Below are 60,948 nucleotides of genomic sequence, written 5' to 3'. Positions count from 1 at the left end.
TCCCAGAGTTAGGAGTCTTCCATGTTCTGTCTCCCTTTCTGATATTTCCCACTTATTTTTCCTCCTTTCCCCTTTATTACCTTTCACTATTATTTATATTTCCCAAATGAATGAGACCATATAATGTTTGTCCTTCTCCGATTGACTTATTTCACAAAAGAGAGGTTATTTGCCCCTTAATCCTCTACTTGCTTCCTACAATTGAATCTGTCCATGCCCAAACAGTTGGGTTCCATGAGCTCCCCTCAGGAATGAACCAGGCCTTACTTTATAGGCTGGAGTGAAAAGCTCCACAGAGACCCAGGGCTAACAATTCAATTACCAAAGGCAGTCTCTTGAAATCAAGGAAGATGGCTACGGTGTAAAAGTGACTTACTGCATGAGCGTAAGAGCCCCAGGAGTGTCCTCAACTTGCAAAGGAGGTCTATGACATACCCAGTGTCAGAGTTGTCTGCCTGGTGGGAAAGGACACCAGATGCCATTTTAAATTTGTGTTCATCCACATTTCCTTCATCTATGTAGTAAAAATTATCCAGCTACTCACTGTAGTCAATGGAGGTCCAAAGAAAGGGGGAATTATTATTATGTAGTGTGGTGCCCACTTCAAGTGGCAAGTGTGCCACTTCAGTCTGTTGTGGCAAGCGTGATTGTCTGACAGCCCCACTTGCTACCCTTCTGCGTTCATGGCTGTTTGTGCCAAGGTCATGTTTCCTATAGACCACCTCTAGCCAATAATTGAGCACAGTGGCGGGGGACAAATGTGGATTCATTCTCATGAGGAGAAGAATCCCTGTAACAGGTGACTTTGGCTCAAGAAACTCCATCAGCCTGGTAGAAACTTGCTTGGAACCTTGTTATACTCTAAGATCCTTCCTACTCAATCTTCCTCCTTCCTTTTCCCTCTTAAATGTCAGATCTGCATCATGGTCTGAAAGTCTCTCTTGACTTCCTCTGCCATGTGGCAAGGTGGTCCATCAGAGCCTTAAATCTCTATGGGCTATCTGATTGGAGGAGGGGACAGCAACCCTACACCCAGAGAGCATGTTCAAATGGCATGAGGGCAGGGGGCCTGTGAAGTCTGTCTGTCAGCATGAGCCAGCCAGTCTGGTCTTCTGTAGTGTGACCAAGTTCACCCTGAATTACAGGATTAGGAAGCTGTCAGTGAGTGCAGGCTCTGGTGGGGGTGGGGGTGGGGGTGGCATTGGTAGCTTCTTTGTATGTCAAATGACAGCCCTTCGTGGTGGTTTTGTTACTGTTGTGGGTCTGTACATAGATCTAGTAGGTCATCATGGATATGGGTATGACTGATGTCTCGCGGCCTCAATTGACTTACTTCTTGCAGATGCCTTGCTTTTCTCAGGATGTGGCCCTTTCTAGGAGACAAACACCTATGTGACTTATTGAGCCTGTGGGTGAGTTGTATTTGTTTTCATAGGGTATGATTTTACTGGTCTCATCCTGGGTCGCTCAATGGCCTGACTGGAGTGAGGCCGTTAGCAGCAGCCCATGAGTCTATGAAAAGGTGTATTTCATTCGTTGAGGAGCGGAATGCTTTATTGCTGAACACAGCACTTTGCAGTTCCACCCATTGTGCAGAGCAACTAATGCCACGGGTTGTCAGCACTAACCATCATCATAACAGATGGCTTAGTATTCTACTGAACTTATTCACCCATCAGTGAGACATGTTTCCTTGTATGGTACCAAGTCTCAAAATTGAGGCCCCTATTAAGCCAGTAACTCAAGCAAAGCAGCCAATGGGGGCATCTCAGTTCCTATTGAGAGGGTAGCCAACCTATTTTTGCAAGTGGCCTAACCCCCAATTGGCTGTGCTTCCATTTAACATTTTTTCAGCTTGTTGCACTTTGTCAATGATTAAGCTATTGTCTCTCAGTCCCAAACCATCTTTCCATCCTCTGCTCTGCTCTCTGAGGCTGGGGCTAGAACTCCGCACACCATATTTCTCCGTTGCCAGTGCTGTCTATTAGGTTCTGCCGATAAGAGGCTCTAGAGGGAGGCTGGAAGACTGTGGCAGGAACGGTTTGCTCCAGTAACAGCAGCTGAATTCAATTTCCATATCCCCCCCTGCACCCCCCCATCAGAACCAGCATCAGCACATCTCCTCAGGGACACCAGCATCAACCAGTTGGCTGCCACTCCCTCCTCAATGGTCTAAGTCCCAGCTCCATGGAGGCCTTCCCGTGAGTTACCAAGGTACCAGTATCAACCAACAGCATCCCTTTCCTAGAGCTCAGGGGTTTAAATCTGTGGGTCTTTCCTTTGAGCCTCATCCCTTCATTCCCCCAGGCCTCAAGATGGCAGATGCTTCCTGCAGACTCCACCTCTGCTGTTACCTTAATGTTCCTGTTTTGAATTTTCAATCCTCTAATGTCTGTCTAACCAATCTCTATATTAAATTTCCCATTAAAAATACTGGTGTGATTTCTGGTTTCCTGATTGGACCGTGATCAATATTGGTTTAGTGACCACACCCCATGGCAAGATGGGAATGTTGGAACTGAGAATCACACTTTCTTCTGTAGTGAGACAATTTGTCCCCATCAGAACCAGTAATTGTCCCAAAAGGCATGTACCATTCCATGGCAAAGATATGACCCATCCATATACTGGCAGAGTCTTACTGCCAGAGGCATCAGATGTGAGACAGGTTCCCGGTACTTAAAACTCCATGGGATCAGAAGGAGTTCTGGGGGTGGAGCAGGTATTATTTTACTGCTACCTGTGTTCCTTCCATGGCTTTACTGCAGAGGCCTCCAATCACATTTGTCTACCTGTCCGATGACTTTAGTGGGTTCTTAAGTAACATTCTTGGGTGCAGGATGTGCTGCCTCTAATACCCAGAGGCCAAACAGGTGAGAAGGGCTGTTTTGTGTAGCTAGTGTTTGCAAGGGCAACAATTTTTCTTATTAGGTTGTGGAATAGCTCTTTGGACAGCTGCTCATGTAGCCCCCAAGCTGGGCACTCAAGTGGCCTGGTCCTGGTCTCCATCCTAATTCAAGGTGTAGCCACCTGTGCACAGCTGTGCTTAGAGAGCTGTGAGGGCCACCAGAAAAATAGGGGTGTCTGGGTGGCTCAGTCGGGTAAGGGTCCAACTCGATTTCCGCTCAGGTCTTGATCTCAGGATCTTGAGTTTAAGCCTGTGTTGGGCACCAGGCTTGGCATGGAGCCTATATAAAAAGATGATATTGGGGTACATGGGTGGCTCAGCTGGTGAAGTGTCTGCCTTCAGCTCAAGTCATGATCTCAGTGGGATGGAGCTCCACATCCCTGCTCAGCGGGGAGTCTGCTTCTCCTGCTCCCTCTGCCCCTCCACCTCATGATTTCTCTCTCTCTTTCTCTCAAATAAATAAAATCTTTTTTAAAAACCCTTAAATAGGGACGCCTGGGTGGCTCAGCAGTTGAGCGCCTGCCTTTGGCTCAGGCCATGATCCTGAAGTCCTAGGATTGAGTCCCACATGGGGCTCCCTGCATGGAGCCTGCTTCTCCCTCTGCCTGTGTCTCTGCCTCTCTCTCTCTCTCTCTCTCTCATGAATAAATAAATAAAATATTAAAAAAATAAAAATAATAAAAACAATAAAACCCCTAAAATATCATCAACATAATGTAATGAATTACCCTACTCATTACTGATATATTCCAGTTATTAATTATTGCTGGGGAAGTTCAAAATGCCCGAGGCATGAGGATAAAGGTAAAATTAACATTTTGCCAGATGAAAACAAAGTACTTTTTTTCTTCCTAGAGAAATCTGGAGAAGACGACATTAGCAAAATGTAGGGCAATTCTGTCCAAGAATAATATAATGTGAGGCACACATGGAATTTAAAATTTTCTAGTAGACCTATTTTAAAGAAAAACAGGAAGAGACAGGTAGGTATAACTAATTGACTGAACAGGTCCAAAATATTAACAATTCAGTATTTATTCTTTTTAAGATTTTATTTATTCCTGAGAGAATATACGATGGATTTTGAAGACTTCCTAATTATTCTTTATATTCAAGTACTGAATTGTTGGGGCACCTGGGTGGCTCAGTGGTTGAGAGTCGGCCTTCGGCTCAGGGCGGGATATCTCAGTTCACACCAGCCACGTTAGAAGCTCTGAGCAGCCTCCACATGTGTCTAGTGGCTGAAGAACTGGACAGTGCAACTCTACGGCCACGTACCAAGCGCCAGTAAGGCCTGTTGGTGAATCAGATGCTTTGGGTGTCCTGGTGGCCACTACTAAAAACACGATGATCTGCAATCAGGGGCCACAGATGCTGGACTTACTCACTGGCTGAAGAGGGCTGGGAACTGGAGGGTACTGGGGGGGCTACCACTGCCTCCTGGCAACGGAATAGGCCTCAAATGTGTCCTTTCTCACCTACTGCATGATCCCGGCAGGCTTCGGAAATACAAGAGGCTCTGCATTCACAGGGAAAGATGGCAATACCCGCACCCACTCCGCGGGTCAGTGCGCTGCGCTGGGTCCAGGGAGCCCGGCATGTCCACACCTGTCATGCAGTCCGACAGGGGGACCAACAGCATATGCAGTAACTGTGCCGAGTCTCTTGGCTGTAATAAAACCAACCCCAAAGCCGCCCAGGGAAATTCATTGACCATGCACTTACTGGTCCCAGAACAACGGTTCCTCGGGCGCTAGTGTCTGGTAGGTCCAGGTCTGCTGGATCCTCCCCACACATGCTCTAGGCGACATGGACCAGGACAGAAAGTCAGCAACCCCCTGAAGAGGGCAGAGGATTGGGCCCTGGGCCAAGTTTGCTTGGGAATGAACTCAAATCTGAATTGGAAGGCCCTCCAGCAGTTGGATTAGAAAATCAGTCTCCTGAGTGGCACGGAGGTCTGTTGGAGATGGGGTCTTTGAGTTTCTTTCAGCAGCATTACGATGTGGCTAACCACTGAACTTCCTCTTCTGGAGCCTTCTCCAAGGACGTGAGAAGCTGAATTGCTGATTTGCTGGCCAGGCAGTAGGGAAAACAACTGGCCTCCATCTCCAAGGGGAATCCCCCCACCCAGGACCTCCTTGCATTAGCTCTCTATAGGGGTGTCCTTGGTGTAAAATCAGTTATGAATGGGGTGCTTGGGTGGCGCAGTCGGTTGCGTGTCTGACCTGATTTTGGCTCAGGTCATAATCTCAGGGTGGTGGGATGGAGCCCTGAGTCGGGCTCCAGTTGTGCTCGATGAGGAGTCTCCTTGGGATTCTCTCTTCCTTCCCCCACTGCCCTCGCTCCCTCCCCGCTGACTCACTTTCTCTCTAAAATAATGAATTTTAAAAGAGTAAGTTATTGTCCTGCATACCTCCCTGTGTTCTCTCTGCAACCTCACAGTGATTCAGGTTACTTACCCCACTTGCCTCTCTACCTTCCCCATTTATCTCCTGACTTAGGAACCCCTTCATTCAAGACCCAGAGCCAGAACATGCTGCCTGAGAGAGCCTCAGAAGAGGCCTGGAGTGGTGCTCTTCCGCCTTTCCACTTTTGTCGAGACCTGGTGCACTTACAGGGCCCTTATCTCATCTTCTGGCTTTGGATGGGGCTTAAGTCAGCCCTCAGACTATCCCACCCCTCACTCCCCGGCGGGGGTAAAATTAGGGATCTTTTCCTCATGTAAGATGCCATCAGCTTTGCCAGCACTCTCTGAATTAAAGTCACTTGGTCACAAGTTATCCTCAATGCCCAGTTTTCCTACAACCATGTAAATAGTGCCTGGGTGCCCCAAAGCTGCTGTGGCCTCAGCAGGCATGTCTCACTTTGCATTCAGTGCCTCAGGAAGGTCTCCTCCTTGCAGCTGTGTGAATCTGATTTCCATGAGCATCCAGTTCAAGCACAGGGCAGGCACATTTGCTCCCTCCTCATTGGTTCTACTAGCGAATTCATTCCGCAAAAGGGAATCCCGTGGTAAACCCCAAATGCTGGCCACTCTGTCATTTACCTCGTGGATGCAGATTCTTCATCCCGCAAGCACTTCAAACCTCAATGGATCCCTGTGACTGTTAATGCACCTCCATCCCACCCCTGACAACCCCTGGGTGCTACATGGCACGATGATAGATTTCAGATCCAAAAGGTTAGACTCAATCGACTCTTCTAATGGCACTTGGGGCCAAAGGTTCTTTTCCCCCCATTTCTTCCTTCTTAGGGCTCACAGGGATGGCTGACTTGAGAGTGCTGAGGGATCAAACTGTTTCAATCTGCCATACACAGAGAGCTTTCCATGGCCTTTGTGGCACGTGGAATGGCCACTGGAAAAACATGTTCACCTGTGATTTCAGCTCAGCCAGCTTTCCCACTACCCTTGGATTCCCACTAGCTCTTGGAGGGCCGCTGTCCATCCTGGAATGGCTTAGTTGATCCCTTTTGCAGTTTCCAAGAGGTCGGAGCTGGAGTAAGTGGCATTTGCCTCACGCTGGGCACCATCTGTGAAACAGTGGGTGAAGGCAAACAGCACTCCACCAGACAAAAGCAAGAGGTTTTCATAAGGCAAAATTACCAGCAAGGAGAGGTACGTGGATGCCCATGTTCTCTCGCAGAGATGCGAAGGTCACAGCATTGCTGGCTGCACCTTGGGGTTTGTACTCTGGGAGGCGGCTATTTCCTCTCTGGGCGCCTATCCTTCCACACGGTAAGCCTGGGAGCAGCCTTGTACTCGGAGGATCAAGTCAGGACTTAAAACTGCCGGCTGTCAGGGGAGCTATCTGGAAACACAGACCGCTGGCACCTGTGACCTTGTGGGAAGCTGGATTTGGACTGTGGGGCAGAGGAGCGTCCTGGAAGTTGGATTTGGGCCCAGTCCCTCCTGCTAGCCGGTTACAAGGTAACTTGACAGGGGCTCCCAAAGCCATGGGGAAATCCTGCCCATCCCACCACACCCCAAGTGGAAATCTGATCATTTAAGACCCTTCCAAGGCTCTCTGAAGTCCAACCTGTAACGTGGCACCGTAGGCCTCTGACAGCACATCTCCTCTCTCTTTCTTCCTCAAATTCTGTGCTTTAGCCGTGAGGAACTCTTGGAAACTTCCCAAATAGTTTCTCATGCCTAGATTAATGCCCACAGTACCCTTATACCTGGCTAACACCTCCAATCTGTTTTAAGTAAGATTCACTTCACCTGAGAAGCCCTTTACTGGCTCTACACCACCCTGATTTGGGCAGGTCCCTCTACATGCTCCCACCTCACCCTGTGCATTTTATTATCTTCCGTACCAGATGCTGCAGCTGCCCATTGATTCTAGCTCTCCCACTTGACAGTGAACTTCTGGAACGTCTCAGATACTGCCCATTTTCCCAAGAAGCTTGTGAAGTGCCTATTTAGTAAATATTCAGGGACTATTCACAGAGAGCCAGATGAAACCAGGGGTGAGGTTCATGGCCACTGACTCTGTAGCTTTCTCCATATAAAACACAAATACTTATTAGCAACCATTTCTTTAACCCATGGAAAAGCCTACACATGGAAATGAAATGACTTACTCAGTTACCACAGAGCTAGTCTGTGCCCTGGTCAAGGGTGGAATCTACTCCACAATTCCCTTTTCCACAGCATAACTCCCGATGTCCCTTTTTGTCATGTAGTAGCTACACTGCATTTGCAACTTTTAATGATATATATTCCTTGAGCACTAGCACTCTGTTCTTTGATGCAGTATTTTATAGGTTTTGATTTCCAGGGAAATCTGACAAAGATGCCTTAGTATTTACCAAAGAAACTGGATACCCGAAGAAATAACATTGGATTTTTTTTTCCTCCCCACATGAGCCATCGAAGTTTTGAATGATGCTGAATCATCATCATATACCCCAATTTCCAGGATTCTGTGTAACCATCTCTTATTGACAATCTTCCTTCCAATTTTCAACCTACCCCTGTAATCAAGTCTATGGTATACACAAATTGGTGGGAAAGCCTTCAAGCACTCCATTTTGAAGCTTAGTCTTTAATCATTTAGCAAGTGCAGCTTGCAGAGTTTTAAGGCCTCTCCCACTAACATAAAACTCAACATTAAAAAAAAAAAAGGATTTCCCTGTTTCTTTCTGGCAAGTACTCAGAAATGGAAAGAAAAAAATTTTAAATAGAAATATTTATTGAGAGAATGAGCGGGAGGTGCAGAGGGAGAGGAAAACAGAATCTCAAGCAGACTCCCTGCTGCTGAGTGCTGAGCCTGATGTGTGGCTCGATCTCACAACCCAAGCTGAAACCAAGAGTCAGTCGCTTAACCCACTGTACCACCCAGGAGCGCTGTAAAGACGACTTCTAAATAGCCCCCAAATAAAATTTTTAAACAGCCTTAAACAAACATACAGTGGAAAAGATGCTGAAGATTTAAATATTAGTACCTGTTAAGCCTTCTGAGCAATCAAGATTCGCATCTGCTAATGGCTATTTCAGAATAACTGGTTACAGAGGCATCAGAAGGTCATGAGGGAAAGATGCTATTTTTGGCCACGAGACAAATGGACTCAACAGGGATCAAATCAGTATATTGATTCTAAAAGGCAGGAGCTCTAAGATCGCGATCAGATGGGAGAAATGCCTGAGTAAGCCAAGTGGAGTCTCAAGGCTGATGTCAACAGGCTATTCACATGCAGCATTGGAGCCCACTGTGAAACCAGGAAAACACAATCAAATTACTCATAGATTGGTTTTACCTACCATATTTAATGGACTGTGCTCAGTTCTTTTGGCCCTGGAAGAGCCCAGAACCAGGCAGAAGAGATAGCAGAGAACCAGCAGGAGAATGAAAAACCAGAAAGGTAGAAAATGAAGATGGATTTTTCCAAGGGAGGCGTCGGGGGAAGGGAGAGGCAGTCCATCAATGTAGAAGAGACTGTCCTGCATCAGGAAGTTATTTTGGATTCTAACACGGAGGAGAACTTTGTCTTGATCACATCTCCATTTCTACCCTTTCTTCTAGGGTATGCCCAAGTTTCTTGAAGTGACCACAACAGCCATTTCAGGCACCTTCTACCTACAAACCCATCATTTATTTTATTATGGAGAAACCGACATCAAAAGTTTTGTTTTCTTTTTTAAACTACATAGACACATTTAGTGTTTTCCAAATGGCAGGGTATATTTATGTGTACACAGACAGGAGTATGTGTTTAATACGGATGGTGGCACCCTATGTAATTAGTGTGTTGAAATCTTATAACTGGGAATATGGAGAATCACTTTCCAATAGTTATGTTTTTGCCCTTTAAGGGCACATAAAACATTATTTGCAAGGCATATATGCTTTGCATGATACATAATTCCCCCTCCCCCCAGATACTGCTAATATTTGCTATATTTAGAAATTTAAGACCAGGAGCAAACATCTTTCAGACTAATTTTTTGCTTTTTCATAAGTGCAACTTTTTAATAAAAATTTACATCTAGATAAACAATCTTCAGATTTTTGAAACTTTAATAAGATTTTAAAAACATCATGACTTAGAACTGAAAAACATACACGTTTAGCACACAAATATTGTAATACGAATCAACTCCAACTCCATTTGAAAACATGTGAATCAAATTACAGTTTTAGAAGTTAGTAATTCACATTTAAGCAAGTTAGCGCCTTGCTGAATTCAGCCTTTGTAAAAAAAAGAGACTTAGTGCATATTGTAATGGCACAATGTGCTTTTGTACCATTTTGTTGATTTTTTTCCACCTTATTAAACAAGATCAAGTTCTTGAAAGTTGGTAGATAACAGCTAACTTCCTATGACATGTGAAACTTCCAGTGGTAACAGTTACATTTTGTAACAGAACACTTCCTATAGATTTCTTTTCCTATCTTAAAATTTTAAAAGCAATCATTTGTAAGGATTGCATCAACATCAATTTAGCAGAGGAAGATCAAACTTTATTGAAACTGCTTGCATACAAAATATATTGCACTATAACCAAACAAATGTCAACATAAAATCCAATCTGTTGTCGCTAATATGTACAGAGAATATTGCCCAAGAGCAGTTACATTACAAGGTCATTCTACCTTGGTTAATTATCTACAGTATTTTAAACCAAACAGCTTACAGATGATGTGTGCAAGGTACCAATTTCTGTTTTCAAATACTATACATTCCCAGAATAAATAACTAAAAATCAACATTAATGTTTGGCAATACTTTTAAAAGACTTTTTAATATTCTTGAAATCATGTGCAGTTTGTTGCCATTTTTATATGCTTATTTGTATGCAAGGAAAAGTAACTGTAAAATGAAAATTCAAAGAAACAAACTCACAAAATACATCAGAGGCAGAACTTCGGTTTGCACGGCTCTGTACAGATTCAGTGGTACCCCTACTTGGAGTTATTTTTTAAGAAAAATATAACATCTTAAGAGTGAAGGTCCTTCACATATTTTTCCTCAGTAAATTTCATTCATAAAAAAGACTCAAAAACAGAACCAAAACCCAACACATCAAAAAACAAAAGAAAAAAAAAACTAAAGGAAAGAAGTATTTGTTAACCAATTCTAGTCTGCTTTCCAATCCCACTTATACATTAGACCTAACATTTCAAAGCTTACAAAACATTTAACCTGCTTCCAATGTTTCTTAGACAAAGTACCTGTACTTCACAGGATTATTATGCACACATGAAAATGACCTTCCTATCTCCCCCAAATAACCTTGAAATTAAAATATGAAAAACTTCACAAAACTTGGGGAGGACAAAATAAAAAAGGCTCTAAGTTAAAATTGGTCATCAGGCCAAAGAGCAGGCATATCCTACTAACTTTCGACCAGGAAGATTTGTTCCTAGCTGAAAACATTTTAGCCTCTCTCAAATGAAAAGATAGTTATTTCTTCTCCTGTCTATACAGAAAAATTACACATCCCTCTCAATAACACTATTTGTCAAACTTCAGTGCAACAAAACGAAAACAAAAACAAGTTCTATTCTTTATACTGCCTAACCTGATGTTTCTGTAAGGAAAAAAATATGGAAAGCATGCATTCTTCTATAAAGTACTAATGTTTGACAGGGTTTGCTACATCTTTAACATTTAGTGTTTCCAACTTATCTTCCCTGAACTCTGCATCCAAATATAATATTCCTACCTGCCAAGATATAAAAAAGGCACAGATCATACAACTTTTTTTTTTTTTTGCTAATGAAAATGACAAACGTCACATCACACACATCTCAGGGTCCACTAAAATACTGGAAAAGTGGACCAAACATAAACTGACACAGGACATGAAATGACATAGTATTTTCATGGACTTCTATAGGAGATTGAAAACGGAAGTGTAATATGATTACCAAAAATGCTATTTATTCAGAAAAACTGAAATGTACCGGCGAGTCATCACCCGATGCAGGAAAATGGTCCAAATCAACAACAACAACAACAAAAAAATCACTGCTCAGTACTTTAAAAAATAAACCAAACTAAAATCCTGCCCTGAAATGCTAAAGTATTACTTAAAAGCAATGTTTCAAAATTTCAACGTCTTTTTGTGCAAATTTGAAAATTGTTGCTTATGGCCAATACCAAAAAAATAAATTTCCTAAACAGAATTTGTGTTCATTTCATGCCCTGTGCCATCTTGCCTACTATTTGTCTTTGGCCTAACAAAGTTTTCTAATATGGAATAAGAGTTATGGAAATGGTTTAGGAAATATAACTTCAGAATTATGCAGTTTAGGGTACTCCGTTCACAAGTGGTTGCTGACCATCCACGTTGTCTGGCTTCTCCTTCTTCTGGTTACGATCTTTACCCGTGCGCAGCCGATTACCTTCACTGGAGGTATTCTGTAATGTTTTAGTGTGGACACTCCTTTCATTATTGCAGTCAACTCTGATCTAAAACAAGTTATAGTTGTTATATACACAGACCATATCCTATTGTAATCTGTAATTGGCCTGATAAGAAATTTAAGCCTGAAGTGTAAGTTCCACATGTTAAAAGGGGAAATGGGAGTGAGGATAGAAGTAGTATAAGAAATTAAGGTCAGGTACAAGAAATTAAGGTCAGGTAGGATTTTTTATTTAGTTTATGATTTTAAAACACTCTTCTCTTCTTTAACCGGAACACACTGGTCATCTCATTGCGTCCAAAGTTAGATTAAAAACTCACAATCCTACCGTGTCTTCTTCTAAGCAGAATAAAATAATGAGAAATAGTTAATGAATTACTATTACTAATTATGAGATAATATATACCTATGTAATACCAGAGTTCAAAAGAATGGATTATTCTTTAAAGACTATGAAACCCAAGGGGGCGGGGCCCAAATCATTGCCTTCCTATTCCACCTTTACCAGAATAAGAAGTCAACTAACTTGTTATGTAACTAGCCTTTAGTTAACACCCGAATTGTCTACCATAGGTATGATTAACTTTCTCTATACTGAGGCTCCCACTGTCTCACACGAGAAAAATTTGAGCATTGCTTTCCTATAGCTTGTATTTTGGGTAAGGGAAGTCAGATGGTAATACAACTTGAGCTCTGTCTGAAGAATATGATGGTATAGGGAAATTTGACAATACTAATATGTGGAAGGAGTGGAATCCCAAGACATGTGTAAAGATGAATACAATTCAGAAAATAAAAGTATCGTATAAATCTTGGAATATAAGTGCCAACATGGAACACTTATAAGTGCCAACATGGAACACTTAAAACACTAACAATTCCAGATGCTGTATAAAAGGAAGATAATATTGACCAGTGGGCTTAAAACAACTACAAATATTGATCTGCTTCCAGTACAAATGCTACGTATATCTCAAAATGGTTTGCTGTAATTTCAAAGTGTGTTCACATGTTGGGTGTCTCAGTGTGTTTATTTATTTTATTTATTTATACACGAGATGCAGAGGCAGAGGCATAGGCAGAGGGAGAAGCAGGCTCCCTGCAGGGAACCCAATGTGGGACTAGATCCCAGGATCACGCCCTGAGCCAAAGGCAGAGGCTCAACCACTGAGCCACCCAGGCATCCCTCAGTGTATGTTTTTTTAAAAAGATTTTATTTATTTATTCATGAGAGACACAAAGAGAGAGAAAGAGAGAGAGAGAGAGAGAGAGAGAGAGAGAGAGAGGTCAGTGTATGTTTTAAATGTTTGGCTGTCAAGGACTTAGTGCTCTGACTTGGATCTATTCTCCTACACAGAAAACACAACCTTTTTACTTGATGTCCTGTTTTAATTATAAATATAATTATGAACACGCATCCTTTTAACCAATATGACCAGATTGCCAAATTCATGGAACACACTTTAAGTGGGGAATTACAAGGCCAACAGATAAATGCCTTACATCTTTGTAAAGCACACATACGTACATCATTTCATCATCTCTTTATCTCGATTTAAGGTCTTTTCTATTCCTTGGGAACTTGCCAATAGTTAACACTTACTTACAATTGCTATGACTCCTAAGGAATATTCTGTCATGAAGTATCTGCTCTTAAAAAGCATCCCACTAATGTTGGTGTTGGTCCCAAACCAATCTGTAGTCAGTAAGGAACCCTAACTACTTAGACTAAGAACTGAGAGTTAAAGGAGCAGAGGAGACTATGGGTTCTGGGAATCAGACACCAGGGCTCAAATATCACTCTACTATATGTATGCTCACTATGTGACCACAGACAAAGGACTGAATCTTTCTAAAAGCTTCAGTTTACTCACCTAAAGAATAGAAAAATAAAACTACTTACCTCAGGGGCTGCTGAAAGATTAAATGAGATAACACAACACACACAAACCACTTAGCAACGGTGTCTGACATCCCCCAGAGGTAATTTTAAAATTATTTAACAATGGGGTCAGCATAGGTCATAACCAACTGAAATGGGATTCCCAGAATAGAGACTGGTTATAAACAAACAGCTGGCTGATTCAGCATGTACTAGCTGAGAGCATCATCAGCCCTATCATATTACCTATGAGACAGACACCTTCTTTTCCTTACTTTCCACTCAAAGAGATCACCCTATCCCTGCAACTAAGGGGAAGAGGGATCGACAGGGTTTACTGAGGTCTCTCTCTCTCAGTATATTCCAGGATGTCCCTTTTCTTCAGGGAATTCGGGGAGAACCACCAACTTGGAACTAAAGTCCTGATGAGCAAAGTCTTCACAAATGCTTAAGACCGCATATTCTCTAGGGAAATCTTTGTATACTTGTCATGAAAAACTAGGATTGCCCACAATGTAATGTTGAAAATCTTTCACATGTACCAATTTTACGACTTTTGAATATGTTTAAAAATTAAAATAAACTTGTAAGTCTCAAACTACAGTAATTCAAATAATTTAGATGAAAAGTGGTACACAGGTTTACCTGGAGGGATCCATCAGCTGTTCTTCCTTTAGCCTCTCTTGGATTACGCGGGCGATTATCTGTTCGGGAGTGATCGTCATTTCCTATAGGTCATTTTTAAGACATTCAACAGTTACTGATTCTGACGTGCTTACTGGAAGTTCTTTATTCCCACATTCTCAACTTATTTAGAGCACAGAATCTAAAATATAATCAACAATCTAGTGATTTGAGGTACATAATGCTCAGAAATCTAGCATGGTACCAAGCAGGAGAAAATAGGCATTACAATTCTGCATCAATTATGTTACAGTCAGCCTGAGCTAATGATCACAGGTTATGCACAGAATCCCCAAAGAAGCTGAACTAGTCATCAGTGTTTATTTGTGTATTCTACACACACCAGGGAAAGGCTAATGTTCTGTTGATTACTGCTGAGCCTTTCCTCTGGTGACCAGTATATAACAGGAAAAGAGGGTTTTAGTAATACGTCCTTGAATCACTACGATCTTTCACAGGACTTCAGACAGTTGTTAAAATTCACCTTTTATTATTAGAAAAGAACACCTCTGTACCTTTGAAGCCGCCTCCACGTCCTCTTCCTCCCTGTCCTCTTCCTCCACCACCACGTCGCCGTCCGTCTCCTCTGCGCAGAAAGTTCTCCCTCTCTTCCTCTGTTGGAGCTAATGACCAATCACTGAGTTCGTCTCTGTGGTCAGATTCTGTTTCAGAAGCATTTGATGCTTCAGAATTAGTTCCTATCAAGAGTTAAAAGTTATATACCGTTGTCCGACTTAAAAAAAAAAGTTAGGTTAACAGAAGCTTCCAGAGACGTTTCAGGGGCAATCCAATATTCTTCCCAATTTTACAAGCCCAAAGAGTATTATCACCTTCCATTTTGTAAAACAAATTATCTTAAATTCAAAATGAAGGGTTTCACAATATTTGAGGTAATTTTGATTTTAAATGTTTTTGGTTCTCGTTAAAAAAAAATAAAAGGTATTTTATTAGCCATCTAAGTTCAAACCTGAGTATGCCACATCATTAAACAGCTGTGCTCCTTTAAACATCTGCGCTCTCTGGAGGAAAAGTTGTCTACAACAGTTAAATGCAATACCTTGATAAACAAAACCTCTATAAAGAGAGTTCCTTTTAACAAGGTTTGGCCCAGGGACAGAGGGGAATGCATACATTTTGGTCACCTCTGAGAGGGTGGCAAAGGCCACCATGGCAACTGTGTCAGCGAAGGGTCTTTTGTGGAATGAGGGATTGAATTTAGCTGAAAGGGGATAGGCTTGCCTGATGCTTGGTCCACAACCTTCCCTCCCACTCCCACTGAAATAATTTATCATTAATAAAGGAATTATTAAGATAAACTCATTATGCATGGGGGGGTGGGTTAATGATAGATATAGGGGGGATGGGAGTGGGGGAATAGAGCTCTATGGTGAGGTGGGACTTCAACAGCAAAAAGAACAGACTGTTGGGAGAGGGGTTAGGGGTTAGGTTCAAGGTTGGCCTTAGGAGTAGGTGTCTCTCTCCCCCACTCCAGAATATCAACTCTACTACCTCTCTCTCTTCCTCTGTTGGAGCTAATGACCAATTATAGCTTCACCATTATAGCTTCTTTCCTGTGGATCTTGAAGGCTTTTCCATCTTAAAGAGTTCCTTTTTGAAATGCAAATATTTGTGAGATGGATTATACCTTATACCATCATTAGCAAGTTACATAGTAGATACACAGTTGAGCAAGAAAGACAGTAGGAACTGGCAGGTGGGGACAGTGTTCAATGGAAGGTACTGGGAGAGAAGAAAGAAGCACTGACAGAAAAGCTGGGAAGGCAAAGAGAAGCTTTGCCTACTTCTTGACTGTGCCTGGGGCTGACTTTGGCCATGACACTCAAAATCACCTTATGAGCCATAGGATGCAGAGCCCTGATTTACACAGTCCATCCAGCAAGTATGACCAGCACATGCCTGACAAAAAAATGAGCCACAGTACACAAATGAAAAAAATTTTGGCTATACAGTAATAAAATCAGGAAAGGCCTTAAGAAAGTCATCAACACACAAGGGCTTAAGCAGATTTATCCCCAGTCGGAACGTGGACAGAACTCACACCTGCCCTGTAAACTCTGTGTGTTATTATCATGTTTTAACTCTGTATGTCTCTTGCAACACAATTTGACCCACTGTGAATCGGAAACCATGTAGTGAGAAACCGTTATAATGGGGTTCTAATGAATATTAGAGATTAGCAGCTATTAAGTCTAGGAACAGATAAAGTTACTGAGTAAAATGCTTAGTTTGTACCTGAAGTATATCCAGGACCGCGTCTGCCGTGCCCCCTATTTCTGTAAGGTCTACTACCTCGACCCATTCCTTGACCATCATCAGTCACATAGCCTTTTTCCTTATCTGTACGATTTGGTGGTGGTCTAGAACTAGCTCCAATCTGTCGCAACTGCTCATCAATTTGTAATCTCTCCAAACGCAACTGGTCTACTTCCTATTTAAAATATACAAGATAACAGTAAAAATAATTTGACATTTTACTTAATAATACCTTTCTCCTTTTCATCAGATAAAAATATACTGGAAATATTTCAATTTCAGTTCTAAATTTATAGTAAACACTGTTACACAGAATTATCAGGAAATTGAATGGTCTCCTTAAAAAGAAAAATTACTATAGATAACAGATTATCGATGTCCATAATTAGAGATAACAAAAATACTCAGCATTAGAATTCTACTGTATAGAATTTAAAGTTGTTTGATTTGGTACTATTATCCAATAGAATCTGTTAAGGCACAGATATGCTAGTTTGGGGACTTCTTGATGATAGGATGTTGAATAAAGCAACTCTAAAATACAGGCAAATGACATTTAAGGCTTAACCAGCTAACCCTAAAAATCACACACTGTAAATAATCTTAACTGAAATATATTTGCCAGTCCGTATCTTAATTTATGAAGCACTGCGTTTGGGCCATCTTCTGCTTTCAAGGAACATATATTATGGTAGGTCTTTGGATATGATCACACAATTAAGGAAAAATTATTTTCAGCAAACTGAAAATGCTCCTTTTCCTTATATGGTAGGGGAGGGGGATATGACTATTTAAGAGCTTACCAAAAAAAGTTAGACTTAACATCATGCCTTGAAAGCTCTTAACAACTACAACTGTGCTAGAACAAGTACAACAAAACAGTATTAATGTTGATCAAAATATACACCTGGGCTCCATTGACAGACCCTTACACACAGTGCTTCTGATATGCTGGGTTCTGTCAAATTCAGATGAAGCTTCAATTCTAACCCTTGTCCTTGCAATCTACCCAAAAAACATCTCCTTTACTGGCTATAGGGAACTGGATCCATAACTCTAATAGTACTGGGTGTCTGAGGAAAGCAGTGGCCATCATAGGGACTGCCTACATGGACAGTCACTGGATAAGCCCCTGTTAAGCTAAGTTCTTAAAATCTTGGTTGTGGATGCTTCTGGCAAAGAAAGGGCAGATAGGTTTAATCTGTGCTCTGAACCAAATTTTCTGTTTTACAAAGGACTTGAGCAAAGGAGAGACTGAGTGAGTAGTTATAGCTCATGGAATGGGTGTATCTTGCAAAACAGAATGGTAGTCCAGGTTATCCCAATGGGGCAAAGCAGTCACCTTTTGGTGAGAGATGCCAGGCCCAATCAAGGGAAGATCTAGTGATGGAAAGAATAGCAACAGGACAACTGCTGATAACCAAAAAAGATTCAATTGTGAAGAATAAATAAAAGGATCTTAAAAAGAACATTAGTCAAAAGAACATGGGATTGATTATAATGCAACCCTAACTCTCCAGGTCATCATAATTATTTAAGCTAAGAATATAAAGAAAAACACATACAACAGATTACAAATAAAACACACCTTAAAACAAAAATAAAAAGCAAACCAATGGGGTATCCTACCCATGCAAACCTTGCTGGATGAAACCTTCCCATTTTCAATTATTACGTGACCACCATAAGATGAGTGAAATGCCTAACTACTGCACTTTTGTTCCCCTTATTTGCATCCAGGTCAAAATTGTTTCTTTCTTTTAAGAAATCAGCAAAAATATTCTTATTAAGATAGGATCATACATAAAATAGAAAGTTGGATTATTTTTAAATACTATTTAGTACCAATCACTTCTAATTTTGATGCATACAGATATAAAAAGAAGAAATTATAAAAGTGACATGGGTAAGATCTCATTTCATTGAATTATAGAACATTTTGGCCACAGGAAATCTTAGAAAAGCATCCAATATAGGCAGAAGTGACTTGCCTAAAGTCACATAAACCAGTCCATGATAGAAGACAGACTAGAAGCAAGTCACTGGACTGCCAATCCAGTGCTCCTTCCACTATATCCTGTAGCTTCCTAGTTCCTGATTTCCAGTTTGCAATCTAGAGGAGGCCTAACTGTACAAACACTAACTAAAACGAGCATCTAAAAGACATAAGTTGTTTATATTTTGTATAACAGAGTATAGAGAAAAATACAAAGGGTAAACATTTAAACAGACGACTTCATGAAACACTGAGATTTCCTTGATATATGACATAAAAGGGACAAACAAAGGCAAGTGTTAACAGACACAAAATTTGGCCTGGAAAAAACTCACAAAGGCTAGAAAGGATCAACTGAATGAAAAGGCTATGTACAGGAGTGCCTAAATTGAGTGTAAGGGTTTAACAACAGAAGAATAATGGAAAATAGGGGAATTTACTAAGAACTGGGATATTGGTCCTTAAATTTGTAATGACAGAAAATGGACTTGTGTTTTCAGAAGGAATATAATAAGCAAAACAAAGTATTTTCTCTATTACCTTTTACAGGTCATTCATTGTAACGTACAGGCTAGAATGAACCTTCACTGCTGAAAGACTGCCTGACTGTGGAGTTTTTATATTTTAGTACAAAAGGATTAGAAGTTAAAGTTCTTCTTGTTCTCACCTTTAAATAGTTCAGGTGATAATCCAGAAGAACAGTGGCATTAGCAATGCTGTCCTTTGTTCCCACAAAAACAAATGGTACCATACCCTGAAAAATAAATGGCAACAATGATCCTATAACATCAATAATGGATTATTTGACAAAAATGCAAATAGTGACTAAATCCCTAACACAGGGCCTGACAAACAGAAGGTATACAAAGGTTTGTTGAAAATATAAATCAATACATGGAAACAAAAGTAGTTGGCAGATTTTACACATCTACTGTGAATAACGACAGATCAATACAGCAACCCCATGAGTGTACCATATTGTTATGTTTTAAATGCTACTATTAAATGTTGGCAAAATCACAAATTATGTAATTCAAAATTATACAAGCTCTGACATGAGATGCATAAACAAAACAAATATTTTAAAGTACTTTAATTCATACACTACAGGCTGAATCTAGATCAAATTCTTTAAAGAGAAATTCAAAGTTAAATACTAGGGCACAGAAGTAAAAACTAAATCCATTTTGCTAACCAAGTCAAGAGAGTAAAAACAAAACACAAAAAGAATTAGGATAAATTAAAATGCACTAATTAATCTGTGCAGGGGAATGGGGTAAAGAGGCAGGTCCATGAGCACAAAATTTAGCATTTCAATAAATTTCAGTAATGTACTCTAAAAATTATAGAAGGCTTCAAACTTCATAAGGGAAGTTTGATCTTTTCCCCATGACACTACTTTAATGTAGATTTTCAGAAAGGAATATACTGAAAAATTTATACTTCTAGCCCATGAATACAAAGGAGAAAAAAAAATTTCTTGTCAGAAGTTCTAGGGAAGCCTAGGTATTGTGCAGATAGCTAGCAATGATGACATCTGAAGTGGAGAAGACGTCAATATTTTGCGACCGAAGAAATGTACATGGTTACTTATATTCACATGTGACTATAGAAAACCATACAGCTTTGATGAGGATAAAATTTCCTAGGCAAAGTTTTTAAGTGTGAAAAACCAAGAAGCTGTGTCTTTAGCAAGTATCACCCCTTTAAATTACAAAGAGCATTCATTTGATAGGTGTGGCTACTGTTGGGCTGCTTTTGCTTGCCTGCATTCAGGAAACAGCATCTTAAATGCATTATGGGGCTGAACAGGTTCCCCCCACCTTTCCACATGAACATGGCTGCTGATGGGGAACAAAACTGAACAATGAGGAAATAATGTTTGTCAAATGACCTGTATCTGGTAGGCAAGGCACTGCTTCCTAGTGCAATGATCACCTGAAGAGTTAGGTGCCACTGAAAACCCATGGGCTTCATACAGATTTTTTTTTTTTGCATTGAATAATATATGTACTGTGGAAATAATCAGGCTTATGAATCAGACCTCCGTTTCTCAAAAACACTTTTTAACTATTTTTCCCCCAACTAATGTTGTTACAAAGCAGTTAAACCTTATTATTTTCCAAAATGTCATATGATGAAATGCTACACTCTTCCCTCTAGATCATGTATGTCTAAAATAAACTTTAAAACCCTAAGTCCCAGATTTAGTCTGATCACTCTGGAGCAAATAATTTTAAAACATATTCTCTTTCCCCACATCCAAACTGTTGTGGTACCCAAGTGCTATTCTAATTTGAGCACATCACTAGGGGACCAGAATAGTAAAATGAAAAAGGGCCAAGAGCACAAAGGGGGGCCTTCAATATGGACACCAGGACAAAGGGATTCCTTGACTAGGATAAGAACTGAGCTGCCCGGCAGAGAGGAATATCCAATCCACTTGTGGTTGCATTTCTCTTTATAAAATGGTAGGTTTTGCTTTTCATCTCTGGTGAGCCATAACATTTTTCCCATAAATAGTTCTCATGGGCACAGAGTGGGTCCTGCCCCCAAATAACTAATGATGTGGCCAAAGAGATTAACAAGTGAAAGTGTATGTAGTAAGTGCTACCAAGAGGGATGAGCACACTGGAACACAGAAGGGGACAAGGCCCTCGAACCAGCTAGGGGGAGGGGACCTGTGGCAAGTACACAAGGAAAGCTGCACAGGAGCAAGGTCCAAGCAAGATGGCAAGTTGGAGGGTAAAAGGCACTCCGATGGAGGAAACATATGTACACAGAGATAATAGTGTTCAGAGAACTCTAAGGACTTCAGTATGGTTCAAGCTGCTCTGGAGGGTAAAGGAGGGCAGAGTGATAAGAGATGACATTGGACAGGTGAGCATCAAAGAAAGGCCTGATAAGCCAACAGGAAGGAACTTGAGCTTTTTCCCCAGGGCAATTGATGAACATACCCCAAAACACTCTTCCACCATCCCCCAACCCTGATGGCCTTTCTTAACAAGGGGAATAAACATTAAAATATAAAATTAAAATTATTTTTCAAGGAATGTTTTCCTACCTGCCAAGCCTTGAGTTCAGGTTTCTGGGATTCCCCTGCTACAATTGATGAAACCACTAACACCTAAAGCAGTATAAGGAATGCAAGTGATGTCATTAACTATAACAAATGATACACAGAAGCCTGAACGCAGGACTTTCACTGTAGGACTTCTAAACCCATTTCTAAACAGTTAGGTTAGTTCAAATATTGAAAACCACTTTCTAAAATATGGTTCTAAGTAGTAACTAATGTATCTAACAGAAGGTACATTTTGAGCTACCACAACCTGCAAAATTTAAAAGATACAGCATGTAAAAATGAAAGACCACCCTCAAAAGAAAAAATGTGATCATTAATTGTAACCCCATATTTTAGGTTTATAGCATCATATTTGTCACTGTGAGTAAACTGAGAAGTAGGTATCACTTTGGTTTGTAATCTTTCATAAGCTGGCAATTAGATTTCAAAAAAAAAAAAAAAACACCAAAAAAATGAGTAGCCTATAAGCCTAATCAGAGAGAACACCCAAAACACCAACTGTGACATCTGGGTCAAAGAAATTACTTATAGTATAATTCAGAGTGACAAATATTTCTTACCCTCTGGACTTTTGTACTGTTAGGTTGAGAAAAATGAGTGCTGTTTTCCTTTATATCTATATGTTTTTTTTCTTCTGAGGGAGTAGGTCCAACCCTTGAGTTACTGGAAGGTAGGGAATTTGGTGGCATAATTTCCTTGGTAAAAAACACAAAACAGAGAAAAAAGGACCAATTTAAAAGACTTTATTTAGCTCCATTTTTGTATCAATGATCATATTTTAAGAATATAAATTACTATAAACATTTTTGGCACATGGAATTACAGAATGCAAATATTATGCAGTAAAACCCCCAAAAGATCTAACATCAGCTAAAAGAACCTTGCACAAAAGAAGACTAGTCAATATGTGAAAAACATGGCAATTAAGGGGGATTTTATTTTTAAACGGTATTGCTGTATAGAAGAGCACACCCTTACCTCCCCCAACCCACACAAATACTTTACAAGCTGCTACCAAAAAGCATATATTCATGAAGATAAAAGTGGAGATTATACACTTTAAAGACTGGGAAGAGACATTATGCCCAGATAAAAATTGAAAGCAACCACAAAATAAACACACATACATACACAAACTGAAAAGGACAGAGAACAAAAGGCAGAAAACCTAACTAGTGTCCCAACTTGATCTGTCAGCAATATCAAACAATACTTGAAAAATGCTTTATACTTTTTTTTAAATTTATGAACATTCATTTTAAAGATTGAGAAAGAAGATTTGAAGGTGTTCAAGTGACTAGTCCCAAGTCACTTTCCAGCTATAACAACGTTTGGCATGACTAATGGTCAGAATTTTCACATTCCCAGCATGTGCACAGTAGAGGGCTCTAAATTAACATGTTGAATAAAACAATACGAAACTTTTATCAGACAAATCAGAAACACATGACTATAACATACCTCTTCTTGTGGAACACTTTTCTCATTTTCAGCTTCAATTCTCACCCTCACAACTCCTGACTTGTCCACAATTTCCTGAATCAGTTTTCCATTCTTTCCTATTACCTTGCCTAAGTTAAGAAATGAATAATTCATGTTTGATTTTAAAAACATGTTATCTCAAACCAGTAAGCACACCCCACTGTAAACTATCATATAAAACTGTAAGATTTCAAAACCCAAACAGAAACTCTTTTCCTAAAGACAGAGTTAACCTGGCTTTATGTTTTACTAGGTTGTCACTGTGTGGTTTGTATCACTCTGCAAAGTTCTGTAAAAGTAATGAAGGGAAAGGACAGATAATAGAAAATATATTCGTTTATTCATTCAACAATTTTAGTTCTGTCTGTATCTGATTTAAATCTGCTTCTTTGCCTGTGGTAAATATTTTTAGAATCTTATATGTCACATTTATAAAAGATACTCTAAGTTGAAAAGGCATTAAGCAGCTAAACATACACTAAAAGAAAGGCACATTTTTCAGGCCAATGTGTTAAATATAATACTACTCCTGTGTATCACTCTTAGCTTGTATCAGTATATTAAAAGGTCAAGTATGACTTCTTAATCTCTAGTCACAGTCACAGAATAAAAGATTAAGAAATTACACTTTAAGATAACTCAAAACCACGATGAAAAAACTTATAACCAGTTCAAGATTAAGTATTATTCAATACCATCTGTTCTAACTCCAAAGACTTTGAATACTGCTAATAAACAGGCATTGTTTCCCTCATTTTATAAAATTGAATCATATCCTTAACTGGGAAATGACCACTTTCATAGCCATCATCATGCATTAGTGTAAACCAAGACTCTACAAACAAAAAAAGAACTATTGGTTCTAGAAATCTACATGTGAATCACATTGGCTTCCAGGAGCCCTCTCAAGGTACCTAAAGCACCCTTATACCAGCCAAACTCATCATGTGCTTGTTCCACCATCTCGTCTAAGGCAAGGATAGGGAAAAAATTGAAAGCCAAAATTTGCTTCGAGTCTATCCTACAGAAGAACTCAGGGAAAGCCTCACGACAAGATCTTGTGGTTCTTCTAATCAGCAAAACCTTGGCACTCTTGCCATGTCTGGCAGCCTCACCCCTATAATCTCCTTTGACTGGTTGGCAGTCAGGGAAAAGAACCGATACTAAATCAGGACTCCCAATATAGGGAGGTCCTTTTGTCAATTGTTTCTGCTCCTCTTGTCTTCAAAGGAAAAGAGGTGGGGGGAGAGAGAAGTTACATGGAGTTGTCCCACAGTTTGTTTTTAATCTATGTTACTTACATTTTTTGAATTAATGTGATTTTAATAAAGGTCTAAATGAGTTAGGAAAAAGAAAAATGAACTTGGCACATGTTGCTAATATCTCAACTATCCTAGGTATTACATGTTAACTATAGTTAACTGAATAATTAAACCAATTCACTGTCAAAGTGGATGAAAAACAAGCAAATTTTTAGAAAAGAATGACAAATCTGTGTCAGTACTAGAGAGTTTGTGAAAATAAAAGAGAACACAAATCATATTGTGGGACTCAAAGAAAACTCATGCAATACTAATTAGACCTCTCCCTAAAGATTTGCCTTGCCAAATCTATTATATAAAAATGCTTTCTCAAAAAACTCAACACTGCCAGTGTCATAGTAGACAATCTCTAAAACAGAACTGTTTTATTTTACTCACTAGAAACAAAACAAAACCCAGGCTGATTGTACTTCAGCAGGCTTTCTGGTGAAAGATCACTGCTGGGACCCTCTTCTCTTCAGGTATGACCACAGGTAGAACCTATTTTTAATAGCAGATGATGTAATTCTACTCCACACAATTATTTTCAAGTTTCAACTGACAGCTTACTACAATTCTGCTCCACTAAACTGGAATTGTTCTGAATCAGGAGGAGAAAAGAGAAGTAACATTAACAGGGTCCCCTACTACGTCCAAAGCTTAGGCAATGTACATCTATCTATACCTTTCTATCTACAATCTGTTTAGTTATCACAGCAACTCTGTAAGGTGGACACGATTATTAACATTTTTTTAGAGGTAAGAAAAATAAGATTCAAGGGGGCAGAATCAATTACAAGGTCAAATAGCTACCAAAAAGTGAATTAGAGACTGAAATCTAAATCCAACTTCAACTCCAACACCCAAGAATGTTCCCCTAGAGGCATCATGCCTTCTCCCAAATGAACTTTAGTGAATCTGACACCTAAGTTTCTGTTTGGTAATTACTGAAAAAAAAAAAAAAAAAAAAAACCTGTCTTCTGGCTATATTTTATAAGAATTTCTAAATTTAAAATAACTTTTCTAACTACAAAATGTATGCAATTACTTGACAAACTATAAATAAAAAGAAAATAATTATCATTTAAAACCCTGCTTACTCTGAAGTAATCAGAACAGTGCTATACACACAACTGTGTCCAAGTTATCTCAATAACATTGCATTCTTTAGCTGTCTGTAGAACACAGCCAAATGAATAATCCTGCATTCATTTCACTAGTCTTTATCCTTGAACTAATTTTCTTCAAGAGAAAAATATTATTCCAAGTGTTTTTAATGGCAGAGGAAGATGCTGATTAATTCTATGCTGACAAAAAATAAAAGCAGGTTAAGCAGGACAGAAACTATGGGAACAAAAATGCACAGGAAGGCCGTATTTTCTCATTCTTCAAATCTTCCAAAGGGTGTGTGCTACTTTTTATAATCAGTTGTGCTATCAAGTTCAGAAAATAAAAAAAATGTATAGGCAGTATGTCACAATCTTATGTATAAATTAAAGACATAGATAATATTCTTGATAAAAACTGCAACTTGTTTTGATATGTTCTGCTAACAGTGTCTGCAGCACCTGAAAGTATTGGTAGAGAGTTTCTGGTATTTGTTGGTACTTGTGATGGTGATAGTAATAAAACAATATTCAAAGTCAAAATGAAGAATTACTATTGATGTTGCAAAAAGCCCCAGAGTACATTCAGTTACTTTTAGGTTTGTAACTTACTAAATTTAAGTAACTGACATTCAGACCTTCAACTCAAAATGCTAGGATTTTATAGACCCCTTAGATCAAATAAATACCAATATCCTCCAAATTATAAAGCCCTCAAATATCAATTCATTTTGAAAAAATGTTTAAGATTGATTATTTAAAAGATTTATTTATTTATTTGAAAGAGGGAGAAAGTCCCAAGCAGACTCTACACAGAGCGCAGGGTCCGATGCAGGGCTCAATCCCACAAACCTGAGACTACCACCTGAGCTGAAACCAAGAGCTGGATCCTTAAACAACTATCCACCCCCCCACACAGGGCTCCTAAAGATTTATGTATTTCAGAGAGAGAAAGTGAGCACAAGAATGCGAGTTAGGGGAGGGGCAGAAAGAGAAGGAGAGAAGCAGACCCCCTGCTGAGCACAGAGCCCAACACAGGGCCTTGATCTCAGGACCCCGAGATCATGACCTGAGCCCAAAATCAAGAGTTGGACACTTAACTGACTGAGCCACCCACGCACCCTTTGAAAAAAATGTTTAATTTTAAGATATAGAAAATATACGCTCAAGAGGCTGTACAAAATCTATCCTTCCAGGCACTAATAGGTTTGAACTAGCAAAGCAGTATCTTACATACCTTCTAATTTTTGAGTATTGTATTTATCATATATTTTCTGTACACTGTAAAACAGCAGACCATATTTCAAAGCTTAAGCTTCAATTAAATGACACTCCCCCAAGTATATGAACATGGAATGCTACTTATTATTAACTAAATTGTTTCTAAATGGTGTTTTGTAGTGTATGTCAACAGTAATTTCTGACTCACCAACTAAGTTTCTTGGAACTTGTATGACATCTTCAGCAAATTCAAGAAAGCTTCTAGCCTTTTTCACTGCATCCTGATCCTAACAAAAAAGGGAAAAAAATAGGACAAAAGATGAGCCATGCGAAATATTGTTTGTTATTTTAGAAAAAAAGCTGTATTGTAAAATATTTACCTCTCCATAAATATGAAATGTGCAGGTATCTTCATCTAGATCAATGGCAGTGACCCCAGGTACTTTTCTAGCTTGCTGAATATTAGCACCATGAGTACCAATAGCTAGACCCATCAGATCTTCTCGTACGATAAATTGTTCATGAAACCTTGAGGCAAGTTGCCTTGAACTCTAAAGAGAAATGCACATCTGATTAATATGCTTTATCACCTATTAAGACAACTGTATTTAGGTCAGCCATATAAATTATCTTGACCCTATATATTGGGGGCCTATAAATTAGTTTCAATTGTAAACTAACAGGTTTTAGAAAATACCTTCTATGGCATAAGTACTTTTTAGGTTCCTGAAGGTCTATACCATTTGATATATTTTTGTTAGTAGGAAAAGGCTTATTGTCAAGTTTACAAGGTAACTTTCGAAAACCTATTTGCAAGGCTGCCTTAGTTAACCAATGATATCAATAATGTAATACTTAAGAAGCAGATCAAATGTTCCCAAATAAAAACCAGCTCACCAGATCTGACAGACTCAATGTTATTTAAGTAAAATAAAAATTTAAATATCATCTTTACAGAAAATCGTATTCGTTTTTATTTAAAGGATACATATACATATATATTTTTCTCAGTTTTTTTCCTGGAAACTGCACCATTTATGTAACTTATCATTAGATATTGTGATCTAGATATCCCTCTGATGAAATGGTGACATTAAAACAATACTCTCCTTCCCCTACCTCCCCAACCTGAAGAACAGAATCAAAACAATTGTTGGTGCAGTCATGAAATCAAATGATTACAGAATGCCAAAGATTTACAACTTATCTTGCATACGCACCTGCAACCTAATATGGGAGTCTGTAAGACCTTGTGGTCTGGATCCACAAGTATGATGAATTCTTTCAAATATTCAGTAATGACTGAACTATGTTATACTTGACACCTCAAACTTGTGGATAATTGCTCTCTCTTTAAACAGCATCATCAAAATTTAATGTTTAGTTCTAGCATGCCATTAATGAAAACCAAACATATTAGTGGCTCATGTTGAAAAATGGAAATTTCTTATCTGAATATGTGGATCTCTCTAATATTAGTAGTGAGGAAAGATAGGCATGCACACTAGTTTCTCAGTATTCAACATACCTGCTAATTTGAATGTATGAGTGTAACTACTGTAAACAATTCTTAAAAGTCTAATCATCCATTTTGCGTATCAGAGTAACAAAATGTATCAAATGTTCCTAGGACTTTTCAAGAAGTCTTGTTTTTTGAATCCTGGTTCATTCACCTGGTTTATTCTTTTCACTGATAAATGGTAAGTCAAAGGTATCATAACAGATCATTTAAGAAGAATTAGATGTTTAAGAAGAGGCATGAGTATATTTTGCATAATACAATGAAAATAAGGAGGCTGTTCTGGCCTAAAAGTTTGATGCTCTACCGGCTAAGCTATCCGGGCGCTCTTTCTGGCCTAAAAGTTATGAGAGAATTACTAAAGAAACCACAAATGTGTGAACATAGGGACATCAAGAAAGAATGAGAGTAAAAACCAATTAAACAGACCTCCATGGCCGTAAGGAAAACAAAGTAGCAAAAGGAGGTATGAGTGTCTCCTCTCCTGCTAAGAGTTCAGCAATCAGACATCAAGTGGGAAGGTGGCAAGTTTTACAAGAATATAGCCTTGACTTCCTTCTCTTAATATGCAATTTGCAACTTTTTGTCTTTATTATTTCAACTGCATAAGTCTCTTCCCTCTAATGAAATGAATAATGACAAGGAACTCTGGAACGTGACAGTAATACACTTGAGTTGGGACATTAAAATCCATTTAGTTTCTATGGTAATGGATGGAAGTACTAGATAGTTATCAATGAAAATAAATGTATGGTGATGGAAATTATTGGAAGATTAATAAAAGTAGATAAAATGCACCTTAAGAGACGAAATAGTAAGTTAGGGAAATAGCCTCTGGCAGGAATCTGAAGACAGGAGTTTTAAAGAGTGACAACCAATTAGAATGAAGAAGTTCTATACCCTTTTAAACAGAGATAAACATACATAATGAAAGGAATATGATTAGATATTTAAATACTCTCTAGTACTTAAATGATAACATGTTATATGGAAGAAGCATTGCCTCATTTTATTAGCAGCTTTGATGAACTTCTAGAAAAAGTGAGTTGACCAAGAAGTTCCTTAATATACATCAACTGCTGCTTAATTCTGAAACCTTAGGCATAAAAAAGTTTAGTATGATTAGGCTTTGTATAATTTAATTTTTCAAAATATAAAATATAGGGAATTGCTAAAAAAAAAACAGTAAATAAAGGACAACCTGCCCATATTCAAGTTTTGTAACTCCACAGTTATCATTTCTAGATAGCCTTACACAAGCAGCGCTAGGGAAAGCCACATACCTCTAGCTGCTTACTGGCTTCTTCGTTTCTCAGTATCAGAGACAGCTTAGTGCGCAGACTCCGAAAGTGCATGTCAATTAGCATGTGTGCTCGTTTCGAGGTGACTTCATTAATGGACTAAAGGACATAATTTAACACAATTATTATCAAAGCAAATACTCCAAATGAGTATTCAAAATAGAGAAGTCAAAAACACTCACCAAAATGACAAGCTGATAATTCTCTGGATCATAAGTTACAGAAAAGGCACCAACTGCCTTTTTAAAGTCCTTATGTGCCGATTCTTTGGCACACCTAGAAATAAAAATAATATCCACTGTGAAGTTAAGATGAATAATTACCAACTACAGGCCTAAGTATATGCAGAGATTTGTACTTAGTAAAGAACTGTGAATTCATACTAAACATGATGCATGCAAAATGTTATATATCCATTAAAAAGTTTAGTTCCTTTGCTGTGCATCTCTGAAATACTTTTAGCCTACTCAAGTATTTGAGATTACAAAAAAGGTTGCTTTGCTATTCATCTCTGTAATACTCAGCCCTATCAAGGATCTGAGATTACAGAGAAGAAAAAAACAGTTATGCTCTTAAGGGATTGCTTGTGGTTCTAGATTACCAAAGGTGACATTATTTAGGAGAGTCACTCTCCTCTGCAAGTTTCCTTATTTCAGTTACATATGATTAGCAATTTTCTTAACCTTTGGGGATAACTACAGGGTACTCAATTTTGTTTTGCTGCTTCTTTTCTATAGAAAAACTTCTGACTAATTTAAGGGGGAGAAGGAAATGTATAGGAGTCAGAAAGCACAAAAATTTATACATATATGCAATCTCTCCAATCAAAAAAGCAGGATTCCTATGTACTGTGAACTGCAGGTTAATGTTTATCTGAAGTATGACACATCCAAATCAAACTCAGTATACCCCCCCCCTTTTTTAAAGATTTTATTTATTCATGAGAGACACAGAGAGAGAGAGAGACAGAGACACAGGCGGAGGGAGAAGCAGACTCCATGCAGGGGGACTGATGTGGGACTCAATCCCGGGACTCTGGGATCACGCCCTAAGCCAAAGGCAGACGCTCAACTGCTGAGCCACCCAGGTGTCCCTAGTATACCCCTTTGATGAAACCTTTAAAAAGGAATCTCTTATCTAAAAAGTCTTAACCATTACTCCAGACCAAGAATTAAAAGATGGAGATGACCTCTGGAAGCTTCGTAAACACCTATTACATATTTATCTGAAAATACTAACTTAAAGGAAAAAGACCTGGGGAAGTCTTCATTGTCTAGATTTTGATTTGTAACTTATGACAGATCTGTACTACTCAGTTTTAAAATTTCAAAATTCTATGTATAAAGTTAATTTTAGAAAACAAATGTATATTAGCTATGTATCTAGCCAACTAAGTTTAGACAAGTGCAGTACTGGCTTGATTATACAGCTGAAAAGCTAAAGACATTTTTTTGACTACTTTTGCAAATCATTTTTGCCAAAGGTCATTGAATTTAAAAAGTGTTTTCTATTATTTTAAAATTCATATTCTTTTAAATTAATTGCATATCACCTGTAAGTTCTCAGCACTTCTTGCATACCAACTTACATTTGTCGTAAGTCTTCTGGCACATCCAGTTTGATTTTATGGAAAGTATCTTTTGTGGCAGGTTTGTTGGGATTAACTGATCGTAGACGTTCAATTGTGACAATTTCATTGTATGTAGCATCACATGCTGCATATTCTATCACATAAAACTGAGAGAAATAGATAAAAGTCATTCCTGGTCAGTTTTTAAAGTAAGAACAATAAGCTATACCTATACAGTTATTTTTAAGTTCTCCAAAGGGAAGAAAAAAACTCTATTTGCTCAATTAAGTAAAACACATGAAACATAATGAACATGTAGAGAAAACATTTTAATAAAATGACAAGTTAGATATTCCTTTAAAACAGACATCCACACTGAAATGTAATACCTGGGTTTAGAAAACGCAAATAGTATAAAAAATTTTAAATATGCAGTTTCCTACCTCACCCTTTATCATCCTCACTTTAGCTAACCACCAACAGCAAGGTTCTTTTTCATTTGCTCTGGAATAAACCTACACAAAAATTACAACATAGATTATTTCATAATTAACATCATTCAGAAATCTACAGATTATCAGACATTGAAGAAAATTCTTAAAATGAGCCAGGTATCTCTCAAACCCATTTGTTATATACCTTAAAGTAGACTGCAACCCTATAGCTAGGCAGAGAAACATAATCAGAAACTGCTTGATTACCTGGGAGAGCCCTGTACAAAGCACTTTCCTATTTTCTTTGTTTCAGGTCAGTAATAATCAGTCCTCTGTATATGAATGCTCAAGAAAAGCAGATTGTTCATAAACCTGGGCATACTTTGCTTGGATACTTTGTGAGCTATGAAAACATATCTAAAAATGTATATACTCGTTTTTCTTTTTCTCTAATAAGCAAATAACTAATTGGAAATTATTGACCCTGGCCTACTGCGTGGTTACTAAATAGGTGAGACCTCTGACTACTCAGTCCACTAAGGATACCACCCCGGCATTCATGTCTCCTGGTGCCTAAATGAACAGATTCCTGGTCACTCTCTGGTCTCCTGTTCGCTTTCTCTCTCCGCTAAAATGGACAACTCCATCCTGGCAATCCTGTGGATACCACCCTCCTGCTCTCACATACTGGATCAGTTCTTCTAACCAATCTCTCTGGTGATCACGTGAAAGTTCACTTACGATGTGCAGCATGGAACCTTTTGTAAAGACACTAGCAAATCAAAATTAATGGGACAGTATACATGGAGAGAGAAACAAATACTCAGAAGCAGAAAGAAGCAGGGAGACAAGGAGGATAAGAGAGGAAAGGAGAGAGAGGTCAGAGCCTAAGGGTGATGAGTAACTGAAGGGGGCAGTTCTTGCCTCCTTTTACAATTGAAGTTAACAGTCACACAACACAGTGACTAAATACAGCTTAACCTGCCCTTTCTCTCTTGCCCCCATCACTTCGTCTCAATTCTGCTCTAGCCAAAGAAATAACCCAGTTAATGGGATCCCTAGGTGGCGCAGCGGTTTGGCGCCTGCCTTTGGCCCAGGGCGCGATCCTGGAGACCCGGGATCGAGTCCCACGTCAGGCTCCCGGTGCATGGAGCCTGCTTCTCCCTCCGCCTGTGTCTCTGCCTCTCTCTCTGTGACTATCATAAATAAAAAAATTTTTTTAAAAAATTAAAAAAGAAATAACCCAGTTAATTGTTAAGTAATACAGGGAGGTCATCGTGGCAACAGCAACTCACTGGTCACCCATCTTTATGTGACAAAATTGGGGGGGGGGGGGTTCTCTCAATCAGTTGCTACCATGAGCATTCCTGATACAGACAGACCAAAAGACCCGGTGTCTTGTGTCCCTTTTATAGTCTAAGTTAATGGTTATAAAATACAGTGACTAACACAATTTAACCTACCTTTCCCTCTTGCCACCATCAATCCCTTTCATCTCTGTTCTAGCTAGAGCAACAATCTCAGTTATGTATCACTGTCAAGTAATACTGTAAGGCCACTCTAGCAAAGTATTTCATTGGTCTCCACCTGTTATGTGACTCAGTTGGGGAAAAAGTCTCTGCTGTCCACCCCAACATTATCAGAGCATTTCTGACATAGATCAAATGTCCTTGCCTTCAGGAAGCCTGTAGTCTCCTAGGGAAGCAGACAACTAAAGGTCCTCAAGTACAGACAATGTGTTTCCTACTAGGATCCCTCACAACACCAAGCCCACTCCCTTATATCTAATAGATACTGAGTACATTTTTGGTAACTAAATAGTACTTTATTCTATTCCACTTTAGAAAGAGAAAAGAACACAGGCCTGGACATCAAGAGGCCTTCCCTGAGTATTGCCTAGAATACTACTCCTGCCCCTATTATCACCTTGCATCCTCTTACTTTTTTCCTTCCATCTGCCATGATATTAGCTACCCTGACTAGAATGTGACCTCATCAAAGGCAGGGGACTCTTCTGTTTCACTATACCATCTGTACCCTTGCACAGGAAAGAAGAATTCAAGGACCTAGTACACTTTACCTTACCTGTATATAAATGTCTACTTAGCTGCCTCCTTCATACCACAAATATTCATGAATTTGCAACTATTAATAGGCCTTGTGGAAAAAAGAAGAGAAGCAGCTTAAAATGGTGTGAAAAGGGAGGAAGGAGAGGACACTACACAGATCAACTACAATATAAAACAGACTCCGAGTGCTTTAAGTCCTCAAACAATTTTCAGTGGCTAGAGAAATTATAAACACAATGTTTCTGTTAATGTGTTATATCTCTATAGCACATTTTGATCAAAGACATCAATGGCACATGTGCAGGTGGTTCACAGCATGTCCAGTGAAAAGATGTTTTCCCTATATGTGTTTATACTAAAACTCACAGATGAATTTTTCATAATACACCAGGAGGATTTACTGCTACTTAAAGAAATTCTAGAATGCTGCTCTATTATAAGGCATGATTTCTTCTCCTTTATGAAACTAATTTTCCTAATCCATTTTGCTTAAAATGGAGACAAAGTTGTAAGCCAACAATACATTATTCAAATAAAGATTCAGAGATTCAAGGAAAAGGCAAAAGGAATTTCCTAGCAGGCAAAGGAAATCAGTACTGACTTTCAATGATGTGCCCTCAGTGCTGCTTAAGAAGCCACATATAAACATCACGGGGTATTTTCAGATCATTATTAAGGTGGCTCAGTCAAAAGCACATGTCCATCACAGCTATAATTTTCAAGGTAGTTTAAGCAGTGTTAAATAGGAGGGGTATAAAACACACAGGCAAATTCAATGCTTCCCACTCCAGTGCTTAGTAACTTGAGGGCAGGGGAAACTTACCTCAACTTCATCACTTTCGTTTATATCTTTATTATAACCTACAGGTGGTGGGAATCTCACATCATGGAATGGAATCTGCCTCTCTGGCTGCCAGCTGCAAATAAGCAAATACATAATTAACATTCTTTTTGGTTTGATGGAAATAATGACCACACTGCCATCAACTCTTGGTTAAGTGTGACCCTCTGTTTTTCTAGTTTAAAGAGGCAAATGCTTTGAAAACAGTCAGTGTTCTGCTGAGTCGGGCATAATGGCAATGTAGAGACATTTCAACAAAGTATGCATGCAGCATAGCAGCCTTGTAGTTCTGTTTGGAATAGTCCTCTAAACACAACAGATCAACATTACAATTTTCCAAACAAGTCTTTCTTTCAGTAATATCAACCTCTAAGAGTGCTAAATGCAAGGCCACAACAGCAATTTCGTCTGATGCTTAAATTAAATGTTAGTAAGTGTTAGTAACATCATCACCATACTTCCACTTGCAAAAGAATTTTTTAAGCACATTCTAAGGACCACAGAAACTGGTCCTAAATGCCCTCTAATTCCCAAGCAAAATGGGGCAGTCAGCACATCAGCAATTCACAACTCACTTTTCCCCCTTTAAATTTTAGATCCCACGAGGTGGTCAATTCTTGCCATGGATAGCTGGCTGCTGATCAGCATGGCCTCGTGGGGTCTGCTAAACCACAGAAACCCGATGGAGACAGCCTATAGGAGTTTGGTAAGTTGCCTATGTTTTTAAATTTAAAATGATATGGAACAATTTTGAAAAACACCAAATTATTCTTTTATATCCAAAATGATATTAAATATTAAAAGACAAACTGCAAAAACATTGGAGGATTCAACTGCTGCAGCAGTCATTTCTTGTTTTCTGAAGAGCTTTCTTTAGTAAAATTGGACTGAAAAAAGTGCTAATTTTTTTAAAAGATTTTATTTATTTATTTGAGAGCAAGTGTGCAGGGGTGGGGGGTGGAGGAGGGAGAAGTATGGAGGGGGAGAGGGAGAGAATTTCAAGCAGACTCTGTGCTGAGCACAGAGCTCGACTTGGGGCTCACTCTCAGGACTCTGAGATCATGAGCTGAACCAAAACCAAGAGTCAGATGCTTACACAACTGAGCCATCCAGGTACCCCTAATTTTTTTTTTTTTTAAAGAAGAGCCATATATAAGAAGGGTAGGTAATTAAGTCAGAACTTGTGGAAATCCAATTAGGCCTGTATTATATGGAACCCTTTCTCTGAATTATACACATGTGAAAACTATGAAGCTTTAGAAAACATTGTCTTTACTTCAGAAAAGCCTTTTTATATTTACCGAAAATCAATGACCATTAATATGTTATAAATTCATTGCTAAATGTGATTCAAAAAAATACATAATTTTCTAAAGGATGATTTATTTTAAGTCTTAAGTGTACACAGAGAAATTCAAATTCTTCATTCAAAAATGTGAAATATGGAAGTTAAACACATAGTATCTAAAATAAAGTGGTATTATAGTAATAGGAATTTATGACTGAAAGGAAAGAAAGGGTAAATACAGTCCAAAGTTCTATAAAACATTAGTTTTTTTTAACAGAAAAACAAAAAGAAAATGCCCAAGAAAGGGCAGAAACTACTTTGGTAGAGACCTATCATACCCTAGTGATGTGCTCAAACCCAGTGTTGAATTTCAAACATACTTCATGTACACAAGGAAAACAGCTTATTTGTTTCAAATTCTCAGGACGACATCTTGAAGAGAAACTTTTATGCAGCTATAATACAGAAGAGAATTAGAAGGTCCGAATGTAGAATTATTCTAGGTTTATAGTAGAAATCTGAAAACAAAAGAGAAACTGATCTGATGAGTTAGTATATTAACCAGACACATTCTTAAATGCATGGAGGAAATGAGTGTTTGCTTAACACTTTAAACACTATAGGAGAAATTAAAAGTGGAAAATAAAGAGAACTCTTCTTTTATGGGAAAGTGTTTATCTAATAATGGGAGCAAGCAGATAAAAGTATAATTACAAAAAAAAATTACTCTCAAGTTATCAAAGATTGTCCTGTTAAAAGAGTGATATTGCAGTCTAGTGTATAACCACACAAATCCATGGATACTAGAAACAGCAGAGGCAAATTCTGGAACTTTTGGCTCTATGCATTCTGAAAAAGTTATTCGATTATTCATACTTATATTCTGGACTGAGACTAGACTAGAGCTGAGAATAGGGTTGGATATTCTAAATCCTTTTATCTCTGTCCCCTGAATGTGTTACAGGCATCCAAGAATACTACTACTTTGTCCTCTTGGTAGCTAAAAGAATCTAACAGTCAAATTATAGTATGTCTGGGTAAGATATGATATTTTAACAAATTTACTGATGTAACTCACATACCATATAATCCACTTGTGCATGTACAATTCAGTGGTTTTAAGTATATTAACAGATATGTACAACCATCACCAGCCGCATTTAAGAACATTTTCATCACCTCCAAAGGAAATCCTATGCCCTTTAGTTATGATTCTCCCCACCCCCACCCCCAAGCAACTACTAATCTATTTCTTTTCTCTATAGATTTGCAACCTGCTTTTGGGATACTATCAATTCTCTTAGTACACAAAATCCAAAATGTTGTAGTTGTTGACCATTCTTCAGAGTTCAATATGATCCTAAGATCATGATCACATCAACACTCTGGCTAAGCTGTTTATACGTACTTTAGAATTTTGAATTGCTACTCTGAAAATAGCCCTTATTACTTTTCAAAAAATTTAAGTCAAGAAATTTGTCTCTTGATAAAATGCTAACATCTATATGTCTTCATATGGCTAACATTCGTAGGCCTATAAGTATTTCTATTTACTCTTGTAGCAGAAAAGATTGGTTACCCCTGTTACTGATTATAAATACATGAAAACAGATGTAAAATAATATGATTATTCCTGATAAAATATACTAGACAACTAAAACCATCGATTTTAGATTTAATATTATAAAACCCACATTAATTTTACCAATACTCATGAATTCATTCATTTTCATCTTGTAACAAAGATTTCTATCCAAACTCTCAGTTATTAATACAGAAGTATCTGGTTTCTTTTTCACATTCAAGGGGACGGAAATGTAGGCATCAAGGTTAAACGAAAGGGATCTCTAAGGTCATTAGGCGGAACAGTCATTCCATTGGTTTTATCATGGAGTTGTTCAGGAACTTCCTGGTCAGTAACATGAAGATCCACTCCTGAAAAACACTCAAACTAGACCTGAAATATTTTAAATGAGGAATAAAAAGAATAATTACTATAAAAATATTTAAGAACCTGAACATTAACATTATAGCAAGACACTTACTTGTTTTCAAATGCAACTGTTATTGAATCTTCATGAACATCCTTTACAAATGCCTGTAAGAAAAACACCAGGTAAATTAACTTCTAAGCTTAAGACCATGTTTTTATTTAATTTTATAGAGATATCAAATATTTTCTGTTTAAGAAAAAAATGGAGCTTCAAATGAAAGTTTGTCTGTTTGTGAGGATGACCCATTCGTGGATCACATCTTTATTTAGCCACCTACTATGTGTGAGGCCCTAGGAATACAGATTAATTAAAACAAAACATGAAAAAGACTGCTCCGGATTTCAGCATCTAATGAGAGAGTGAGAGAGCAAAATAATTGAAAATTACAATGCAGGTGGTGAGTACAAACCTGGAGGTGCACTTTAGGCTAGAATTATTGAAAACAAAGAAATTTTTTCCACAAGCCACGTGCCAGCCTGTATAGGTCTGCTGTAACTTATCTTTTTCTCCTTAATAAATTTTTAGGAGAATACCACAGTAAATGACCAAATATAATCTCAAATCTAGGTATATACAAGCACACTAAATTTTCCTTAACAACAATATGCTGCTAATACCACTAAAATGTCCAATTACCAGAGTTTAATTAAATTCTCAATCTCAGAGGCACTTGAAGGAAAAAACAGTAATACAAAGTAGAGGTTTAAATCTTTTAAATCTGATGACGCAATTGCTAGTAATCTGCAGAAAGACATAACAGAAGTAATAGCTAACTAATTATCAAGAATTCTTTAATCAGCATGCCGTCCATAATTCTATAAAATGACATAACTAAAGTAATAGCTAACTAATTATCAAGAATTCTTTAAGCAGCATGCTGTCTGTAATTCTATAAAATTAAGTTTTTAATAGGTGCAGGAAAGGAGGTTTTGCTTTTGTTTTGACAATTAGAGGAGTAGGGTAAAGCATAAAGAAACCCAAGGGGCTTTATCTTAATTCATTTTAAAATGGCTTGAGAGATTTAAGCTTCTTACTCAAAAGTGTTCTGTACACGTTTCTCTCCTTCCTTGGTTTCTCCCTGCCTGTGGGATTATGGCCAAACTCCTTTTCTGGCTGTAAAAGGCCCTTCAAGACCTGGCCCCACCCCTCACCTCTCCAAGCTTCATCTTTCACATCCCTGGAGGCTATGATCCAGCAAAGTGCTAAACTACTGGGCCTCTCTCCCTAAATGCTGTTCCTTCTTTCTCATTGTCCTTCCCCTCTTTTCATCTAGCTACATCCTATTAGTCTCTTAGGTTTCAGTTCAGATGTCACCACCTAGGGGAAAACCCAGATTAGATTAAATTCCGTCGTTTGCATTCTTATAGCATATCCCATGCTTATCCCTACCATAAACTTACCCCACCATATTATTATTATTTCCCCATTAAGAGTAAGTTTTCTAAGGTCTTAATATTTAGTTGGGCTTCAGAGTGCCTACTAAGAACTCCGTGAGTAGTTATCAAATGGATCACTGCCTAAAGGGTTCCTATCCTACCCTTTGAGGAAAAGCGTGCTGTGCACACATAACTGTGCGTGGTGTTATGTTCATCAGGGAAGACAAATTGAAGAAGGTGAGTTTCCTTATGAAACTTTGAAGGCTGAGAAAGAATTAGCCACACAAAAGGGAGTGGAGGATAGGAGAGGTCGGCCAGGCCTAAGGGGGAGGGGTAGGAACAAAAGCTCTGACCTGGACACACAGTTTAGGGTATGGTAGAAATAAATCCTTTGTGGGCAAGGAAGCCCACACAATTCGATGGGGAAAAAGAACAGTATTTTTAACAAATGGTGCCGGGACAACTGCATATCCACGTGCAAAAGAATAAATTTTTGACCCTTACGTCAGACCACATACAAAAATCAACTTCAAGTCTTTTTTTTTTTAAATAGTTACTATAGGTCATAGTTTAATGTTCTCTCTTAGTGGCACATACAATAATGACAACTTAAAAATCAGTGTTTAGATTCTATGAGGGAGGTTGGTTTTCCATTATCTGGAGGGCATTTTTTCCTTTCCTTAATTTATTCTCAGACATGTTTTTCAGGCATTATTTGAGATGACATCAGCATGTCCCCACCAGGGCACTTTGTTACATTTTTGTTTTTCTTAGATGCCAAAAAGATGGGACTTTCAAATAAATTTTTGAATTTTCAAATAAATCTATTTGAGGGAGCATGAGAGAGAGAGAGAGAGAGCAAGCGCATGCAGAGGAAGAGCTGCAGAGGGAGAAAGAGAAGCAGACTCTGCTCAAACTTCAAGTCTTTGAAGATGTTTACCAAGACATTTTCATTGGATCACTTGCTTGTTTATAGTTCTAGCTCTGGTTAGTTCTTGGTTATTCTTAATTTTAAAAAGTAAGCTCCCCAAATTATGAAGAATAGGAATAACAGACCCCCCCCCCCAGCCCCATTTCTCCCTTCTCTTTACCTGATAGCTAATACCGAATTAACAATCTGCTTTTAGGGGAAGGGAGTCCACCGTGGGCTAAAATCAAGATCCCTTATGTACCATGAAAGGCCATTGCTTCTGTTTTCATTCTTGTCTGAAGGTTTATGTTTGCATGTCTTGGCAGTAATTAACGTAAGTTCCTTATTGTATATTATGCTGAAAATGTTAAGTCCTTTAGTCAGTTAAGGGAACCTTGTTACAGCTAAGTGAGGAACTGTTCTCACTTAATCAGGCATCTTTCCACTACCACTGACCTTGTCTAAAACTATTCTAACTATTCCACTATAGCAGCCATTGGCCATATGTGATTAAATTTAAATTAATTACAATTAAATAAAATGAAAAAGCAGTCTCCCAGTTATACTTGCCACATTTCAAGTGCTCAATTATTGCCACATAGGGCTTAGAGTGCCTACTGTAGTGAATAGCATAGGTAGAGACCATTTCCAATACTGCAGAAAATTCCATTGTATGGCACTGATCTAAAACATTTACAGGGGCGCCTGGGTGGCTCAAGTCGGTTAAGTGTCCAACTCTTGGTTTCAGCTCGGTTCATCTCAGGTTGTGGGATCGAGCCCCACCTCAGGCTCTGCACTGGGCATAGAGCATCCTTGGGATTCTCCTTCCCTCCCCCCCTACTTCCCTCTCTAAAAAATAATAATAGTATTAAAAATTTTCCAAACATGGGGGACTGATTTCAAACCCACCTTAAAAGCATTCTAAAAGTCTTATTACTTTATAGCTGCATTTTTCTGTCACAAAGTTATTGCATAGTTTAATCATACTCATTCATCACATTTGCCTAGTTCCTAATATCAAACATTCCCTCAAAGGAGGAAGGTCTGCAACTGTTGTGACTATTAACAACCAAAGGCTTCGGAAAGCAATTCCGGATGTAGAGTGTCAGAAACAGTTTGAATAATCATACGGCCTACTAGCCCATGGCCTTCAAGTTAATGAGGCTTATCTATATGTGGATGTTTGCACAATTGTTCCAAAATCAGTCATTTTTAGTCACTTTGCATATTAAGTAAATACAGAAGGTAAGTAATACCTTCTCCTTGCTACTGTAATACACTGACTAAAACAAACTATTGGTTACATCTCTCCTGCACTCACACCAAGGACAAACACCTCTAACGCCTTTTTACTAAACTGTCACCCACTTCCAACAAAGGTCCCATCCTCCTGCTGCTCATCACACTTTCTCCAACAGCTGTTCTTTTAGCCACCCCTCCCTTACTCCAATACTCTTCCCCTTGTTCCCTGGGTATCGCCAGAGCACCATCACCCCCACCTGCCACCATCAGGAAAACTACATTTTGTTCTGATCCCAAGCAAAGTTGGTATTTGGGGAGAAGACAGGTTCAGGGGATTCCTGAGAGGTTACCAAAGAAGGCAAACAGAATGAGTTTGAATACAATGCACAAAAGGAGCTGCACTGTTCTGAATGAGAGCTAGGGATCTTATAGGAGTCGGTAACGAGACCTGGGTTCAAAATTTTGGTTCTACAAGATAAGCTGTGAGACTCGACTCTCCAAGTGGTCTCCCTGCCTCAGATTCCTCAAATGCAAGTACAAAAGGATACAGGGGAACTGGACCTGCTTTCTAAGGGTGCTGTAATGAAATCAAACATGTCTATTGTCTACTACAATGCCCGCATGTCACATAGTTGGCACTAAGTAAATTGGAGGTAAAGCAGAGAGGGGCGTATTTTATAAAAGATGCAGAACCATAAATACTATTGCAGTTGAGAAAGCTACGTCTTAAAGCACACACACAAAAAAAGACTTAAAAATTGGGATACAAAAAGAAAAGGCTATTTCCTCGAAGAAATACTAGAAGGTTGTTTACAGACTCAGAGAAGACAAAAACGTAACAAAAATCTTTGGGGTTTGAGAAAGGTGCTAAAGTGCAGAAAGATATAGGCTCCTCATGAGAATAAAGAAATCAAAAAGTCATTATGTGATCCCCAACTTATTGGCAAATAGATCAAAGAAGCAATCACAAAATCATACTTACCAAAGTGTGCAATGACTAGAGTTATCCAATTCAAACATTACATTATGAGGATTGATGAAACTAAAAAGTCCATCCTTATTTGGGTGAACTCTTAACCCTCACCGTCAATCTCATACCCCTTAGCTTAGTAAACTCATGAATGAGTCACTGGTCACAAGAGCACTTGTACAGACAAAATTTCAATATAAGCCCCTGACCACCACTGACTACAACCACCACTGACTACATTATCACTAAAGACAACACATGTAGTGTAATGACAACTCTCATTAGAAAAAAATGCAGAGCAGTGCAAAATGTCCCTCTTAAAGAAAACGCATAGGACCAGAGGATAGGGATATATAATTCAAACCCAAGGCTTCCCATATAAAATTAGTTACCACTTTGCCACCTTTGTTTGTAGGCACTAACAACATAAAGGAATTAACAATGGAGAGGGAAAAGCACAATTAACAGCATCAACAACCTTTCAAACCACACAGCACAGGTCCAGGAATACTTGACTTTACTTGGGCACTTAACACAAATTCTGAGAAAAATGCATTCTTTCTGATTCATCCTGACCCCAAGACAACACACAGGGAGGGAGAGAGAATAGTATGAACTTTCCTGTGTGTGTGTATTCTAACTTTTTAATACTTCAGTTCTCATGTGTTTCCAACATAACAAAAGCAGATTTTATAGCAAGGTCAGAGATTGTCAACTTTCTCTTTCCTTAGTAGGCATTCATATGATGAAATACAGTATAATACATCAAGTTGTGAGAGTTAATAAAAGAGGAAGCAGATAGGTAAGCTGAGTAGGTCATGACATCTTTGCATCAATACTAAAAAGTGGCAGCATCACCTTCCAACTGTAAAGAATGCTAAGGAGGTGTTACAGCAACAAAATATAATCAAGGATTATAATGAAGTAAGAAAATAGGCAGGAAATCAAATGCAGTTCATTTTCTCAAGCTAAATTTCATCATTTCAGGAAGTCAATCTATCTGATCTCAAATTCCAGATCGGAGGACCCTTACTAGCTCTGCTGCTTAGTAGTAAGCCACTTACCTAATCTCTCTGTACATTTCCATCTTCATCTATGAAGTGGAAATAACAACAGGACCTCGGGATTGTGGTAGAGGATTAAGTAAATTATTTAGAGATGTCTAGAATAGTGCCTGGCACCTAGAAAGCTCTCAGTTATTGTGATCATGACTGCAGTCATCTCAGGTGCACCTTCCCACAGTGGACAGGAATCAGAAACTCAATTATTGTATCACTAAATTTTGCATTTAATTAATAATTTGGAGGTTTTTCAGAATGTGTGACCATGAAGTTGGAAAATGCACAGTTCAATGGGGGAAAAATAATGCCTCCACAAAGACACCAAACATTAAAAAGTTAGACTTGGGGAAGAAAAAAAGATGTGGTTGACCTGAATAATTCACTTCCTTGAAGTACATAATAACATCTGTATGCAAAGTTAGATCTAGAGACTTCAGAGAAAACACGAATAATGCCTTACGCAAGTTTATTTGTGGTAAAACACTGATTTCTAGCAGGCTAGGTAACTAACGTGACATGCTAGGCCACTAATGTCTTAAAAATATTTCCTCCTGACTGTACATTTTGTCATAGGTAGCTGCTAGTTCCATAATATTACTCACCATGTGAAAGCTATCCTGATATCAAACTTAAAAACATAAGATATATTAGATGAAAATCTAAAAATAATACAATTTAGCTTTCTCACACCATATTACAATAACGAATCAGATATCAGTCACTATATTTTCAGAAAACAAAAAGGTGTTAAACCTTATGTTTCCAACACACGATTTATGCATCTTCAGCAATTTTCATACTGGTACCCAAAACCTAAGGATCAGGATATACTAGTATATTCATATCAGAATGACATACATTCTATACATAAAATGGAGTTAAATTCATTTTCATTCTCAGTACACCAAAATTAAAGTCCCCCCTCCAAAGAAACCCCCAACATAAAAAAAACCCGCAAAACACTATACTATTTTAGGTAGATGTCCCTAGAAAAAAGACCTTATTTCAACATTATGCATTTAGGAAACACTTCGTAAAGATTTTGTGAGGTTTATCCAAGGGACTTCATGTCTTAAATAAGATAAGAGTTTAAGGTGTACAGACTAACTTTCTAAGTCAAAGTAATACCTAAGCACAAAAGTAGTGGCTCTGACAACTACTAAATCTAACTTTCAAGTGTTTAAGAATAAACAGAAGGAAAAATAGAAATGAGCTGTCCAATCTTAGGGTTTAGGTTTCATGGTTCTGTTAATTCTGAATCCTGAGCTTTATTTTGCAAAGAAAGAATCCACATATGTCCAAGTATACTTTATCCAGTTTATACTGTAAACTTGGACCATGTGCTCAGAAGATGGGGAATCATTCCTTGCAATATGGTGGTTCTGTTAGGCAAATCAAAGTCCAATTCACTAATACTGAAGTCATCTGAGTTGTTCAGTTTTTTAAAGGCTTTTCTATCAATTTGATGAACAGGTCCCTATTTTTTCCTGAATGTAACATTTCTCCACAGTAGTTCATTTTTTATTGGTCTTTATTTCCCATATTTTTTGCCCATCTCACTGGATAAGCAACTCGGTTTACTTTTTGCTTTACTTTTGTAACTCACAACAATGAGTCCTATAAAAACTTGAACCTTTTTCTACCAATACAGACCATTCGAAGTTTTCTGAAAAATAAACTTTAAGTAAATGTAATAGCAATTTCTCTACGCATATTTGACCAAGTTTCACATTTCTCCTCAAGGAACTAAGGGACAATCCATTTTTGTTATTCATCTTCAAATTAAGCAAATTTGTTAAAGACAATTAAAATGGGGGATTAATAGGCAAGATAGAGGATTCTTATTATATTCCAATCACCTTGCAGACAAAATCACCAGAGCAAATCATTGGTTGCTGCTGGAAGAGAACAATATGTCCTTCAACACCCCGATGTGCTACTTAGTAGCCCCTCCTGTAGCAGGCAAACTCCACTGGAAGACGTTAACAGTGGTGTCCAATCTTACCAAATATTACAGGCCTATTAGAATACTGCTCAATCATTAATCGCTACTTATATTTATTACAGTTAGTACCACAAATCTGGTGAGCAAAAGTACCAATCTAGGAACCAGATGATTCTACACTAACTAGCAGGAATCACTATGGATCACCGAAATAAATACAACCAAAATTTTGACTGCAGAGTCAACTGAGACAATTTTATATTGGTGAGAATGTTAACATAAACGCTGGGTTTCTTCCTTTTACAGCTACAGGTTTTATCTTTTGGCTCAAAGTATGAACAGTTTACATAGTTTACCCACTTATGAAATATGCTGATCTCCAAATACCTCCACAGAACTGGTAAACATGAAGTCAATTGTTAGTTTTCCCATTGCAAACGGGTCTCATATGAAACGTGTAAGTTATGCTATACTAAATTTAAGAATTGTGTTGGACAACAATAACTAATTTCCATGCTTCTTTCCATATGTACCTTTTACTGCCAAAATACTGTACTAAGGTGGGATATTACCTACAGAAGTTATAGAGGAACATTCAAGAGAAAACAAGAGTCTATAAATTATGAGATCTAGACTAAGTATGTATCAACAGATGCAGAACCGATACATCAACATATTTCTAAACCTCCTTTTGAAAATCTAAGCTATTAGTTGATCTGCAGTGGTGTAACGTAAAAAAGAAAAATCCACAGTAATACTATGCATGTCTATTTAAAACCTGAATACCGTCGACTGCAACATTACACATTCAGAGAAGACAGTCAAGTACTTGGAGCACAACACAATTATCTCTACTCACGATTTAAAATTCTCTAGTAATAATGCACTCTCAGTTAATTGCCTGAAGTTTCGTGGCAGACATTCAAGGCCTTTGGAGGGTTAAATTTTTTTTTTTCCTTAAGCAGCAGAGTTGCTATAATGCTTGTAGATGCTGAAGCATCTGAATTCCTGGATTTGGCCGCATTTACAAGAAGGGAGAGGGAACGCGAATATTTAAGATTACGAACTTCTCTAATGCATTACTCGGTTATGTCAGGGTCTTCCTGAAACTTTTGGATCTAAAATCTCTTCTGAAATCCACAAAGAGAGGCCACCAAAAATCAGTTGCCATTGTGAGTCGGTGCGGACTACAGCTTCTTACTACTCTTTCTCCACACCCCTTGCCCTGAACAGTGGAGCTCTCCGAAGTCCCAATGCTGGACCGGAAAAGAGAAGCCAAAGGAGATCTCAAAAGCTCTTGGCAAGGCAGGAGGCGGCTCGACGGAAGCGCCCCCCGCTACTCAGCAACTACCCACACGTCAGGCCCGGATCCCACTGGGAGAGGATATTTAGGAAAGGGAAATAAGCCGTCGCCGGCAGTTCGCGCGGATACCGGCCCTTCCCGCCAGGATCCTGTACCTGCTGCCGGCCCTTGGCCATCCCCGGCTCTCCGTCTGCTCCCGAGAGGACACCTTCGTCTCCTCGCCCGCTCTCATTCCCACAGGCACCGGGGCCTCTCGCAGGAGAGGCAGCGGGGCTCGAGGGGCTTCCTACAGGCCCCAAGTCCAGTCCTCCTCTCCCAAACACCATCCCAACGAGTGCTCCCCGGCCCCCGGGAGCGGCGCTCGGGAAGAGGGCCCCAGGCCTGGCTCCCGCCGAGGCCGAGAAGAAAAGGGAGGGAAAGGAGGGCGAAGATGGGGCCTGCCCTGGAGCCAAGTACCTTGTAGAAAGCGCCATTGGAGCCCCGCACTTCCACCACCAGCTCCTCCATCTTCTCGAAAGCCCTGCTCGCGCCGGGAGCCCGCCCCCGAGAGGTGGGCTGCGGGCGCAGGAGGCCCAGCCGCCGCCGCCGCCGCCGCCGCTGCCGCCGCCGCGCTCTCGCACGCCCCCCGGCAGCGGCGCCGCCGTCACCGCCGCCACCCGCGCTCGCCGTCGGCTCACCGCCCGCTCGGAGGCGGCCCCTCACCGGAAGTGAAACCGAAACGGTGCCGAGCGCCTGACTGAGGCCGAAAGCTCCGACCGCTCCGCGTGTAAACAGTGAAACCGCGTCACGTGACCGACACCGCCCCTCCCCCCGCGGGCTTGGCCCCACGGTCCCGCCCTCTTTCTCCCCGCGGGCCCAGGAGCGCGCGCATGCGTGCTGCTGGGGCACCGGCTGGGGGCCGGGCCCGACGTAAGGCGCGCGGGCTCGGCGTGCGCGGGCTCGGCGGAGGGCGGGAAGGCGGGAAGGGCGGTGACAGGTTGCGCCGCTGGCCGAGGCGGCGGCGCTTGGCGTCGCTTGGCGTCGCCCGGCGAGGGCCAGAGCGCCTGTTCCTGTGGAAGGTCAAGCAGAGGCGTGGGAACGGTGCTCCGCAGCGTCACGTGTATGCACTTATCCGAGTGCGGGCTGCCTTGGGTTGGAGGGTTCGTTCAAGTGGGGCAGAGGCTCATTGAGCTGGCGGTGCAGGAGGGGACAAGACGAAAGGTGAAGAGTCACACTGAAGACGACTTTGAACTAGTAACAGTGGCCTCCACGGTGACCCAGCCTTGTGTGACCCTTAGAGGCAGCAGGTGGGGGTCACGCCGCTCCCAACGCAAGACCTTTGGGGCTGTCCTGTGGCTACATCCTGGGCCCCCTGAGGGCAGCGGACTGCGTCAGGACCTCCGGAAACGTCAGTCCGCCCTCACACCCAGCACTGACCCGGGTGCTTCCCTTCCCTCGGTTCAGTTCCATACTTGACTTTAAAAAAAAAATGTCTTAAAACACTCGTTAAATTTCTTTGCAATTTATTTTCCTACTATTTGGCCCCTACTGTATGCCCACCCTGTATAAGAGGGTGGAGTGTGCGCATGTGGACAGCAGTCAGGTGACCTCTCTGCAGGGGCCAGTGCGCCTGTTTTCGGTGCTGCTCTCCCTCTTTACACCCCCACCCCCCCCCCACAGTACAACAAACCTCAGCTCTTTCTTATTCCTGTTTCTGCACCGAGCTTGCATCCACGTTGACCGGCCTGTACCCTACGGAAGAGTTTATTGAGCCTCTACTATATGCCAGGCACTGTGCTAAGTGCTAGCGAGGAATAAAAAGAGAAAAGTTGCCAGCATTTCACCTAGGAACGTAGAGGCATTGATGGACATAAATTATCCGAAAAGTAAATGTGGAGTTGCAACTGCGATAAGGGCTGTGAAGAATTAGATACACCTATGATAGTGGCCAGGACCCAGTCTGGGTGGGACAGGGGTGGTCAGAACTGGGAAGTGACTCCAGCTGGAATGTGACCAGAGAGAGCTGGTGGAGGTTGGGTGAACCGCCCCAGGCAGGTGCCCCAGAATTAGAGGTATGCTTGGGCCTCCACTTTCCTTCCCACCCTACTCCTAGCCAGAGCAGTAGGGGTGGGGCTCCAGTTTTAAAGCAGTGGATCAAAGGCCACATTCCTTGAGGCCACGGTACACAAAAATGAACCATTGGAATAGGGTTTCTGGGGTAGTCACAAGCTGTGAAGACTGCAGGGTGACTGAAAGAGAATCTCACCACGGGCTCGATGGGAGCGGAGCCTGCTCTTTAACCCCAATGTGCTTAAAGGGAACAGATTGACTCGAATGGTTATACCATCCACATGTAGGGTGGTGTTCAGTTCATCCAGGGCTTTCAGACATTATCAGCTCTTCAAAACTTCTACAAGCCCTGCTAAACCTGGTGCCGTTCCGTGAATCTAGGAGTCACTTCATGCCTCCATGTCTCTACACACACATCTGGTTCCCCAGGACTACCCTTCTCCTTAGGGTTATCAGATGGATTCCGTTTTTGAAAGATTTATTTTAGGGGAGCCTGGGTGGCTCAGCAGTTTAGCACTGCCTTCAGCCCAGGGCCTGATCTTAGAGACCAGAATCCAGTTTGTCAGGCTTCCTGCATGGAGACTGCCTGTGTCTCTGTCCCCCCCCCCCCCCCCCCCCGCGCCGTGTGTCTCTCATGAATGAATGAATAAAAGATTGAGAGAGAGAGAGAGAGAGAGAGACCAGGGGAGGGGCAGAGGGAGAGGGAGAGAGAGACTCCCAAGCCAACTGCACACTGAGTGCAGAGCCTGACTGAGGGCTCGATCCCAGGACCCTGAGATCATGACCTGAACCAAAATCAGGAGTTGGATGCTGACTGAGCCACTCAGGTGCCCCTCGGATGGATTCCTATTAACTAGTTATTTTTCCTCAGGTGCAGAGAGTTGAGTTAACTTTGCTCCTCAAAAACAACCAAAAAAAAAAAATAATAATAACTTTGCTCCTCGATTCTTAGCACATTAGCATCATCAGTCACTGCCAACCCTTCTTATTTTTATTATTTTATGTGGTTATTATTTTTCATTGTCTTAATACCTACTCTCATCCTTCCTCTAGATACCAACTGCGATGTGTTGATCTAGATCCTTGATAATTTAAGACTTGCAGTGTTTTGTGTATGCCTTTACATTTAAAGAGATGATATTGGACTGGAAATGTGTTTCTCACTGTTTTCACTCAATACTGTGTTCTTGAGTTATATCCACGTTGCTGTGTGTACACCTAGTTTTTGGCTTCTCACTGCTGCTGAGTATTCCATAGATTTTACTGATGATACATTTTCCTAGTGATGGGCTTCTAGGCTACTGCCAACTCCCTGATGTCACACTGTGGTGAAAACCCTTGTGAATGTCTTTACGAATTTTTTTGTGTGTGCTCTCATAGAACTTTGTACACACGTCCTGCTTCGTCACCACACTGCTTGGCATATGGCAGGGAGTCAGTAAATGTTGGATACCTCTCCTATGATGCTTAATGTACTACAATCACTTGTTTATATTTCTGTTTCCCTCATTGGACTGTGAGTTGCTTCCAGGCAGGAAAGATGTCTTATTTTTCTTTGTATCCTTGGCACAAGGTGGTTGATTTTAGGAAATGTTTGATGAATGAATACCTGCCTAGCTTCACTTCCTGTATCTGCTCTTAGTCTTGTTCTGATCTCTAGCTCTTGCAAAGCCCCCTTTCAACACAAGCTTAGCTGAATCCAGAGGCAAACTCAGTCCCCTTTGTGAGCCTGCTCCTCCCATATGTTCTCTCTCTTAGTAACTGGCAACTCTTTAAGTTAGTCCTCCAGGCCTAAAACTGAGTCGTTGTTACCCTTTCCTCCACACACCTAACTCATGAGCAAATCCTTTCAGAGTCTACAATCTATTTTTCACCACTTGCACTGCTAAGACCATGTTCCAAGCCCCCATCTTCTCTTACCTGGATGACAGCAAAAACTTTGCTGGTCTCCCGGCAGCCACTCTTACTGTCTTGTGTATTCTGAACACAGAAGACACAGTGACCCTATTCAGGTGTCAGCCAAGGCACTCTGCCACTCAAAACCCCTCCGGTTGTTCCCTGATCGTCTCGGGGTTAAAGCCAAAGTGCTTATTTATTCTGGCCTCTGTTAGCTATCTCACCTTCTACTTCCCCCTTCATTCCAGCCATACTGGCTTGTTTGCTGTTTCTTGAAAACACCATGCAAGTTCTGGCTGTCTCTTCTCTCTAGAACGTAAGCTCACTGAGAACAGAGATCTTTGTTTCTTTTATTCACTTGTCCCCAGTGCCTACCACAGTGTTTGGAACATAGCAGGTGCTTATTGAATGAATATTTATTGAGTGAACGAATGAGTTAATATGTGTTGAGGACCCAGTTCAAATCGAGTCCGCGCCCATGCCTATGTTTATCTGTTATTGGAATTGATGCTTCAGCACTTCTAGCCTTGTCTTGGCCCCTAGCTTCCATTAAGTTGCTGCCTGTTGTCTTTGCATTGATTTATTCTGTGTTATTTCCTGCTCCTTCGCAATTTGAGCCCTCTGAGTCTTTTTCATGCCTCAATCCCAGCTGAAATGCCCTTTGTCCTTTCTAATTCTAGAAACCCTATGTATCCTCTAGGACCCAGCTAAAGCTTCACTTCTTTCATGACACTCCCTCACACAATTTCTCCTCAATTTGACCTCTCCTTTGAACTAGATATTAAAAAAAACTTTTAAAAATTAATACTCCTTATCTTTTAGAACAGTTTTATTTTTTATTTTTTTTTTAATTTTACTTATTTATGATAGGCACACAGTGAGAGAGAGAGAGAGGCAGAGACACAGGCAGAGGGAGAAGCAGGCTCCATGCACCGGGAGCCCAACGTGGGATTCAATCCCGGGTCTCCAGGATCACACCCTGGGCCAAAGGCAGGTGCTAAACCGCTGCGCCACCCAGGGATCCCTGATACATAGTTATTAACTAAAGTCCATAGCTTACCTAGAGGTTCACTCTGTGTTGTACAGTGCATGGGTTTTGACAAATGCATAATGCATCCACCATTATAGTATATAGAATTATTCTGATTGACTTCTTTCACTCAGCATAAATAGGGAAGGGGATCATAAGCGGAAAGGGGAAACTGAGTGGGAAAAAATTAGAGAGGGAGACAAACAATGAGAGACTCCTAACTGGGAAGCAAACAAAGGGTTGCAGAAGGGGAGGGGGTGGGGTGATAGGGTAACTGGTGATGGGCATTAATTAAGGGGGGTACATGATGAGATGAGCACCGAGCGTTATACTGTATGTTGGCAAATTGAATTTAAATTAAATTTAAAGATAAAAAAGAGTAATCCCACTCCCCTAAAAATCTCTTGTACTCCACTTACATACATCAGCTGAACCCACTAGATTTTGGCAACCACTGATCTTTTTACTTTCTCCATAGATTTGCCTTTTCCAGAATGTCATATGGTTGGTTCCATACAGTATGGAGCCTTTTCATATTGTCTTCACTTTAGATTCTTCCTGTCTTTTCATGACTTGATAGCATGTTTCTTTTTATTGAGGAATAATATTCTATCATCTGATGTACATGGTTTGTTTATCCACCAATTGGAGGACATTTTGGTTGCTTTTAGTTTTTGTCTATTATGAAAAAATCTGCTGTAAACATTCGTTTGCAGGTTTGTGTGGACGTAAGTGTTCAACTCATTAGGGTAAATATCTAGGAGTGCAATAACTGGATTGTATGGTGACTGTATTTGGCTTTGTAAGAAATTGCTGTCTTCCAAAGTGGCTGTATCATTTTGTATTCCCACCAACAATGAATGAGAGTTACTGTTGCTACACATCTCCACAAGCTTTTGGTATTATCAGTGTTTTGAATTTTGGACACTCTAATAAATGTATAGTGGAATCTTGTTCTTTTGATTTGCAATTCCCTAATGACTCATGATGTTGAGCACCTTTTTATGTTTAGTTGCCATCTGTATATCTTCATTGATAAGGTCTCTGTTAAGATCTTTTGCTCATTTCTTAATTAAGTTGTTTTTTTTATTGATGAGTTCTAATAGTTATTTGGATAACATTTCTTCATCAGATAGTGTTTTGCAAATATTTTCTCACAGTCTTTGGCTTTTCTTTTCATTCACTTAACAGTGTCTTTCACAGAGCAGAATTTTTTAATTTTAAAAAAGTCTAATTTAGTAATTTTTTCCTCATGGATCATGCTTTTGGCGTTGTATCCAAAAAGTCTTCAGCAAACCTAAGTTCACCTAGATTTACCCCGTTAACTTCTAGAAGTTTATAGTCTTGCAGTTTCCTTTTTTTTTTTTTTTTTTGCAGTTTCCATTTAGGTCTATGATTCATTTTCAGTTAATTTTTGTGAAAGGTGTAAGGTCTGTCTAGATTCTTTTTTTTTCTTGCATATGGATATCCAATCATTCCATCACCATTTTTTGAAAAGACTCCTTTTTCTCCATTGAATTGCCTTTGCTCCTTTGGAAAATATCAGTTGACTATATTTCTATGAGTCTAATTCTGGTCTCTCTTCCATTCATTGATTTGTATATTCTTTCATTAATACCATACTCCCTTGATTACTGTAGCTTTAAAGTAAATCTTAAAGTTGGGTAGTGTCAGTCCTCTGACTTTGTTCTTCAGTATTGTGTTTGCTATTCTGAGTCTTGGGCCTTTCCATATAAACTCCAGAATCAGTCTGTCAATATCTACAAAATAATTTGCTGGGATTTGATTGCAATTGCATTGTAGATCAAATTGAGAAGAAATGATAACAAATATTGAATCTTCTGTCCATGAACATGGAATATCCCTCCATTTAGATTTTCATGCATTTCTTTCATCAAGGTTTTGTAGTGTTCCTCATATAGGTACATATTTTGTGAGATTTATGACTAAGTATCTCATGTTTTTTGGTGTTGATATAAATGGTATTGTGTTTTCGAATTCCAGTTGTTCATTGCTTATATATAAATCTTTCTCTAACCACTGCTTTTGCTGCAACCCATAAGTCTTAATAAGTTGTATTTTTTTCATTTAGTCCAAAATATTTTTAAATTTCTTTTGAAACTTCTTTTGCCCATGTATTGTTTAGAAATGTGTTGTTTAATCTTCAAATATTTGAGGATTTTCCAGTTGTCTTTCTGCTATTGATTTCTGATCTAATTTTGTTGTCTGAGAACAGACATTATATGATTTCTGTTCTTTCAAATTTGTTAAGGTATGTTTTGTGGACCAGACAGTGGACTGTTATGGTGAATGTTCCATGTGAACTTGAGAAGAAAGTATCCTGCTGCTGTTGGATGAAGTAGCCTATTGATGCCACTTAGATCGAGTTGGTGGGATGGAGATGTTCAGTTCAACTATATATCCTTACAGATTTTCTGCTGCTCAGTCTATCAATTAATGAGAGAATAGTATTGAAGTCTTTAAATATAGCAATTGAGGGATCCCTGAGTGGCTCAGTGGGTTTAGTGCCTGCCTTCGGCCTGGGGCATGATCCTGGAGTCCCAGGATTGGGTCCCATGTCAGGCTCCCTGTATGGAGCCTGCTTCTCCCTCTGCCTGTGTCTCTGCCTCTCTTGCTCTCTCTCTGTGTCTCTCATGAATAACTAAATAAATAAAATATAAAAAAAAAACAGTAATCGATTGGTCCATTTCTCCATTATAGGTCTATCAGCTTTTGCCTCAGATATTTTGACACACTGTCGTTAGCTGCATAGACCTTAAGAAATTTTATGTCTTCTTGGAGAATTGACTTCTTTATCATTATGTAATACTCCTCTTTATCCTTGATAATGTTCCTTGCTCTGAAGTCGGCTTTATCTGAAATTAATATGCCTACTCTATCTTTCTTTTGACTAGTGTTAGCATGGTATATTTCTCTCCATCCCTTTACTTTTAATCTATTTGTGTTTATATTTAAAATGGATATCTTGTAGACAAAATGTCATATCTTCTGTGACAGTCTCTGTTTTTTAATTCATTTTTGTAGACTATTCACATTTAGAGTGGTTACTGATATAGTTTGATTAATATACCATGTTTGTAACTGTTTTCTATCCATTGCATTTGTTCTTTGTTTCCTTTTTTATCTTCTTCTTTTTCTACCTTCTCTGGTTTTAATTGGGCATTTTATATGATTCTATGTTCTCTCTTTAAGATATCAATTATACTTATTTAAAATGTTCATAGTGATTTCTCTAGAATTTGTAATATATATATTTATAACTAATTTAAATTTACTTTAAAACAACACTATATGGCTTCATGGGTAGTGCAGGTACCTTATTATAGTATTCTCAATTCTTCTCTCCTGTCATTTAATTTCACTATTTATGCTCAATAATCACCAGTACATTGTTGCTATTATTGGTTTGAAAGATAGTTTTATGTAATTTAGATCAAGATTAAGAAAAACAAGAGTTTTTTTTTTTTACCTTCATTTATTCCTTCTCTTCCTGTCTCTCTATAGATTTGAGTTTCTAACCTGCGTCGCTTTCCTTTTCTGTGAAGAAGTTTTAACATTTCTTGCAAGGTAGATCTACTAGTTTGAAATTCTGTCAGTCTTTAGCTAAGAACATTTTTATTTCTTCTTCACTTTTGAAAGATAATTTCACTGTGTACTGAATTCTATGTCTTTTTTCTCCTTTCAACACTTCAAGTATTTTATTGCACTCTTTTTGTTTATATAGTTTCTGATGAGAAGTCTGAGGTAATTCTCCTTATGCCTCCATAGGTAAATGCCACCACCACCATCCCCTGACTTCTTTCAAGTTTTCTCTTCGTCTTTAGTTTTTCTTCAGTTTGAACATGATATGCCTAGGTGTGGATTTTTCGGTATTTTTTAAGCTTGATGTCCTTTGAGCTTTCTGGAGCTGTGGTTTATTGTCTGTCATTAATTTTGAAAGATTCTTAGCCTGTATTAGTTCAAATATTTTTTTCTCCTTTCTCTCCTCTTCTGGTATTCCCATTATGCTAGTGTTAGACCTTTTGCAATTGTTCCACTGTTCTTAGGTATTCTCTTTTGGTTTTTTTTCTTCTTCCACAACTTTTTTCTTTTTGCATTTCCGTTTGGGAAGTTTTCATTTGCATATCTTCAAGCTCACTGATGCTTTCCTCAGCTATGACCAGTCTACCAATGAGCCTATCAAAGGCATTCTTCATTTCTGTTACACTGTGGTTTTATTAATTTCCATAATTTTTTATTCTTTCTCAGAGATTTCATTCCTCTGCTTACACTACTGACTTCTTATTTTTCATGTTTTATACATATACATTTTTTATTATTTCTATTATCAAACAATATCAAACTTAAGGAAAAACTGTGATTACATTACAGAGACTTTTTTTCTTCCTGAACTATTTGGAAGTAAGTTGTTTACCTGATGCCCATTACTTCCCAATACTTCAGTGCATATTTCCTACAAACAAGGGCATCCTGTGCATAATGACAATACCACCATCAAAATCAAGAATTAGCATCAATAAAATACTACTATACAATCCTATTATTCTATTCAAGTTTGGCCAATTATCTCTCTAAAGCCATTTATAACAAATGGATTCAGTCTACAATAATACTTTGACATTTGATTGCCACATATATATATATAATAGTTACTTGATTTTACCTTGGTTTTAATCCCCTTGACACATTTCAGGGTTATAAGATATTTTGTACGCTGTCACTCATATTGAGTTTATCTCATATTCTATCAATATTAGATTCAGTTTATACATCTTCAGTAGTGATATTGGAGAATGACACTGTGTTTTTCTTATTTCCTTCTGTTTCTGCTTATTCCATTACTGCTAACATTCATGAAAATATTTTTCCTCAAATTTCTACTAAAACTATAGTGCTACTGCTGGGGATTTACCCCAAAGATAGAGATGCAATGAAACGCCGGGACACCTGCCCCCTGATGGTTATAGCAGCAATGTCCACAATAGCCAAGCTGTGGAAGGAGCCTCGGTGTCCATCGAAAGATGACTGGATAAAGAAGATGTGGTCTATGTATAAAATGGAATATTACTCAGCCATCAGAAAGGACAAATACTTACCATTTGCTTCGACGTGGATGGAACTGGAGGGTATTATGCTGAGTGAAATAAGTCAATCAGAGAAGGACAAACAGTGTATGTTCTCATTCATTTGGGGAATATGAATAATAGTGAAAGGGAATATAAAGGAAGGGAAAAGAAATGTTGGGAAATATCAGGAAGGGAGACAGAACATAAAGACTCCTAACTCGGGGAAACGAACTAGGGGTGGTGGAAGGGGAGGAGGGCGGGTGTTGGAGGGGAATGGGTGACGGGCACTGAGGTGGACACTTGACGGGATGAGCACTGGGTGTTTTTCTGTATGTTGGTAAATTGAACACCAATAAAAATTAATTTAAAAAAAAAAAGAAATAAGTCAATCGGAGAATGACAAACATTATATGGTCTCATTCATTTGGGGAATATAAAAAATAGTGAAAGGGAATAAAGGGGAAAGGAGAAAAAATGAGTTGGAAATATCAGAAAGGGAGACAGAACATGAAGACTCCTAACTCTGGGAAATGAACTAGGGGTGGTAGAAAGGGAGGTGGGCGGGGGATGGGGGTGACTGGGTGACACGCACTGAGGGGGGCACTTGATGGGATGAGCACTGGGTGTTATTCTGTATGTTGGCAAATTGAACACCAATAAAAAATAAAATAAAAAATAAAACTATAGTGCTGGACATTTTAAGGTATAAGGGCAGGAAAAATATGATTAGAGATAATAGCAAAAATTATAAGCTGGAAACAACCAGTGTGTGTGGTATTTGATTTTGACTACTGATTTGTTCTTGCATGTTGTCTTTTTCCATTGGAATCTTTGTATATAATTCATGGTTATTTTAAATTCCCCATCTAATAATTCTAGAACCAGTATCATATTTAAGTCTCATTCCTGTGCTTGCTTTGACTATTCAGACTGTGTTTTTTTCTTGCCTTTTCGCATACTTTGCAATTTTTGGTTAAAATTAAGGAATGAGGGCAGCCCCGGTGGCACAGCGGTTTGGCGCCACCTGCAGTCAGGGGTGGGATCCTGGAGACCCCGGATCGAGTCCCATGTCGGGCTCCCTGCATGAAGCCTGCTTCTCTGCCTCTCTCTCTCTCTCTCCCTCTCTCTCTCTGTGTGTATGTCTCTACGAATAAATAAATAAAATCTTTAAAAAATAAAATAAAATTAAGGAATGATGTATTGAGTAATAGGAACCAAGTTAATTAGGCTTTTAGTTTGAGGTTTTATGTTAATTTGGTTAGGAGCTGAGCTGTGTTTATTTGTTGCAGCTTAGGTGACAGTTCAGTTTCCTTCAGTATCCTTGCTTTTTTTTTTTTTTAGTCCCCTTTGTTATCTTTGGGTTTCCCTGAGAACTCCTTCTTATATTGTCTACTACTCAGCTTTCTTAGTTCTAATCTACTATTACCCTGGAGTCCTGTTGACAGTTGTGGCAAGGTATTAGGGAGGGAAAGCATTTGATCATCTTATGACTAACTCCCAGAGTTTTAGTACACCTGAGTCCCTGGCCTATGTTCTTCAGAAGCATCTCTTAGCTTTTTCCCCCCAACCTTTAGGTGATAGAGGAAGGTTAGAGGGGACTAGCATTAGCAAATAACCCCTCTGCCAGATTAGGACTGGCTCTGGTAAGTAATTTCCCTTGGAAGGCAGGCCTTTGTTGTAGAGAACAGGGGGTGTATTTTAGAATGGTTGCTTTTCTCCATCTTCTTCAGGAAACAGAAGGGACTTTTTCACTGATCTTCACTGTGAGAATCTAGTGGGTTTCTAGAGGCAAAACCTATGAAAATGTAGGCCTCCCCTAAAGATTGGTCCCCAGGAGTTTTTAACTCTCAACCAAGTCTACACCCAGCCTCAAGTAATTCATTAAAACCACCGTTTAAGTGTTCCTACCAATAATTGGCTCCAGCAGCTTCAGCCTTAAGTAACCTGATCTCTGCTCTGATACTCTGTAGGCACCTGTCTTTCCGCATTTTAGGCTGGCAGTCTGCCCTATGACCTCAGTTCTCTGGGTCTAAACAAAGTCATTGCTTTTCTGTTTGCTCAGCATCTTTCTTGTGAGGCCAGGAGTGAGAACTTCCACATTCTCTACATGTCAGAGCTCCATATTAGACATTTGAGTTGGAATTTCTCTTGTACCTTGGCGTTGTGTGTCAGAACTCCTATTCATAGCCCAAACATCATCAATAAGCCTGCACAAGTAGAAGTATTAACTTTCAAGGTCAGTTAAGTATCTACTTCATAATGAGATAATTATATTATTTTCTTTTTATACATTAAGAACAAATTAGCATGCAACCTATAGCAGGCAGTGGGCTGGCTAACTCCACTTCCATTCCTAGCCTTATTCTCCCCTTGGCTGCCTCTACCCTAGAGGCCAGAAAACATAAAGATGCATTTTTCTAGCTACCTGGAGGCAAAAAAATGGCTACAGGGTTTCTTTCTTTCTTTTTCTTTTCAAAAATAAGATGTAAACCTGAGTTTATTGGGAAGTTTCTGAGAAAGTGCTTTTTTTTGAAAAAAGGGGACAAATTTGGCTGGTGTTGCTACTTCCTCTGTAATGCCTGCCTTGATTGTGGATTTGATACCTAAAGCTAGGGAAATCAGGAGGGGATCACCAAGTAACATCAGTGAACCATTGCCAGCAGCCACCTATCACCAGATTTCTTGTGTCAGAAAAATAAACCTCTATTTGATTTAGCCTTCTTAAGGTGGCTTTATACCTACAGATATAATGCACTTCTAACTCATGAAACACCTAACCAATATGGAATCTGAGGTATAAAACCAAGAAATGAGTCTGATAGATAAACACTAGAAAGAGCAGGAAAAAGTTTGACTACCATGAGAGTGTAATGCTGACACCCACCTATTCAAATAACTAAAGCAAAGATTAGTCTTAATGTTGAAATACCAGGGACTAGAGTTTTGCTGATTGCCATTTGTTCTACACATACATTTTGTGAGATGTGGAAGGAATGTTGATTTTGTGTGAGTTCAAAATCACAGTGACCAGTAGCATGAGAAAAGGGAAAGTTTTAAGGAGATTGGAGCTATTGTAGTATCCCAGTGCTGCACAGATGAAATTAAACAAAGGATAGATTTCTCAAAATATCTGAATTAGGGGTAAGAGGTTCTTCCTTAACCAGTCTCCTTGGGCTTATTGGATCTCTGTGTGCTTCAGTTTCCCTATCTGTAAAATGAGGATAATAATAGTATGCCCCTCACTGGGGCATTGTGAGCACTAAGTGAGATAATCTATGTGAAAAGTTTAACTGCTGTCTGCACACCAGAAGTATTGTATCAACAATGTTAGAACTGGATTGTGGACGTAGCCCTCTGCCTTACTAGCCACAAACTCACACAGAACATTGCCTCACTCTGGAGTGCAGCACACATGACTGGCTTGTTCTTCATACATCAAGGAGTACTCCAAGAAGGACTCTTTTTTTTTCCAAGAAGGACTCTTAATAGCAGGACAGAGAAGCATTTCTTAAGTTGCAATGGAACCTTGATTTAACCATTGGGCCCGAATAGCTGCAAAAATTAAGTGAACTTTAACCTGGAGGGCAGTAAGTAAAGTCTTTTGGAAGCCTGAATTTGTTAGTAACAATCATGTTTAGAATTATTTCAGGAATTGACTAAGCTTGGAGGTCTGTATGTCCTCCTTGAAATGTGGAATATTGACATCTACAGCCTCCTGGCATTTTTCTCATTCTCTTGATTTCTCAGAGATTATTTTAAAAAGTTATCAACTGTCACTGTCTACCGTTGTACTGGGTCAGTACATGTCACAAGTGTGGCTCTGTTGATCTGTGTTATTATATGTGTATACATATCACTTAAGCCTGACAAATATTTAATAAAGGTTTTTAAAATATTATTTTATTTATTATCCTCATGTAATGAGAAGCCTGGAGATAGGCAGTGTGGAGCTAGTATGGGGGGAGTCCTCCTGCTTTCCACTTACTGTTCTTGATGTCCTCATGCTTGCAAGTTGACTGTTCCTTCTCCAGGCCTTAAGTTTATATTTTATGCAGGAAAAAGAGGGAAGAATAGAATGCACAAGGCACATACCAGCTGCTTCTTTTTAAAAAAAATTAGGAAAATAATAGCTTTTCAAAAGCCCCATCCAGTAGACTTTTGCTGACATGTTACTGGCCAGGGTGATGTTTCATGGGCAACACATAGCTGCAAGGAAGCCTGAGGATTGCCATCTTTTAACTAGACACATTG

General features: G+C 39.3%; 1 protein-coding gene across 17 annotated transcripts; it reads right to left on the bottom strand.

The window, feature by feature from the left end:
* Positions 1–9,352: 9,352 nt before the first annotated feature.
* FMR1 (fragile X messenger ribonucleoprotein 1) lies at positions 9,353–47,441 on the bottom strand. 17 transcript variants are annotated; one of them, XM_026009057.2, is made up of 17 exons: positions 47,092–47,416; positions 37,880–37,932; positions 34,529–34,622; positions 31,646–31,717; positions 31,221–31,369; positions 29,815–29,908; positions 29,615–29,731; positions 27,193–27,363; positions 27,021–27,099; positions 23,164–23,273; positions 22,263–22,397; positions 21,682–21,744; positions 19,285–19,371; positions 16,601–16,796; positions 14,863–15,045; positions 14,309–14,391; positions 9,353–11,827 (listed from the first exon to the last, which is right to left on the bottom strand). In XM_026009057.2, exons 1-17 carry the CDS (start codon positions 47,140–47,142, stop codon positions 11,666–11,668), a joined length of 1,899 nt encoding a protein of 632 aa, XP_025864842.2. In that variant the 5' UTR covers positions 47,143–47,416; the 3' UTR covers positions 9,353–11,665. The 17 variants fall into 17 exon arrangements, with proteins under 17 accessions (XP_025864842.2, XP_025864845.2, XP_025864843.2 ...); XM_026009060.2 differs by having other exon boundaries at positions 9,353–11,776; positions 47,092–47,383; XM_026009058.2 differs by having other exon boundaries at positions 14,863–15,009; positions 47,092–47,383.
* Positions 47,442–60,948: the final 13,507 nt, after the last annotated feature.

Source organism: Vulpes vulpes, chromosome X (assembly GCF_048418805.1).
Source record: "Vulpes vulpes isolate BD-2025 chromosome X, VulVul3, whole genome shotgun sequence".
NCBI lineage: Eukaryota > Metazoa > Chordata > Mammalia > Carnivora > Canidae > Vulpes > Vulpes vulpes.
Note: the sequence above shows the minus strand (reverse complement) of the source record. Positions and strands in the feature narration are given on the sequence as shown.

What these genes read in the sequence shown, in the direction of transcription:
- FMR1 (XM_026009057.2), bottom strand. Translation starts at nt 47,142, where the DNA reads ATGGAGGAGCTGGTGGTGGAAGTGCGGGGCTCCAATGGCGCTTTCTAC. An exon ending in TGAGGATGATAAAGGGTGAG is followed by an intron (nt 31,370 to 31,645) that starts GTAGGAAACTGC and finishes TATTTCTCTCAG; the next exon opens with TTTTATGTGATAGAATATGC. An exon ending in CCAGAAGACTTACGACAAAT is followed by an intron (nt 29,909 to 31,220) that starts GTAAGTTGGTAT and finishes TTTTATTTCTAG; the next exon opens with GTGTGCCAAAGAATCGGCAC.